Below are 72,089 nucleotides of genomic sequence, written 5' to 3' on the forward strand. Positions count from 1 at the left end.
ACACACACGTTTGAAAATTCAAAACAATGTTCTTTATACCGAAAATGCAAATAAATGAAGCACTCTTTTTGTATAGCAAAGAGCACTCGTCTCCAAACAAACTGGTAATTTGTACAAGTCCCTTATCAGTTCTGAGATACTTAGCTTGCAGCTGTGAGGCAATTCACAGTCCTTCTTCTTTCACAAAGTGAAACACACTTTGCCCTGGTTTAGTTTCAAAGCGGGGGAAAATCAGCACACAAAGGTTGAAGTCAGCAAGGCAGGCACGAAACACAACGATCAGATAATCCTCCACAATGGCCAAACCCACAGGCTGCTATTTATAGCAGCCTCACTAATTACCACAGCCCCACCCAACCACAGGTGGCCTCATTTTCTTTGATAATAATCTCTCAGTTGTTGCTGCCTATGCATCGCTCTCCGCATGCGTGGCTGTATCATTAACTCTTGTTCCGAATCCAAGGAGTAGCTAGATAATTGATCTCCTTCTGAGCTGTCTGCCCCACTCTCCTCCCTGTCACTCATGTCTTCTTGGTCAGAGGAGCCTTCATCATCAGATTCCACCGGGAGCAAAACAGGCCTGCAGCATGTGGATGTCTCCCCCACATCCACAGTCCTTGGGGCAGGAGCTGGGCCAGAGCTAACCACAACATATAGAAATGATCCAAAATAATAACATATTTGGATGAGACGCCAATAGTTCTAAGTTGCTTTACTCCATGATTAGTTTCCACCCATTGCTTCTTGTTCTACCCTCAGGTGCTTTGGAGAGTAGCTTGACCTCTTATTTGTAGCAGCCCCTTAGATATTGGAACATAGAAACATAGAAGTCTGACGGCAGAAAAAGACCTCATGGCCCATCGAGTCTGCCCTTATACTATTTTCTGTATTTTATCTTAGGATGGATATATGTTTATCCCAGGCATGTTTAAATTCAGTTACTGTGGATTTATCTACCACGTCTGCTGGAAGTTTGTTCCAAGGATCTACTACTCTTTCAGTAAAATAATATTTTCTCATGTTGCTCTTGATCTTTCCCCCAACTAACTTCAGATTGTGTCCCCTTGTTCTTGTGTATACTTTCCTATTAAAAATACTTCCCTCCTGGACCTTATTTAACCCTTTAATATATTTAAATGTTTCGATCATGTCCCCCCTTTTCCTTCTGTCCTCCAGACATTGCATATTGGGACCTCAACTGACCAGCATTTTGTCCACAGGGCGTTTATTATTTGCGGGCTACAATGACTACACCATAAATGTTTGGGATGTTCTAAAAGGGTCTCGCGTCGCCATTTTGTTCGGTCACGAGAACCGCGTCAGCACTTTGCGAGTTTCACCTGATGGGACTGCATTTTGTTCTGGATCGTGGGATCACACTCTAAGGGTAAGGATGTTGTTCTCCAATTCTTTCTTCCTTCCTTCCTTCCTTCCTTCCTTCCTTCCTTCCTTCCTTCCTTCCTCCTTCCCTCCCTTCCCTTTCCTTCCTTCCTTCCTTCCTTCCTTCCTTCCTTCCTTCCTTCCTTCCTTCCTTCCTTCCTTCCTTCCTTCCTTCCTCCCCTTCCCTTCCCTTTCCATCCAAAGGAGAATCCCTGTAATGAAGCTAATCATTGTTTGATGTTTTTCTCCACAGGTCTGGGCTTAAGTATCAGGGTGGTTTCCCAACATGTATTCACACAGGGAATCATAGGATCGGCCACCCCACCCCACGGAACCTCAGTTTAATGGTGGGGAGGACACCTAACACAAAGACTCTATCCCGACCTTAAATGGATGGTGAAAAGATGGAAAGAGACACCTTGTTAGTATTTATCACATAGCTGCCCAATTCAAAGTTACTTCTAGATAGACTATATATATAAATATATATATGTAGATTGTTCTGAGTTCGGGTTTTGCCCTGTGTAATATTTTGCATGTCTATGCGACGTTTCGGCGAAATCACATTCACCATCATCAGGCTGAAGTTCCAATCTTTGTGTTGTTGTAAATTTTTACAACAACATTTTTACAACAACACAAAGATTGGAACTTCAGCCTGATGATGGTGAATGTGATTTCGCCGAAACGTCGCATAGACATGCAAAATATTACACAGGGCAAAACCCGAACTCAGAACAATCTACATACATATACCCGTGAAAATTTACGAAAACAAATATATATATATATATATATATATATTTATCATACACGGGGGGCGCTGGGCAGGAGAGTTTATGTGTTGCTATAGTCAGAACATGTTTTTAATTCTGTTTTTGAAACTACCTTTTCCCCCTTAGGTAATCATTTTAAAGCCAGACTTTTGGGGGAAATCATTAACTGGTTTAAGGGGACTTTGTAGCATTTTCAATCACGCTGTCCATGTTGTGTTTTGCATGAAACCACGTTCCTTTCTAAAGTCGACTCGGCATTAAAATAGAAACTGTTGTAAGGGGTTGGTGGTAGGTTTTTTTTTTTTTTTGCTTTGGGATTTTTAAAATATATACATATATATATAAATATCTGGGTACCTGAAGGTTTGTTTGCACATTCCATAACAGAAGCAGGAAGAGTTAAAGCAATTTTTCCCTTCCTTGCTTTTCAAGGTCTCAGGTGACCGAGTGATAGACAGTGCTGTGCGATGGGTAGGCTGGATTCAAAGTCTCCACTCCAGCCGCGAAGCACACTGGGTGCCCATGGCCTCAGTCAGTATCTCTCAGCCTAGCCTACCTCATAAGATTGTTGTGTGTTGGGGAAAGAAAGAAACACAAAGTAGTGCAGAGGCTATATAAAAGAATCGGGTGGTAAGAGGAGTGAGGGCAAAGCTCTTTGGGTGGGGGGGTCTGGTTTGGGGACAGGAATATCTCCTGGTTACTTGAACCCCCATCCAAAAGATCGTGGGGGACGGAAAACCTGGAGCCTCGAGCTTTTTCCCATCTTCCTTTTGGCTCTTATGGAATGCATGCACCCAGCCTGATTGGTAAACCCTTTTTCTTCCAACAGTAACTGAATCCTAAATGAAAAGAAACAAATACCATATTTTTCGGACTATACGATGCACCTTAGTTTTTGGGGAGGAAAATAAGGAAAAAAAGCTGGTTGAAGGGTGTGGATGGCCTCCATGAATACCTTCAATCTGTTGTTCCGAGAGGTGTTCCAACAGGTTCGTTGGTTGTGAGCTCTGCGCCTTGCTGTTTCAACCTGTGAAAGCTCCATTTCAGAGGCATTTTTCCAGCCTGAGAAATCTTCATTTCCAAGGCATTTTTCAGCCTGTGAAACCTCCATTTCAGAGGCATTTTTCCAGCCTAAAAAATCTTCATTTCAGAGGCATTTTTCAGCCTGTGAAACCTCCATTACAGAGGCATTTTTCAGCCTGTGAAACCTCCATTTCCAAGGCATTTTTCAGTATGTGAGACCTCCATTTCAGAGGCATTTTTCAGTCTGAGAGACCTCTATTGCAGGGGGGGTTTTCCAGCCTGAGAAACCTCCATTTCCAAGGCATTTTTCAGTATGTGAGATCTCCATTACAGAGGCTTTTTTCAGCATGACCTCTATTTCAGGGGTTTTTTTCCAACCTGAGAAACCTCCATTTCCAAGGCATTTTCCAGCCTGTGAAACCTCCATTTCCAAGGCATTTTCCAGCCTGTGAAACCTCCATTTCCAAGGCATTTTTCCAGCCTGAGAAACCTCCATTTCCAAGGCATTTTTCAGCCTGCGAGACCTCTATTTCAGAGGCCTTTTTCCTCCACTGTAGCCTCGCCCAGCCTCTCAAACTGAGATTTCACAGGCTGGAAAAATGCCTCTGCGATTGAGGTTTTCAGCCTCCGTAACCTCCATTTGAGAGTCTGGGCAGGGTTACGTTCAGTGTATAAGACTCAACCAAATTTTCACCCTCTTTTAGTGGGGGAAAAATGTGCGTCTTATATTCCGAAAAATATGGTAATTCAAATTAAAATCAGGTTGATTCTCTCCTTGTTTAGTTTCCACCCATTGCTTCTTTGCTCCAAATCCCATTTCTTCCCCCTCAGTGTTGTCCAACCTTGGTAACTTTTAAGACCGTGAACTTCAACTCCCAGAATTCCCGAGGCAAGCAATTTTAAGATCCGTGGACATCAACTGTCAGGATTCCCCCGCCAGCCATGTTGGGAGTTGAAGTCCACAAGTCTTAAAGTTGCCAAGGTTGGAGACCCCTGCCTTAAATGGACCTTCTGAACTCACACCACTGGAATACAGGAGAAAGGCAAACTCCCCCTAATTTTTTGACCAAAAGCAACGCAACATAGATGATCAAAGCTACTGCCATATTTTCAAACTTAATCATAGTGCTAGGAGGCAGGATTCTCTCTTCCTTTCTCTCCCTCCCTCCCTCTTTTTTCTTTTGGGTTTCCTTCAAAGATACTCCTTTACCCAAGAAATTTTTTTTAAAAATCAAATGGGGTGTTTTTAAAGTAGACTTTGTGACTTTTGGGGGGTGAATTTGGAAAGCTTTTTGAAAGCCGTGTATAGATTTTATTGTGATTGTTCTTTAGAAAAGTGATGGCGAACCTTTTTCCCCAGGGTGCCGAAAGAGTGCGCGCGTGTGTGTTATCATACATTGTGTGAGTGCCCATACTCATAATTCAATGCCTGGGGAAGGAGAAACAGCTTCCCCCACCCGCTGGAGGCTCTCTGAGGGAGGCCGGAAACGGCCTGTTTCCCAACTTCTGATGGGCCCAGTCGGCTCATGTTTCGACCTCCCAAATCCCCCTGGAGGCTCTCTGGAAGCCAAAAACGCCTTCCCAAAGCCTCTGTGCAAGCCAAAAATCAGCTGGTTGGCCCACACATTGCACGTTGGAGCTGAGCTAGGGAAACGGCTCGTGTGCCAGTAGATATGACTCCGCGTGCCCCCTGTGGCAACCCGTGCCATAGGTTCACCATCACTGTTTTAGAAGGACAGGTTCATGAAGGTGGCTTCATGGGACTTCTCGAAACCCATGTTCCGCAGGCGTAGGAAGAAGTGTAAATATTTCTAAGTGATTCCGTGTTTCTAGGTAATTGACATTCTGCCATTTCCTGGAAAAACAGCTTGACCAATCACTGCCCTATACTTTCCACTCGGCGTGTGGGCAGCCAGGTTTTGCCCATTGTCCAAGGGGGTGCCCTGTAGAAGTTACCACTGTTATACCTTGTGATGCAATGACGATCTCACACTTTTGATGCAGTATTTATTGGTGAGATGTTTTGAGTTGTGAATGGAATACGTGGTGTTGATTAACTTATGAATGGCTGCACTATAATAAATTGTATTTTACATACCGAGGATCGTTGGCTCTGGATTGTCTTCTCTGGATTTCGAATTAGACCGTGTTTGCTTCATTATGTCACGCCGTGTGTACCGGTACTTGGTTTCAATTAGTGATACCTCCACCTAAGAACGCCTCTACTTATGAACTTTTGTAGATAAAAACTGGGAGTTCAAGATTTTTTTGCCTCTTCACAAGAACCATTTTCCACTTACAAACCCAAGCTTCCAAAACTGTAACAGGCAGGGAGAAGCCTCTATGGGGCCACTCTAGGAATCTCCTGGGAGGAAACACAACCGGAAAATGTGGAGAGAAGCCTTGGGGGGGGCCTCTCTAGGAATCTCCTGGGAGGAAACAGGACCTCCACCCTCCCTGTGGTTTCCTCAATCGCACGCATTAGTTGCTTTTACATTGATTCCTATGGAAAAAATGGCTTCTTCTTACAAACTTTTCTACTTAAGAACCTGGTCATGGAACGAATTAAGTTTGTAAGTAGAGGTACCAGCAGTTTCCCGCCGCTGCTTCTACCGTTTTGCCTGATCCTGAGTAAACTGGTAGCAACCCACCACTGACATACCTAACCTAGATTGTGTTCGAACTCATGAAGGACAACCCGGTGTTTGGAAATAAGGTCCAGCTGGCTAGCTACACTTGGAAATGTTATGTCCGGTGAATTGGAGACTGGTTCTTTAAAAAAATCAGCTGCCCAGCGCACACATGCACGTTGGAGCCGAGCTAGGGCAACAGCCCGCATACCACCTGTGGCACCCATGTCATAGGTTCGCCATCACTGGTATAGAATCTTCTGCTTGAGCATGGGGTTTAACTAGTGGACCTCTAAGGTCCCTTGCAGCTCTGTGTCTGATTGTTCTACTGATTTTACCATTTGGAGACTAAGCTCCACATCAAGATCCTTTAGAACAGGGGTCTCAAACAGGGACCGCTGGAGATAGAGGCTGGGCTGCATCAGGTTTTCCACAAGAAAAGTTCTTATGAAAACATTCCAATGTTATCAAATGTCTTTATTTTTTCATCTTATTTTGTGTTAAAAAATAAAAATAAATTAACAAATTCATAAGAAATAAATAAATAAATCAGTAATAAATAAAATGAAAATGATAATAAAATGATGATGATGATAATAATAATAATAATGAAAATGAGCAAGCAAAACTACTGTGGGACTTCCGACTTCAGACTGACCGAATTCTGAAGCATAACACACCAGACCAGACATTGTGATCGTGGAGAAAAAGAAAGTATGGATCATCGACATCGCAATCCCAGGAGACCGCAGAATTGAGGAGAAGCAGCTAGAGAAATTAGTGAAATACGAAGATCTAAAAATGGAGCTGCAACGACTCTGGCATAAGCCAGTGAAAGTGGTCCCAGTGGTACTTGGCACGCTGGGCGCAGTGCCAAAGGATCTCAGCGGACATTTGAAAACCATCAGAATTGACAAAATCTCCATCTGTCAATTGCAAAAGGCCGCTTTACTGGGATCGGCAAACATATTTCGCCGCTACATCATGCAATCCTAGGTGCTTGGGAAGTGCCCGACTGGTGATGAAATACGAAATCCAGCATAGTGATCTCGTTTGCTGTGTTGTACTGACATAATAATAATAATAATAATAATAATAATAATAATAATAATAATACAGCAGATACAGAAGACTGGAGAAACCACATCCAGCTATGCAAACAACACTGAATCAAACTCGGGCCGCACTAACATTAAACTTTTATATTGAGGTGGGGGCCGCAAACTATTGCCCCAAGGGCTGTAGTTGGCCCGCGGGCCGCGAGTTTGAGACCCCTGCTTTAGAAGAAAGAGGAGATAGATGATCCTCTCTCTCTTTTTTTAAAAAGGATTCTTCATTCCCCTGTGGGTGACTTAGAACATTTTTGAGACTCACCCAAGCATCGCTATGCCAGCTTAGAGGAGGTTTTATCACTCCAGCAATGGCTGGGAGATGTTAGGAAAGTGCTATAAATCACCCGTAGAGAACTGGCCTTCTTCGGAGCAAGGAATACTGGAGAATCAATATAGGAGCAGATGGTCACTCAGCAGAAAATTTTCTCCAGGCTTGAGGAGTAAATGCACTCCGCCCAATGGGATATCTTCCTAAGACACAGCAAGCTTGACAAAGGCGATTTTGGAATAAACATTAGAGGATGAAGGTAGAAAATGTCAGGGTTTTGTTTGCTTTTTAACTTAGTTTTGGAAATCTGGGGCTGCAAAGCAGATCTCTTCCATAGCTTAATTTTTGCACCTTTGATTATACCTGCAACCAAAATGTGAATTTAGAATAGAATTTTTATTGGCCAAGTGTGATTGGACACACAAGGAATTTGTCTTGGTGCATATGCTCTCAGCGTACATAAAATAAAATAAGAAGTCAAGAATCATGTGGTACGACCCTTAATGATTGTCATAGGGGTGAAATAAGAAGCAATAAAAATCTTAGGATATACACAACAAGTTACAGTCATACAGTCAACATGGGAGGAAATGGGTGATAGGAATGATGAGAAAAACTAGTAGAATAGAAGTGCAGATTTAGTAGAAAGTCTGACAGTGTTGAGGGAATTATTTGTTTAGTAGAGTGATGGCGTTCGGGAAAAAACTGTTCTTGTGTCTAGTTGTCTTGGTGTGCAGTGCTCTGTAGCGATGTTTTGAGGGTAGGAGTTGAAACAATTTGTGTCCAGGATGTGAGGGGTCAGTAAATATTTTACCCCCCCCTCTTTTTGACTCATGCAGTATACAGGTCCTCAATGGAAGGCGGATTGGCAGCAATTGTTTTTTCTGCAATTCTGATTATCCTCTGAAGTCTATGTCGGTCCTGTTGGGTTGCAGCACCAAACCAGACAGTTATAGAGGTGCAGATGACAGACTCAATGATTCCTCTGTAGAACTGTATCAGCAGCTCCTTGGGCAGTTTGAGCTTCCTGAGCTGGCGCAGAAAGAACATTCTTTGTTGTGCTTTTTTGATGATGTTTTTGATGTTAGGTGACCATTTTAGGTCTTGAGATATGAGAAACTGTTTGAGAGCATTTCACCGAGGCAGCCTTTGTCGGCGCCATCTTGGATATTTAATTTAAGGAGGAGATCACACCCAGGTTATGGACCGGCTAGTCCAAATGTCATCTTTGCAGCTCCAAATCCCTGGACAGAAGGTTGGGTGCAAAAATAAATAAATAAACACGTCTGAAGGGTATGAATAACTGAAAAACAAAGGAGAGAAACCGAGCAATTTGTCATATCTTTGCATCCCAGCATCTGGTGCCTTCGAGCAATATGAAAGTTAAGCCCTTTTTATTATAAATCATCATTTATTGTAAATTATAAATGGCATTTGAAACCAGCTTTTCCAATTCTCTCCCCCGTCCCCCCATCCCTTTTCTGCAACCCAGCAATTTATTTCAATACTGAAATGCAAGAAACAGCTTCGGCTTTTATTAAAGATGTTGACATCGCTGATGAAAACTTGCAAAGAGGGTGGAGGGAGGATCCATCTATGGAGAGCTACGATCGAAGAAAATTGGGGTGGGGGGAAGCAGTAGCCATCCTGAAAACACTGACTTTGGAGAAAGATGCCGGAAAGGGGTTTAAAAAAAAAAGGGGGGGTTAGCTTTCCAAATCTTTTCATTTCTTTCAAAGGCTTCCAAACCATCCCCGGAAATATAAAACCTTCCAAAACATTGTAATTTTTTTTTTAATGCAAATGACAAAATTGTTGCATGAAAAAAAAGCCATTCACATATCATAAACTGGAAGATCGTACCAAATTGCTAGCCTTTTTTCTTTCCAAATAGATGACTTGATGTCCAATGAAATTAAGATTTCTAAAGAAGAAAACCTTGGAAATATTATGCATAGAGTTTACATTTCAATGCAGTTGTTTGGATGACAAAATAACCAGCACTTTAACACCTTCAATAACAAGATAGTATCATGGGAGATCCTTAATATCTACATTTATCTGTCCTGGATTTATTCTGAACTGAACTGCAGTTTAATATTTCTGATATATCAGTAGGTTCGCCTTATAAAATGCCATCATAACAGAGAATTTGGGTGCTGTAATCCTAAAACACACTGGATGGAAGAAAAAAAAAAAACCCTGAATAATTCAAGGAAGCCTCAAGCTGTGTTTTAAAAAATGGTTATGTGGTTAACTTTGACTTTGGGGGCAGTTCTGGCTAATTTTAAACTTCCTTCACCATACATCAAATAAATTCAGCTCCCCAGGTTAATATCTGTGTAGCTAAACAATTAAATATTACGGCTATAGATTATCCGTTAAGTTAACCTCACCTAGGACCAGAGCTACAAATATTCTCCTTTATGGTTAAAATTAACCTAATGTATGTTACAAATCTAGGCTTGCTAAGTAACTGGGTTTACTAGGTTGTGGATGACAAATTAAGATTGTTTTTGGTGTGTATTTAGAACCAACCAGCTATATTTGGTTTATTCCTGGGCCTAGAAAGTTTAGAACTAAGACGCCTTAAACAAGATCTAAGTATTGCCCACAAGATCATATGCTGCAACGTCCTTGCCTGTCGGCGACTACTTCAGCTTCAACCACAACACAAGAGCACACAACAGATTTAAACTTAATATTAACCGCTCCAAACTTGACTGTAAAAAATATGACTTCAGTAACCGAGTTGTCGAAGCGTGGAACTCATTACCGGACTCCATAGTGTCATCCCCAAACTCCCAACACTTTACCCTTAGATTATCTACGGTTGACCTATCCAGATTCCTAAGAGGTCAGTAAGGGGCGAGTACAAGTGCACTAGAGTGCCTTCTGTCCCCTGTCCTATTTCTCTCCTATATCTCCTATACCTTTCTTCTATTCCTATATCTCTTCTTCTATTCTTTCATTGATATGTTCTATTACTTTATCTTCTTTTCTATTCTTTCTTAGATATATTTTACTATGAGTATCTCCTCTATAAACTTCATCATGTATTTTACTATGTGTATATAGATATATACCCACTAAAACCCTCATTGTGTATTGGACAAAATAAATAAATAAAATAAATAAATAAATTTCACTGCAGTCTTGGGCCAAAAACCCACCCTATTCAGGAAAGCAGAACAATTGGTGATAACTGTGGTACAAAAATTATAAAGCTAAAAAGTTTTAGGGTTTTTCCAGATAAAGTTTATAGTAATGGGATATGCAAGTTGCTTATTTCTTCTTTTCTGTCATCCTCGGTAGCCGAGGGAGGGGTATTGAACTGATAGCAGTGTGCTTTATCCACTACCAACAAAGCAACTAAATTTCCTCTTTTTCTGGCTGGCATTTCCCTAGAAGTAAAACTACCTGTATTGATTTTATCGGTTAGTTTTTCATAACCCTCGATCAACAAAGAGATTTCCCCCCCTCTTTATTTAGGAATCCCCTCTCCATACAAATAAGGCAAAATAAAGAGACCATGTTTGGAGTACTGTGTTCAGTTCTGGAGACCTCACCTACAAAAAGATACAGTATTGACAAAATTGAACGGGTCCAAAGGCGGGCTACAAGAATGGTGGAAGGTCTTAAGCATAAAACGTATCAGGAAAGACTTCATGAACTCAATCTGTATAGTCTGGAGGACAGAAGGAAAAGGGGGGACATGATCGAAACATTTAAATATATTAAAGGGTTAAATAAGGTCCAGGAGGGAAGTGTTTTTAATAGGAAAGTGAACACAAGAACAAGGGGACACAATCTGAAGTTAGTTGGGGGAAAGATCAAAAGCAACATGAGAAAATATTATTTTACTGAAAGAGTAGTAGATCCTTGGAACAAACTTCCAGCAGACGTAGATAAATCCACAGTAACTGAATTTAAACATGCCTGAGATAAACATATATCCATTGTAAGATAAAATACAGAAAATAGTATAAGGGCAGACTAGATGGACCATGAGGTCTTTTTCTGCCGTCAGACTTCTATGTTTCTATGTTTCTAAAAAGATAACACAAACACACATGCTTCAATAAAACGTAAACTGAATAAAGAAGGCCTCAAATGTGGACTCCTCTCCAAGATCAGAAAAACTCCACCTTGCATTTCTGCAGAGATTTGCAGTTTATCTGGTTTGAGCCAATTCTAGTTGTGCGAATTCAGTCATTGTAGTTTTAAATGTGATGGGTGAATGCTACCAACTGACATGTAAAAGTTCACGGTTAAAACAGTTTATGGATCAGATATTGCAGCAAGTTCAGGAGATCAACGAATATTCTGAAAGACCTAGAAACCAAACTCTTTTAAGGAGAGCTAACATAAATTACTCAGAGTGTTTATTCTGCCAATGAGAAGAGCAAGGAGTTATTTTTATTTTATTTGGTTGGATTTCTGGGTTTTGTTTTGTTTTGTTTTTTTCTCCATACAAGCTTCAATACATTTTAAAATATTTTCATATTATAATAAAAGCAGTATCGAGTTAGTAAATTATTTATAATTAATCTCCCCCAAAAAATTACTAGTTCCCAATTACTGTAATTACTTCTGGTATCAATCCACCCCCTCCCCAAACTTGACATCTAATTTGTCATCTAGATCAGTGTTTTTCAACCAGTGTGCCGTGGCACACTAGTGTGCCGCGAAACATGGTCAGGTGTGCCGTGAAGAAGGAGGCTCAGGTTACGGTCTCGCAACTTTTTGCTGAGAGAGAGAGTGAGAGAGAGAGAGAGAGAGAAAGCAAGAGAGAGAGAAAGAGTGTGTGAGAGAAAGCAAGAGAAAGAAAAGAGAGAAACAGAGAGAAAGCAAGAGTGAGAGAGAGAGAAAGCAAGAGAGAGAGAGAGAGAAAAGGAGAGGAAGGGAGAGAGAAATGAGCAAAAAGGGGAGGAAAAAAGAGAAATGAGAAAATGATTGAGACAGAGAATGAGAGGAAAGAGAGAGAAACAAAAGAGAGAGAGAAGTGACTCTTGATTTAAAGCATATGATAAAAGCACCCAAAGAATAAGAGAAAACCCCCCAGCCCTCAACTGTTTTTGGAAATGGTTCAAGAGTGTGTATACACACACAAGGGTGGGGAGGAGACGGATGGAAAAAGAGAGGAGAGTGTCTTTAGGGTGACATTTTGTGTCGTTTTGGTTGGTGGTGTGCCCCAGGATTTTAAAATGTAAAAAATGTGCTGTGGCTCAAAAAAGGTTGAAAATCACTGATCTAGATCAATGTTTCCCAACCTTGGCAACTTGAAGATATCTGGACTTGCAACTGCCAGAATTCGCTGGCTGGGGAATTCTGGGAGTTGAAGTCCAGATATCTTCAAGTTGCCAAGGTTGGGAAACACTGATCTAGATATCTAATTGAATTCAAACTAAATCTCCTTTAAACCGTATTGAATCAATATCAAAAAAGTAGGCTTAGATGGACTCTTGATCAATGTTCATTTTAGTATGGCCCCGAAAAGAAATTTCTGAGTATCCCAGCTCATGGCCAGTGGAACAGCCTGCCACATGAACTTATCTTGGGTGGAGAAGGATCTCTGAGCAGAAGGTTGGACTAAATGACCCATAAGAAGCCTCAATGGGCTTTTTGTGATAAAACTCCCCCTTTACAGGATCCTCCTTATGAAAAACCCATCCTCTGCAGTCCATTTAAGCACGGCTGCCCGGATGGCTCAGGAAAACCAGCTTTACCGCAACCAGGGTTTTGCGATTCCCCGACTTCTCACTGCACCAGGACGCGCCCCCCCCCCCAATGCGGACTGCTGCTCAAGGTTTCCTTCAACTCCCAATCCAGGCTCCCCCCCCCTTCTCGGGCTGCAACCCCTCCTTCCACCCAGCTCAAATGCCGCAACTGATGCAGAGCGGGGTTTCCAAAGGGGAGGCGGGGGAGAGAAAAAAGGACACCCCAAGATTTCCTGCTCAAGTAAACCCAGTTCCCCCCCTCCAAAAAAACCACCCCAACCCACCAAAACCCACCCTACATCCACAAAATTGCTCTACCCATTTAATGCACACTGTATCATGCATACAACATATTAGGGGGGGGGGAATACTTAAGACTGCATCCCATTTTAAACTAGACCCCCCCAAAAGAAAAAAATAAAACCTGGCTTGCAAAAAAAAAACCATTTTAAAATAGCTCCCCAAAATTAAAAAAAACTGGCTTGCAAAAAACCCTGCATTTTAAACTATCCTTCCCCCCAAAAAACCTTGCTTGCAACCCCCCCATTTTAAACTACCCCCCAAAGGATAAAAACCTGGCTTGCAAAAGAAAGCCACCCCATTTTAAGCTACCCCACCCAAAGAAAAAAAATCCTGCCTAGCAAACCCCCCACCCCACCCCATTTTAAACTACCCCCCAAAGAAAATAAATCCTGGCTTGCAAAAACAAGCCATTTTAAGCTACCCCCCCCAAAGAAGAAAAAACTGGCTTGAAAAAAACCTATTTTAAGCTACACCCCAAAGGGGAAAAAAAACCCTGGCTTGCAAAAATAACACCCACTTTCAAAGCAGCCCCCCACCCCCCAAAAAACATGGCTTGCAAATGAAAATCTAGGTGGAATGCAAAAAAAAAAAAGCAACCCCAAACCATTTTAAACTACCCCCCAAAAGAAAAAAAAAGCCTGGCTTGCAACCCCCCTATTTTAAACGAACCCCCTCCCAAAAGAAATCTGGTTTGCAACACCCCTCCCCATTTTAAACTACCCCCCCAAAATTCTGCTTGCAAAAAAAATCCCATTTTAAACAACTCCCTCCCAAAAAGAACACCCCATTTTAAACTATCCCCCCCCCCAAAAAAAGAACCCTGGCTTGCAAAAAGACCCGCATTTCAAACTATCCGCCTAAAATAATAATTAAAAATAAAACCTGGCTTGCAAAAAAAACCACCCACCCTATTTTAAATTAGACCCCCCCCCAGAAGAAGAAAAATAAAACCTGGCTTGCAAAAGAAAAAAAAAAGCACCCCACCCATTTTAACCCCCCCCCCCCCCCAAGGAAGAAAAAACCTGGCTTGCAAAAAAAGAGAAGAAAAAAACCCCGCAGCGCAACCCGGCTGCAGAGGCGCGCGTGGGTTGCTGCCCCCCTTCTCCTCCATGGCCCCCCCTTTTTCCGGGGGCGGCCCTTCCTTCCACCCCCCCTTCCTTCTCCGCTGCAATTCCGCCCTCGTCCAGCGGGAGGCGTCGAGGCATCTCCCGGCCGCGCAGGGTTGGAAGGGAAGGCGGAGCCGCCGAAGCCGGCGACACGTGGGCAAAGTGGGGCGGCGGCGGCAGCGGAGGAGGCGGTGGCTTCTTTTAGGCAGCGGCGGGCGCCGGTACTGGGCCTTGTTGGTCGCCGCTGCCTCTCGCCATGCCGGGCGCGCTGCGCGAAGAGACGGCGCGGCTGCTGGCCGACTACGTGCAGCACCGGCTGGGGGCCGCGTCCTCGTCGCCGCCTCCTCCTCCTCCGAGCCGGGCGGCCGAGACGCTCCGTCGGGTGGCGGACGAGCTGGAGAGCCGCGAGCGCCTCTTCTTCCGCAACGCCGCCGCTTTGCCCCCAGCCGGCCAAGAGGACGAGGAAGCGGCGGCGGCGGCTTTGCTGGCCCGGGTGGCCCGGCAGATGGAAGCCGAAGGCGGCCTGAATTGGGGCCGGGTGGTGGCGCTGGTCGTGTTCGCCGGCAACCTGGCGGCGGCGTTGGCCGAGCGGGGCGCAGCGGATGGCGGCGGGAGCGGCGCCCTGGTGGAAGCGCTGGCCGCTTACCTGGCCGAGGAACGGCGGGACTGGCTGGAGGCGCACGGCGGCTGGGTAAGAAGGAAGCGGCGCCGGGCTCCCCGCTTCTTCTTGCAGAAACTCCCGCTGGTGCCTTTGGCTTCCTTGCACCGCCGGGTTTTATTTATTTATTATTATTATCATCATCATTATTATTATTATTATTATTATTATTATTATTATTATTATTATCATTATCATCATCATTATTATTATTATTATCATTATCATTAATATTATTATGATTATCATCATTATTATTAATATTATTATTTTTATTATCATCCTCATCATCCTCATTATTATTATTATCATGATCATTAATAGTCTACAGAGTCTATGGAGAGGGGCGGCATACAAATCTAATAAATAACTAAATAACTAAATAAAAATATATTATTATTATGATCATGATCATTATCATGATCATTAATATTAATATTTATTTTTATTATTATCATCATTATTATCATGATCCTTAATATTATCATTATTATTATCATTAATATTATTATGATCATGATCATTAATACTATCATTATCATTAATAATATTATCATTACTATCATTATTATCATGATCATTAATATTATTATTATTTTGCTGGGTGGTGGGGAACCCTCGAGATCCGCGGGCCGAACCAGATGCCTTTAAAAAAAAAAATTAATAATTTAAATTAAAAATTTTTTTTAAAAAAAAATACTAAAAATCCCTGCGGCCCCTTCCTCCTTCTGCAGCCCTCCCGCCCCCAGCTTGGCTTTTTTTTTTTTGCTGGCAAGTGGGGACCCCCTCGAGATCCTCCGGATGGACCCCCAATGCTTTTCTTTTTCAAAAAAATTAAAATTAAAAAATCCCCACCTCCCCAAGACTGCGGCTCTTGCCTGCTCTCCCTGCTTCCCCCCCCCCCCCAGCCCTGACCTCTGGTAGCTTTTGGCTTCCTTGCACCGGGTTTATTTTATTTTATTTTATTTTATTTTTGCTGGCAAGTGGGGACCCATGCCTTAAATTTTTTTAAAAAAAAATTCTTAAAAAATTAATTTTTTAAAAAAATCCCTGCCACCCCCTCCTGCTTCTGCAGTCCTTCTGGAGGCTGCAAAAAGAAGGGGTGCAGGGGGATTTAAAAGGCATGGGGGGGGGGTCCGGCCGGAGGACCTCGGGAGTCCCCCCGTGGCCCTTGCAAGGGTTGACCTTGGCGCAGAGGCTTTAAGATGCCCGCTCGGATTGCCGGCTCTTTTTGCTGAGCTGGCGGACGCCCCCCCTCACTCTTTCCTTGCCAGACCCCCCCTCCCTTCGCCTCCCCCCCCCCAGCCCTGAATTGCAGAGGAAAGAAGCGGGAGGGGGGGGCCAGAGGAGAAAGGGGAGGGTTGACTGACGGCTGGGATTTTTTTTTCCCATATAAGGGAAGCAACGGCAGACCCAAACCGTGAGAAGTTGTCTTAGAAAGCGCTTTGCTTGGAATCCGGCCTCCCCTCCCTCCGTCTCTCGCCTTCCTTCCTTCCCTCCCCTCCAATCTCTCTCTCTCCCCCATTTTTCTCCCGCCCCCCCACTTGCCTTTTTTCAATTATTTTTTTTTCTGCTCTGAGCCGCATTATTTATGCCGCGCACATACATTACGTTTTGCAAAAGTCAGCTTTGCCTTTTTTTTTACAGGCTGGGGGCTTGGATGGGGGGGAGATGTCTGCGATTGGGGGGGGGGCTGCTTTCTGGGATGTGCCCCCCCCCATTCCCCTGGCAGGCTGGCAACTGATGGGGCTTCCCAGACCACCCACCCACCCGCCGAAGCAGCCTGTGCCAAGGAAATCTGCAAAAAAAAAGGGGGGGGAGCTTTTAAGGAAGGGGCCCTGAAAAAGCCCCCCATCTCTTTGCTCAGGTTGCAAACACCCCCCCCTCCACCTTTAACCGATTTTTAAAACCGTTCCTCCAAAGCCCACCCAGATGTCTCTTAAAATGCGGCGTTAGGTTAAGGTTTCCTTTCCTTTTGGGGGGGGTTCCACCCCCTTTCATCTCTTAAGGGAACCCCCTCTGCCCCCCCTCCCTCTCCAAGCAAGCTCCCCTGCACAATTTTGCGCTACTCGCTGGTGTGGCTTCACCGTGCGCCCCCTTCCCCTCCTCGCCGTATTGTATAAGTCATGTGATTTCGTTTGCATCTGTGCATTCCAGCTATTGTGGGTTCTTCAACCGTCTTGCTCTCTCGGTCTATAATGCGCTGTCGGTTAACGGGTCTTGCTGAAGACCCTGGTTTAAGATCAGAGTTTATGAAAACCTGGCTTAATGGAATGTGTTGAACCTAGCCTCTGGTTGGTTGCTTTTTAATCCGGGGAAAGGACAGGACCTCGTGAACACCTTTCTCTGAAATTTGGGATTAATAGGAATGCTTCTCGGATTTAGCCAGGTAGAGGCCCCACCTGGATAGGTTCCTCTAGGTTTAGATTTGCTTGCCAACCAACTGACACTTTGTCCGGCGTTTGGAAAATATTTACTTAACGAGAGGAATAGGTGAGCTTCCTGTGAATTTTAGTTCACAGCCAGGTAATAAGACATCTGCTTAGTTTTATGCTAGTCCAGATGGTATTCTTCAACGCTAGGATCCTGGAGATTAGAATGGGGTGGAATGTTCCTGGTTCTTTCTTTCTTCCTTCCTTCCTTCCTTCCTTCCTTCCTTCCCTACCTACCTACCTACCTACTTACCTATCTATCTATCTATCTGACTTGTCTGCCACCCCTCTCTGTATCTAAATCTCTCTCCATCCATCCTTCCATCTCTCTCTCTCCATCCATCCTTCCATCTCTCCCTCTCTCTATCCATCCATCCATCTCTCTCTCTCTCTCCATCCATCCTTCCATCCATCTATCTATTCGACTTGTCTTCTGAGACTTCAAAGAACGGCGGCATACAAATATTAATATTATTATTATTATTATTATTATTATTATTATTATTATTATTATTATTATTATTATTGTATGCCGCCCTTCTCTGTGGGCTCGGGGCGGCTCACAACACATCAATAAAAAGCAATATACAACAACATATCTAATCCAATTAATATAAATAGCTAATCTAAAATAACCAATTCTGAAAAGACTAAAACATTAAAAATCATTCTTCCATATTCATACCACACATTCATTGGGCAGAGGCTAGGGTCTAGTGACCAAGCCTGGCGACATAAATAGGTTTTCAGATTCTTGCGGAAAGCGAGAGGGTGGGGTCAGTACAAATCTCCGGCGGGGGGCTGATTCCAGAGGCTGGGGCCCCCACAGAGAAGGCTCTTCCCCTAGGCCCTGCCAAGCGACATTGTCTAGTTGATGGGATCTGGAGAAGGCCGACTCTGGGACCCAACCGGACGCTGGGATTCATGCGGCAGAAGGCGGTCCCGTAAGTAATCTGCTTGTCGGAGTGCCATCCGCGAAAGGGTGCGCGAGGATCCACCCACCTGCTCAGAAGCCACCATTTGGGTTCTTTTACCTTTCTGCGCATACGCAAAAGCGTTCTGGGCATGCCCAGAAGATAAAAACACAAATGGTGGCCGGTGGGCGGAGCCAGGCACTCCCTTCGCGACCGGCTCTCCAACAACCTACATGGCATCGGGCCAGATTACTTGTGGGACCTCCTTCTCCCTTATGAATCTCAGCGAGATTAGTCCCAGAGAGTTGGCCTTCTCCAGGTACCGTCAACCAGATAATGTCACTTGGCGGGGCCTAGGGGAAGAGCCTTCTCTGTGGGGGCCCCAGCCCTCTGGAATCAGTTCCCCCCGGAGATTCGCATTGTGCCTACCCTCGTCGCCTTCCGCGAGAGTCTTTAAAATAGTGTTTCCCAACCTTGGCAACTTGGAGATACCTGGACTTTAACTCCCAGAATTCCCCAGCCAGCATTTGCTGGCTGGGGAATTCTGGGAGTTGAAGTCCAAATATCTTCAAGTTGCCAAGGTTGGGAAACTCTGCTTTAGGACTAACGTTGCCAGGCTTGGGACTATTAGGTCTTGGCCCCCTGCCCAATAAATGTGATGTATGGTTGAGATCTGAATCTGTATAATTGATTTTTTTAATATACTATTGGGATTTTAGGTTATGTAGTTTAAATTAATTAGATTTGTCTTTGCATTTTATTTTATATGCTGTAAGCCGCCCCGAGTCTGCAAAAAGAAAAGGTGTGGGCAAAATTGAGTTTGGGTAGCACATTAACAAGAATAGTAGATGCTTGGAACAAACTTCCAGCAGACGTGGTTGGGAAATCCACAGTCACTGAATGGAAACACGCCTGGGATAAACATAGATCTGCCCTAAGATAAAATGCCATCCATCTTCTATGTTTCTATGAAACTATGGGTTTGCAAGCTGCTGGCTGGACGTGCAACGTTTGTTATGGCCAAACCCGCGCAAGGGCACTTTGTGACTTTAGCACAATGCGTGAATTGGAGCCAGCGTGTCGTTGAAATGGAAGGTGGGTATAATCCCAGAGTTTGGTAGCACGCACCATGGCAACTGTGGGTGTGCAATGCGTTTTCTGCCTCTCATGATTGTAGCTGTCCGAGACCTGACCATTGAACCAAAGAGCTTTTTTTTTTTTTTTGCTCAAAGACAGGCTCCTATAGAACCGACCCCCATTGGAAAGAATTCACCTTGAACTAAAACGCAGCTTAAGATCCCGTACGTTGAATTTCCAAGTGTTTGTTGGGCTTCTTTTTTAACCTAACCTAGATGGCATCTGGGAGTCTCGAAGTCTAGCGGATTCTTTCTCCAATGGTACTGATAGAAATATATACAGTGGTATCTCTACTTACGAACTTAATTCGTTCCGTGACCAGGTTCTTAAGTAGAAAAGTTTGTAAGAAGCAATTTTTCCCCATAGGAATCAATGTAGAAACAAATAATGCGTGCAATTGGGGAAACCACAGGGAGGATGGAGGCCCGGTTTCCTCCCAGGAGATTCCTAGAGGGGCCCCACAGAGGGCTTCTCCTCGCCTCTTCTTGCCGTTTCCTCCCAGGAGATTCCTAGAGAGGCCCCACGGAGGCTTCTCCTCACCTTTTCTTGCCGTTTCCTCCCAGGAGATTCCTAGAGAGGCCCCATGGAGGCTTCTCCCCGCCTTTTCCAACACTGTTTGCCCAGGAGATTCCTAGAGAGTCCCCATGGGGGCTTCTCCCCACCTTTTCCAGCCCTGTTTCCTCCCAGGAGATTCCTAGAGAGTCCCCACGGGGGCTTCTCCCTGCCTTTTCCGGCCCTATTTCCTCCCAGGAGATTCCTAGAGAGGCCCCACAGAGGCTTCTCCCCACCTTTTCCGGCCCTGTTTCCTCCCTGGAGATTCCTAGAGAGGCCCCATGGAGGCTTCTCCCCGCCTTTTCCAGCCCTGTTTCCTCCCAGGAGATTCCTAGAGAGGTCCCACAGAGGCTTCTCCCTGCCTTTTCCGGTTACAGTTTCAGAGGCTCAGGTTTGTAAGTGGAAAATGGTTCTTGAGAAGAGGCAAAAAAATATTGAACACCCGGTTCTTATTTAGAAAAGTTCATAAGTAGAGGCATTCGTAGGTAGAGGTACCGTTGTATATTGGAAACACAACTTCAATGATTTCAATCCTACAAATATTCTCCTGTATAGATAGTCCTACTTTTTCTCCAAGAAGTAGACCTAAAGAGATGGATCCCCAGTTTCTGTTTTAGTAGGAAACAGTTCTCTGAAATAGACTAGTAGGCTGATTGAAGCTGACCCAAAGTTTCCAAGATAAACACATGATGGACATGCCTTGGAGATGAAAGAAGAAGTTGGGTACTTCCAAGTCAACATCTAGCATCACTGAGCTCCTCCTCCCATTAGCTAATGTCTGCTTAGCTTCTCCTTTCAGCTGGTGGAAATCCATTATTTATTTTATTTATTTTAATTTATTTTATTCTTTGTCCAATATACAATACATATGGAAGAGAATAGGCATTAAGTAATATATATAATGATAGAAAGTAAGAAAGAAGAGAAGTAGATGGGAGGGAGAGAATATATATGATATAAGAGATAAGGAGAGAATATATATGATATACACATATATGATATACAACAAGGCCGAAATGGGACCATCCTAGTCTCCCTTAATTTTAAAATTCCAGCTAAAAACATTTATATGTTATACACATACATATACACACACATACATACATACATACATACATACATACATACATACATACATACATACACAAGGCAGAGGCTACCAGATCGAATCCCAGTAAGGAAGGGTGTGACTAGCTGATGAGGCCAGAACAAGGCCAAAATGGGACCATCCTAGTCTCCCTTATATATATACACATACATATATAGATAAGGAGAGAATATATATGATATATGAGATAAGGAAAGACAATTGGACAGGGGACGATAGGCACATCAGTGCACTTATATACGCCCCTTACTGGCCTCTTAGGAACCTCTGTAGAATGGTGGGCTTTCCATTTTCAGATATTATTATTATTTATTAGATTTGTATGCTGCCTCTCTCCGAAGACTCGGGGAGATATGGGACGGTGGTGTAGTGGCCATTAACTTAAAGCAGGGGTAGGCAAAGTTGGCTCTTTTATGACTTGTGGACTTCAACTCCCAGGATTCCTGAGCCAATCATGTTAGCTCAGGAATCCTGGGAGTTGAAGTCCACACGTCATAGAAGAGCCAACTTTGCCTACCGCTGAGTTAGAGGGTTTGGGAAGGGTGAGAAGACTGTCTATGGCTACTAGTTGCAACTATACATGATGTCCAGGCTCAGAGGAGAGATTATATATGAGCCCCAGCTAATGAGGAACAGGAGGCTGGTGTTTCAGACCAGAAGTTCTGCTTCTGGGTTGTCTGAACATTGTGATTGATCAACATGGGGAGTGCCAGTTCCTTCAGTCTGATCCAGTAGAGCTTGGTTTGAGTTTCTGCTGGTCGCAAACGTTCTCATGAACTTCCTGTGAACCTTGCAGAAGAGCCTATCAAGTTCAACCAAGGAGGTATCTTCATGTCATCTGTAAGGTTTAGAATACATTATTCATAGTAAACTGAAGAAAACAAGAATAGCAGGCCATTCTGGTAGGTTTTTCATGGCTTACCCAGTGAAAATTTTGCTTTATTCCTCATGGGTGGCAAAGATTGGGTAGTTATTATTATTATTATTATTATTATTATTATTATTTGGATTTGTATGCCGCCTCTCTCCGTAGACTCGGGGCGGCTAACAACAGTGTAACAGCATGTAACAATCCAATATTAAAACAACTAAAAAACCCTTATTATAAAACCAAACATACATACAAACATACCATGCATAAATTGTAAAGGCCTAGGGGGAAAGAGTATCTCAGTTCCCTCATGCCTGACGGCAAAGGTGGGTTTTAAGAAGCTTACGAAAGGTGAGGAGGGTGGGGCAATTCTAATCTCTGGGGGGAGTTGGTTCCAGAGGGCCGGGGCCGCCACAGAGAAGGCTCTTCCCCTGGGTCCCACCAAACGACATTGTTTAGTTGACGGGACCCGGAGAAGGCCAACTCTGTGGGACCTAACTGGTCGCTGGGATTCGTGCAGCAGTTGTGTTGATCAATCAATTAAATCTGGTCCAAAAACTGCAGTGCAAAAACTCAAGTTTTGACTTTATCCACTGAGTTCCCTCCAGCCTAATAATATCTTTCCATAGGTTAGCTTCACATGCCAAGCCATGGTTTGTTGACTAAGCATGAGAAAATATTATTTGACTGAAAGAGTAGTAGATCCTTGGAACAAACTTCCAGCAGACGTGGTTGGTAAATCCACAGGAACTGAATTTAAACATGCCTGGGATAAACATATATCCATCCTAAGATAAAATACAGGAAATAGTATAAGGGCAGACTAGATGGACCATGAGGTCTTTTTCTGCCGTCAGTCTTCTATGTTTCTAAACCACGATTCAGCCTGAGCAAAGATACAGAATCGCTGGCCAATGCAGTGGCTCAATTCACATGCTTCACAGCCCAAACCTCAAGGTGGTTTGTGGCTTAATGTCAGGCTTAGAACCCAGTTCCTGATTTAATGGCATCACTGATTTGAGAAAGTCTCTTAGGACCTCAAAAAAGGGCCATTCCAGCAACCCGGATAAGACGGAGTGGCTGTGGGTATTGCCTCCCAAGGACAATCCCATCTGTCCGTCCATTACCCTGGGGGGGGGATCATTGACCCCCTCGGAGAGGGTCCGCAACTTGGGCGTCCTCCTCGATCCACAGCTCACATTAGAGAACCATCTTTCAGCTGTGGCGAGGGGGGCGTTTGCCCAGGTTCTCCTGGTGCACCAGTTGCGGCCCTATCTGGACCGGGACTCACTGCTCACAGTCACTCATGCCCTCATCACTTTGAGGTTCGACTACTGTAATGCTCTCTACATGGGGCTACCTTTGAAAAGTGTTCGGAAACTTCAGATCGTGCAGAATGCAGCTGCGAGAGCGGTCATGGGCTTACCTAGGTATGCCCATGTTTCACCATCACTCCGCAGTCTGCATTGGCTGCCGATCAATTTCCGGTCACAATTCAAAGTGTTGGTTATGACCTTTAAAGCCCTTCATGGCACTGGACCAGGATATCTCAGGGACCGCCTTCTGCCGCACGAATCCCAGCAACCGATTTGGTCCCACAGAGTGGGCCTGCTCCGGGTCCCGTCAACTAAACAATGTCGGTTGGCGGGCCCCAGGGGAAGAGCCTTCTCTGTGGCGGCCCCGACCCTCTGGAACCAACTCCCCCCAGAGATTAGAACTGCCCCTACTCTCCCTGCCTTCCGTAAACTCCTTAAAACCCACCTTTGCCGTCAGGCATGGGGGAACTGAAACACCTCCCCCGGGCATGTACAATTTATACATGGTATGTTTGTGTGTGTGTTTGTTAGAAAAATGGGGTTCTTTTTTAAAATATTTTAAAGTTATTTGGATTTGTTATGAAGTGTTGTGTCTTGTTGTGAGCCGCCCCGAGTCTGTGGAGAGAGGCGGCATACAAATCTAAATAATAAAAATAAAAATAAATAAACCTGGAGGTTCTTGCAAACTTCAATTAGGCTTTTCCCATCCACCCACTTGAAATAGACTACGGCCAACAAAAGCCTTTGTTTTGTCTCTGATATAATCGGAAATTTTTTGCATTCTTAAGTGCTTGGCACCTTTCCAGCCTGTGAAGTCTATATCCTTTTTCTGATAAGGAGATTGTGGCAATGTAGCTAGGAACCTCTTGAGATATTTAGTAACTCAGTTGCTGGCGAGCTGCCACCAAAACAGCCCTTGTATTATTTATTTATTTATTCATTCATTCATTCATTTATTTATTTATTTTTTAGATTTGTATGCCGCCCCTCTCCGCAGACTCGGGGCGGCTCACAACAAGACACAGCGAATCATAACAAATCCAAATAGATTTAAAATATTTAAAAAGATTTAAAAAGAACCCCATTTTATTAACAAACACACACACAAACATACCATGTATAAATTGAACATGCCCGGGGGAGGTGTTTCAGTTCCCCCATGCCTGACGGCAAAGGTGGGTTTTAAGGAGTTTACGGAAGGCAGGGAGAGTAGGGGCAGTCCTAATCTCTGGGGGGAGTTGGTTCCAGAGAGTCGGGGCCGCCACAGAGAAGGCTCTTCCCCTGGGGCCCGCCAATCGACATTGTTTAGTTGACGGGACCCGGAGAAGGCCCACTCTGTGGGATCTAACTGGTCGCTGGGATTCGTGCGGCAGAAGGCGGTCCCGGAGATATTCTGGTCCAGTGCCATGAAGGGCTTTAAAGGTCATAACCAACACTTTGAATTGTGACCGGAAATTGATCGGCAGCCAATGCAGACTGCGGAGTGATTATGAAACATGGGCATACCTAGGTAAGCCCATGACTGCTCTCGCAGCTGCATTCTGCACGATCTGAAGTTTCCGAACACTTTTCAAAGGTAGCCCCATGTAGAGAGCATTACAGTAGTCGAACCTCGAGGTGATGAGGGCATGAGTGACTGTGAGCAATGAGTCCCGGTCCAGATAGGGCCTCAACTGGTGCACCAGGCGAATCTGGGCAAACGCCCCCCTCGCCACAGCTGAAAGATGGTTCTCTAATGTGAGCTGTGGATCGAGGAGGATGCCCAAGTTGCGGACCCTCTCCGAGGGGGTCAATGATCCCCCCCCCAGGGTAATGGACGGACAGATGGGATTGTCCTTGGGAGGCAAAACCCACAGCCACTCCGTCTTATCCGGGTTGAGCTTGAGTCTGTTGACACCCATCCAGGCCCCAACAGCCTCCAGACACCGGCACATCACTTCCACTGCTTATTTATTTTTTTATTCTAATTTTTTTTTTCATTTGAATATGTGGATTGGCCCATCTCAACCTGTTGTCCAGACTGGCGCGTGGTTGCAATCGAACGCACCTGCAGGTCAATTCAGACGAGAAAGTTATTACTAATAGCAGAAAAAACTTGTCCTTGGCTAATCTTATAGGTCAGCGGCAACAAAGGGATAACTCCTTTTCCCCCCCCTTTGCATCTGGCCCAGCTGAAGGTTATAGAAACTTCCCTCTGTGTATATTACCAACTCGTTCTCTTCCCTGGTTTACTCCCCAGTGTAGGATTTCTTGTAGCTCTGCAAAATCCAACCCCAGCTATTGTTGAGTGGGCGCGGGTACAAAACCTTTGCCAGGAATGTGAATAATCAACTTCAAAGCAACTATTTCTCCCACAGTACTGTAGGGAAAGAATACATAGAAACCTTCATTCAGTTCTCGGTTTTCAAACAGAGGCAGGAGAGAGAGAGAGAGAGAAAGTAAGTCCATTCAAAGCCACCTCTTCTTCTCTCGTGGGCAGTGGGTTGTGCCTTCTTCGTCCTCCTCTTCCTCCCCTGGACCTTTGCGATCCTATTCTGCATTTAACGGGTGCCCAGAGGCAGCATCAAAGGTTTAAAGTGGACAAAAGTGCATTTTTCTAACCGATGAAAGGTGAAATCGGAAACTGTTCCCTAAAGATGGAAACTGCAGTTTAATGTTTCCAAATGTAAAATAATGCACTTGGGGAAAAGGAATCCTCAATCTGAGTATTGCATTGGCAGTTCTGTGTTAGCAAAAACTTCAGAAGAGAAGGATTTAGGGGTAGTGATTTCGGACAGTCTCAAAATGGGTGAGCAGTGTGGTCGGGCGGTAGGGAAAGCAAGTAGGATGCTTGGCTGCATTGCTAGAGGTATGACAAGCAGGAAGAGGGAGATTGTGATCCCGCTATATAGAGCGCTGGTGAGACCACATTTGGAATACTGTATTCAGTTCTGGAGACCTCACCTGCAAAAAGATATTGAGAAAATTGAACGGGTCCAAAGACGGGCTACAAGAATGGTGGAAGGTCTTAAGCATAAAACGTATCAGGAAAGACTTCATGGACTCAATCTGTATAATCTGGAGGACAGAAGGAAAAGGGGGGGACATGATCGAAACATTTAAATATGTTAAAGGGTTAAGTAAGGTCCAGGAGGGAAGTGTTTTTAATAGGAAAGTGAACACAAGAACAAGGGGACACAATCTGAAGTTAGTTGGGGGAAAGATCAAAAGTAACATGAGAAAATATTATTTCACTGAAAGAGTAGTAGATCCTTGGAACAAACTTCCAGCAGACGTGGTGGATAAATCCACACTAACTGAATTGAAACATGCCTGAGATAAACATATATCCATCCTAAGATAAAATACAGGAAATAGTATAAGGGCAGACTAGATGGACCACGAGGTCTTTTTCTGCCGTCAGACTTCTATGTTTCTATGTTTCTAAGATAGGCCCAAAGATCATCTTGTGAGGCTAGTCCATAAGGCTGCTGGTCATAAGATTTTTCCCCACCACCACACCAACATAATTTGAGGACGAGAACGGGGGTGTGAACTAAGTGTGAATCACATGTCTGGCTACAGATGTCTGAGAAGCCCAGTGTTATTTTCAAAGTTGGGACATTTGCCTTGTGTGACTTCTGCATAGCAATAGCATTTATATACTCATATACCGCTTTGCAGTGCTTTATACCCCTCTCTAAGCAGTTTACAGAGTCAGCATATCGCCCCCACCAATCTGGGTCCTCATTTTACCCATCTTGTAAGGAGGGAAGGAATAGCAATAGCACTTAGACTTATATACTGCTTCCTAGTCCTTTTACAGCCCTCTCTAAGTGGTTTACAAAATCAGGCTCTTGCCCCCAACAATTTGGGCCCTCATTTTAGGAAGGAAGGAAGGAAGGAAGGAATAGCAATAGCACTTAGACTTATATACTGCTTCCTAGTGCTTTTACAGCCCTCTCTAAGTGGTTTACAGAGTCAACCTCTTGCCCCCGACAATCCGGGTCCCCATTTTAGGAAGGAAGGAAGGAAGGAAGGAAGGAAGGAAGGAAGGAAGGAAGGAAGGAAGGAAGGAATAGCAATAGCACTTAGACTTATATACTGCTTCCTAGTGCTTTTACAGCCCTCTCTAAGTGGTTTACAGAATCAGGCTCTTGCCCCAACAATCTGGGTCCTCATTTTACCCACCAAGGATGGAAGGAAGGAAGGAAGGAAGGAAGGAAGGAAAGGAAAGGAAGGAAGGAAGGAAGGGAAGGAAAGGAAGGAAGGAAAGGAAGGAAAGGAAGGAAGGGAAGGGAAGGAAAGGAAGGAAGGAATAGCAATAGCATTTAGACTACTACTACTACTACTTATTATTATTATTATTATTATTATTATTATTATTATTATTAATTAGATTTCTATGCCGCCCCTCTCCGGAGACTCGGAGCATCTCACAACAACAATAAACAGTACAAATCCAATAATTAAAAACAGTTTAAAACCTTTAATATAAAAACAATCATACATACCAGACAAACCATACATAAAACGGAACAGCCTGGGGGAATCAATTTCCCCATGCCTGACGGCAGAGGTGGGTTTTAAGGAGTTTGCAAAAGGCAAGGAGGGTGGGGGCAGTCCTGATCTCTGGGGTGAGTTGATTCCAGAGGGTCGGGGCCGCCACAGAGAAGACCCTTCCCCTGGGTCCCGCCAGACGACATTGTTTCAGAGAAGGCCAACTCTGTGGGACCCAATCGGTCACTGGGATTTGTGCGGCATATTCCACTTCCTAGTGCTTTAACAGCCTTCTCTAAGCGGTTTACAAAGAGTAAGCATATCGCCCTCAACAATCAGGGTCCTCATTTTACCGACCTTGGAAGGATGGAAGGCTGAGTCAACCTTGAGCCTGGTGAGATTCGATCTGCCAAACTGCAGGCCAGCCGGTAATCAGCAGAAGTAGCCTGCAGTACTGCACTCTAACCACTGCGCCTCATTCCTTCTGCATGGGATGGGACATGCGGTGTACTTAAAAGCTTTACTGCAAGGAAATCCGTAATGAATTACTTAGACTAGAGTAGAATAACAGAGTTGGAAGGGACCTTGGAGGTCTTCTAGTCCAACCCCCTGCTTAGGCAGGAAACCCTACACCACTTCAAAGGATTATCCAACATCTTAAAAACTTCCAGTGTTGGAGCATTCAGAACTTCTTGTGGCAAGTGGTTCCACTGAGTAATTGTTCTAATTGTCAGGAAATTTCTCCTTGGTTCTAAGTTGCTTCTCTCCTTGTTTAGTTTCCACCCATTGCTTCTTGTTCTACCTTCAGGTGCTTTGGAGAATAGCTTGACTCCTTCTTTGTGGCAACTCCTGAGATATTAGAAGACTGCTATCATGTCTCCCTTGATCCTTCTTTTCATTAAACTAGCCATGCCCAGTTTCTACAATCGTTCTTCATATGTTTAAGTGATATTAACACTTCACGTGATCTTGATTTTCAGAGATTTAACTTCTCCAGGGTGTCTAGGAATCTCCTGGGAGGAAACAGGGATGGAAAAGGCAGGGAAAAGCCTCCGTAGGGCCTGTCTAGAAATGTCCTGGGAGGAAACAGGGCCGGAAAAGGCAGGGAGAAGCCTCCATTGGGCCTCTCTAGGAATCTCCTGGGAGGAAACAGGGCCTCCACCCTCCCTGTGGTTTCCCCAATCACACACATTATTTGCTTTTACATTGATCCCTATGGGAAAAATTGCTTCTTCTTACAAACTTTTCTACTTAAGAACCTGGTCACGGAACGAATTAAGTTCGTTCATAGAGGTACAACTGTATATATAAACTATAGAGGAAATACAGTTTAACTTGGGTGTTTGTGTGTACACATAAACACACACACACAAGTAATTTTAACTGTATTTCCTCTACAGTTATCAGTTTGTTTCACTATTAGTTAACATCACCTCTTATCCTGTGCAATACGTAGAAACATAGAAGACTGACGGCAGAAAAAGACCTCGTGGTCCATCTAGTCTGCCCTTATACTATTTCCTGTATTTTATCTTACAATGGATCTATGTTTATCCCAGGCATGTTTAAATTCAGTTGCTGTGGATTTACCAACCACGTGTGCTGGAAGTTTGTTCCAAGGATCTACTACTCTTTCAGTGAAATAATATTTTCTCACGTTGCTTTTGATCTTTCCCCCAACTAACTTCAGATTGTGTCCCCTTGTTCTTGTGTTCACTTTCCTATTAAAAACACTTCCCTCCTGGACCTTATTTAACCCTTTAACATATTTACATGTTTCGATCATGTCCCCCCCTTTTCCTTCTGTCCTCCAGACTATACAGATTGAGTCCATGAAGTCTTTCCTGATACGTTTTATGCTTAAGACCTTCCACCATTCTTGTAGCCCGTCTTTGGACCCGTTCAATTTTGTCAATATCTTTTTGTAGGTGAGGTCTCCAGTACTGAACGCAGTATTCCAAATGTGGTCTCACCAGCGCTCTATATAAGGGGATCACAATCTCCCTCTTCCTGCTTGTTATACCTCTAGCTATGCAGCCAAGCACGAATCCCAGCGACCGATTAGGTCCCACAGAGTGGGCCTTCTCCGGGTCCCGTCAACTAAACAATGTCGGTTGGCGGGCCCCAGGGGAAGAGCCTTCTCTGTGGCGGCCCCGACTCTCTGGAACCAACTCCCCCCGGAGATTAGAACTGCCCCTACTCTCCCTGCCTTCCGTAAACCTCTTAAAACCCACCTTTGCCGTCAGGCATGGGGGAACTGAAACATCTCCCCCGGGCATGTACAATTTATGTATGGTATGTTTGTGTGTGTGCTTGTTAGTATATTGGGGTTCTTTTTAAACTTTTTAAATATTTAAATTTATTTGGATTTGTTACGATTTGTTATGCCTTGTCGTGAGCCGCCCCGAGTTCGCGGAGAGGGGCGGCATACAAATCTAAATAACTAACAAACAAACAAACAAATAAATAAATAAATAAATAAATAAATAAATAAATAAATACTTGCTTTTCCTACTGCCCGACCACACTGCTCATGTAGCCCTCTCTACTGTTTTAACCACTCACCCATTAACACTTCCATTTTAGCAGAAACCGAAGTGACAGCAACGTAATAGCAAGGTGGGGCTTGGGACCCCCATCCTTTTAAAAAAAAAAAAAGAGAGAGAGAGAGAGAGAGAGAGAGAGAGAGAGAGAGAGAAGAGTCGAAAGAAAGAATACCTATTTCATTTTCCGATCTTCTTGATTTGGGGCATTGCCTATTTTTAATTTTTTTTACTTCCGGAATCCCTCGAGCACCTTTGCCCCAGTGGTTCTGAATGCCAACTCTCACCATTTTTTTTGGCTCTCCGGCTCAAAAAAGGAGGTCGAGCTGGCAACGCCGCCGGGAAGCTGCCCACCTGAATGCTAATGATCCCCGCGCGGCTCCCCGGCTGGCAGAAGGCATTAGCTGACCCCCAGCCTTCTCTCCCCCCCCCCTATTTGCCCAAATTAAAGTGGTAAGAGTTCCGCAAAGATATTAAGGGTAGGACCCATTTGCATAGACATCTGTCAGATAGGAGTTCAAACATGGCCATCTGGAGTCATATCCCTTGTCATTCTTGATTATTCTGAATAAAGAGGCGCCCCCCAGCCCCCCCACCGGCAGCTGCTGGTTCGTTTCTGGCAACCAAACAGGCTCAAGTACACACACACACACACACACCCCAATGATGCTCGGTTTTGTGTGAATGGGATGCCGTCTTCCTGAGTAGGCTTTGGGCGGCCGCGTTCTTAATGTGAGCACAATAGCGTGATACTTCATTTGTGTGTGTGTGTGTATTTTTCCTGTAATTGAATTCATTTCATTTTATTGGATTTGTATGCCGCCCCTCTCCGTAGACTCGGGGCGGCTAACAACAGTGGTAAAAACAGCATGCGACAATCCAATACTAAAGTAGCTAAAAACCCTTATTTTAAAACCAATCATACATACAAACGTACCATACATAAATTGTAGAAGCCTAGGGGGAAAGAATATCCCAGTTCCCCCATGCCTGACGACAGAGGTGGGTTTTAAGAAGCTTACGAAAGGCAAGAAGGGTGGGGGCTATTCTAATCTCTGGGGGGAGTTGGTCCCAGAGGGTCGGGGCCGCCACAGAGAAGGCTCCTCCCCTGGGTAGAGCCATCAATCCTTCCCTGTTTTCTTGGCCAAAGATTAACAACAAAAAATGTTTCTTGATATTCAGCTACTTTTAAGGGGTGTTCCTGCTCGTATGTTTCATGTTCAGCATTGTCGTAGCGTTTGTATTATTATAACGTTTTATTTTAGAAACATAGAAGATTGATCTTGCAAATACATCAGGTGCTTGAAGACAGACATGATTTTGTCTCAATGGGAAGTTAGAAACATAGAAATATAGAAACATAGAAGATTGACTGCAGAAAAAGACCTCATGGTCCATCTATTCTGCCCTTATGCTACTTCCTGTATTTTATCTTAGGATGGATATATGTTTATCCCAGGCAGGTTTAAATTCAGTGACTGGGGATTGACCAACCATGCCTGCTGGAAGTTTGTTCCAAGCATCTCCTACTCTGTCAGTGAAATAATATTTTCTCACATTGCTTCTGATCTTTCCCCCAATTCAGCTCAGATTGTGTCCCCTTGTTCTTGTGTTCATTTTCCTATTAAAAACACTTCCTTCCTGAACCTTATTTAACCCTTTAACCTATTTAAATGTTTCGATCATGTCCCCCCTTTCCCTTCTGTCCTTCAAACTATACGGATTGAGTCCATGAAGTCTTTCCTGATAAGTTTTATGCTTAAGACCTTCCGCCATTTTTGTAGCCCGTCTTTGGACCCGTTCAATTTTATCCATATCTTTTTGGAGGTGAGGTCTCCAGAACTGGACACAGTATTCCAAATGGGGTTTCACCAGTGCTCTATGCAGCAGGATCACAATCTCCCTCTTCCTGCTTGTTATACCTCTAGCTATGCAGCCAAGCATTCAAATCGCTTTCCCTACCGCCTGACTGCACTGTTCACTCATTTTGAGGCTGTCAGAAATCAGAAATTTTACGGTGGAGAAAAATTAAAAAATTATACACAGGAAAAAAAGAAAGAAAAGACGAACCTGTCTCATGTTGTTGTTCATTATTTATTTATTTATTTATTCATCCCTCCATCCATCCATCCATCCATCCATCCATTCATTCATTCATTCAATTTTTATGCCGCCCTTCTTAGACTCAGGGCGGCTTACAACATGTTAGCAATAGCACCTTTTAACAGAGCCAGCCTATTGCCCCCACAGTCCAGGTCCTCATTTTACCCACCTTGGAAGGTGTTGTGGTTAGCTCTGGCCCAGCTCCTGCCCCAAGCAATGTGGAGGTGGATGTGGGGGAGACATCCACATGCCGCAAGCCTGTTTTGCTTCCAGTAGAATCTGTCTCCTCTGACCAAGGAAGCGTGAGTGACAGGGAAGAGGGGAGTTTGGCAGGCAGCCCAGGAGGAGATCAATCATCTGTATCATCCCTGGATTCTGGACAAGAATTAATGACACATCCACGCATGTGTAGAGTGATGCATAGGAGACAACAACTGAAGGATTATTACAAGAGAAAATGAGGCCACCTGTGATTGGGTGGGGCTGCTGTAATTAGTGCTACAGATAAAAGTGCAGCTTGGTGTTTTAGCCTCATGGCAGTTTATCGGATTCATTGTTTCGTCAATATCATGGTTTTTGTGCTGTTCAGGATTGTGTGTGTGGACTCTCTGGACTTTAGAATTGGACTCAATTTCCCAGTTATTGGGTGAGCAATTGGATTGCATTTCACCTGTGCCTTGTGTGTACCAGAAAATCCCTTTGACATTTAAAAAGGGAGCTGTTTCTGTTTTTCTGTTTATAAAAACTTTTGGGTTTTCCTTTTATCGTGTGGTGTGTGTCTTCCTGGACTAATTACCCTATAATTACGGGCGGTTGAGACACGCCGGCAGAACAGAAGGATGGAAGGCTGAGTCAACTTTGAGCCGGTGATGAGATTTGAACCGCTGACCTACAGATCTCCAGTCAGCTTCAGTGGCCTGCAATACAGCACTCTACCTGCTGCGCCACCCCCAGCTCTTATTTTGTTTGTTGTCTTCTTCTCTTCTAGGATGGCTTCTACCACTTCTTCAATAAACACGGCTCGGATGCAGCTGACCAGAACAGCACCATCAGCAATGCAATCATGGCGGCGGCAGGATTCGGCTTAGCAGGATTGGCTTTTCTCTTGGTGGTCCGATAAGAACACACAAACACACCTACACACACTCATACACACACAGAGAGAGACATCAACGGACTTGATGACCGCAGGGACAGGGGATCGAGTGGGCGCGCTCCTTTCTTAAAAACCGTCCCAGACGAATGTCCATTCTATATTTCTACGACTGTCGAAGATAGAAGCCTATATATAAAAATCTATATTTTTAACTAGAGTTGGGGCAAAAAAAAAAATTAGCCGAGCACATCACCTTTCCCCCTCCCTACCCGACCCCCCCCGACACAACCAATGGTGGGTGAATGCCTTTTTATTTTTTTGCGCTCATCCCTAAGAACTGGGCACATTTTGGGGATCTTGGCATTACCAGTTGAGCGTGCTGGGTGTTAATTGCTACTTGTTCATGGTGGGATTGTAATGAGAATCAAGTGCAAGATGTGTTTGCCTTCTTTGTGTGCGTGTGTATGGAGGGGAGGGGAGGGGGGCAGGAGGGATTGTTGCCTTGTGAAAATGTGAGCCAGTATTAATAAGAATAAAGAGCTTAAGTCTTCTTGGGGCGCAATGCAAACCATACCCAAGGCCACTCAATAACATAAACTTTGCAAAGTTCCATGTTGCACAAAGCATTATAGCTTACGTGTTTTTGTTATGATGACATAACTCTTAAAGTTACACTACAAGTCTATGTCGAGAATGTTGATACCAAAACAGTCGAAGCTGCAGAACCAGTTCTTAAACTAAAAGTTCTTTAACTATTAAAAGAAGAAGGAGAGAAAAACCCTTTTTAAAAATTGGTATATTTGGAAGTCCATTGAAGGCTGGGATTCCTGTGGATTTCCTGAGAAAATCCAGAAACTCCATATAACTTAATATATTTTTGAAGTATTTATCATTGTATAATACTGGTAGCTGGTTAACATCTATTTTTGTTAAAGTCCCGTTTTTTTTTGTTTTTTGTTTTTTTTAAAGAAAAGCTCTCCAGTTGCTTTCTTCGCTGTATTCTTGTCTTATAACTTGTTTAACAGTTCTAGTTTTGGTAATTGATATATTGTGTATTGTACAAAATGAGTCTTTGAGACATGTCCGGTGTCCTTTCCTTTAGCTTGTACAGTTTTAATATGTGAATAAACGACTGAATATTTTTATTTTAAACAAGTTCATGATCAGGCTTTATATGGAATTAATCTCTCTCTTTCTCTCTCTCTCTCTCTCACATACACACACACAAAAACGCAAGTAGTACAAACATGCCTTCAGGAAAAAGCTGTTCTTGTGATTTTGTTTATTTTTAATGCTTTTTTCTTTGCTCGAGGGGTGATGAGTTTATTTATTTTTTTATTTATTAGATTTGTACGCCACCCCTCTCCGAAGACTCGGGGCAACTCACAGGATACAATATAAAACAGTGCATACAAAAGAAATCTAATTAGTTAAAAACTACAAAGCTAAAAACCCAGTATATTAAAATCAATCAACCAATTCAATCCCAGCCATACATCACGTTTACTGGAATCACATTTACATGGAAAGCTATTGCTTCCATGTTCCAGCAAGCAGGAGGCTGGGTGCCATCTTTACAAATGCAAGAAAAATTTCCTGCAAATGTTTCGCATGCTTTATAATAATAATAATAATAATAATAATAATAATAATAATAATAATAATAATTTATTAGATTTGTATGCCACCCCTCTCCGAAGACTCGGGGCGGCTTTGTTACAACGTACTTCCTGTCTCACAAGGATAGTTTGGGAATCTTTTTTATCCAAGGAAAGCCGTACAATCGTGTGGTTGCGGTGCATTGTGATTAGGGCTGGGTTCCATTTAATCATCGCCACCGGCTGACATCGCAACGTTTTCACTCACACCCATGCACATCCCCTCATGCAATTTTACATTCGCACATGCTCCATAGTTAAAATCAGCCCGAAGCACAGCTGAGGAGTTGATCAGCTGTGCTTTGGGAGAAGGAATAAAGGTCAGTATACTTACAAACTTAATTCGTTCATTGACCAGGTTCTTAAGTAGAAAGGTTTGTTTAAAAAAAGCAATTTTTCCCATAGGAAAGGGTGGAGGCCCTGTTTCCTCCCAGGAGATTCCCAGAGAGGCCCCACGGAGGCTTCTCCCCGCCTTTTCCGGTTACAGTTTCGGAGGCTCGAGTTTGTAAGTGGAAAATGGTTCTTGAGAAGAGGCAAAAAAAATCTTGAACACCCGTTTCTGATCTAGAAAAGTTCGTAAGTAGAGGCGTTCGTTGGTAGAGGTACCACTGTACTTCAAAACAGTAAAAAAAAATCGCTTAAAAAAATCACAAAATAATAATAATAATAATAATAATAATAATAATAATTATTATTATTATTATTATTATTATTATTTATTGGATTTGTATGCCGCCCCTCGCTGTAGACTCGGGGCGGCTAACAACAATGATAAACACAGCATGTGACAATCCAATAATAAAACAACTAAAAACCCTTATAAAACCAAACATACACACAGACATACCATGCATAACTTGTAATAGCCTAGGGGGAAGGAATATCTCAACTCCCCCATGCCTGGCGGTATAAATGAGTCTTGAGTAGTTTACAAAAGACAGGGAGGGTGGGGGCAATTCTAATCTCCAGGGGAAGTTGGTTCCAGAGGGCTGGGGCCGCCACAGAGAAGGCTCTTCCCCTGGGCCCCGCCAAACGACATTGTTTAGTCGCCGGGACCCGGAGAAGGCCAACTCTGTGGGACCTTATCGGTCGCTGGGATTCGTGCGGTAGCAGGCGGTTCCGGAGGTAGTCTGGTCCAAAGCCATGTAGGGCTTTAAAGGTCATGACCAACACTTTGAATTGTGACCGGAAACTGATCGGCAGCCAATGCAAGCCACGGAGTGTTGAGGAAACATGGGCAAATCTTGGAAGCCCCACGATGGCTCTCGCGGCTGCGTTCTGCACGATCTGAAGTTTCCGAACACTTTTCAAAGTTCGCCCCATGTAGAGAGATGGCACCTACAGTCCAGCACCAGTCGATCCAGTGATGTCACCAGAGGGTTGCTACCAGTTTGGTGCAAACTGAGGGAAACCCACCCCTGGCTGTGATGGACACAACATTCCAAACATTTGCAGAGGTGGAGAGACAGTAGTGAAATGCAACCGGTTCAGACCACTTCGCTTGAACCAATAGTAAAAAACGCAACTGGTTTGGGTAAACAGGTATATCCGGCGATCAGCTGTATTACAATCAGCTGTGCTGCGTGATCTAGATTAGCTAGAAAGCAGGATTGGGGAATTCTGGGAGTTGTAGTCCAAATACCTTCAAGTTGCCAAGGTTGGGAAACACTGCTGTACACAACTTCAAAAGTCTAATTTTATCTTGACTTTCATTCTGTACATAGAGTACAATCAAAAGTGAATAAGGAAGCAATTAAAGGAGCCAAGAATCTGAAACTTTCGGTTTCTATTTTTATCCCTTTGTGAAGTCCCAGGTTGATTTTTTTTTATTGTTTATAGTGAAAGAAATGCAAATTGAATGCTATTTGGCAACCTGAAGCAGTTGGTTGGTGAATATCTCCATGTCACCTATCTATCCTATCCCATCCATCCACTATCTATCTATCTATCACCTATCTAATCTATGGTATCTTATCATCTATCTACCTATCATCTCAAAGGGATGCGGTGGCTCAGGGGCTAAGACATTGAGCTTGTTGATCGAAAGGTCGGCAGTTCAAGGGTTCGAATCCCTAATGAGTTGGAAGAGACCTTGGAAGACTACTTCAAACAGATGGTTATCCAACATCTTCTTAAAAATTTCCAGTGTTGGAGCATTCACAACTTCTGGAGGCAAGTTGTTTCACGGATCAATTATTATTATTATTATTATTATTATTATTATTATTATTATTATTATTATTTATTAGGTTTGTATGCCGTCCCTCTCCGTAGACTCGGGGCGGCTCACAACAATAACAAGGACAATGTAAGAACAAATCTAATAATTAAAAAAAACACTAAAAAACCCATTATTAAAAGCAAACAAACACACAAACATTCCATGTATAAACTGTATAGGCCTGGGGGATATGTCAGTTCCACCATGCCTGACGGCAGAGATGGGTCTTAAGAACTTTACGAAAGGCAAGGAGGGTGGGAGCAGTTCTAATTTCCGGGGGGAGCTGGTTCCAGAGGGACGGGGCCGCCACAGAGAAGGCTCTTCTCCTGGGTCCCGCCAAACGACATTGTTTAGTCGATGGGACCCGGAGAAGGCCAACTCTCGGTCGCTGGGATTCGTGCAGCAGAAGGCGGTCCCGGAGGTATTCTCATTGCCAAGAAATTTCTCCTTAGTTCTAAGTTGCTTCTCTCTTCGATTAGTTTCCACCCATTGCTTGTGATACGAGAGGCTTGGGTTAGGACAGGTTTTCCCCTAAAGGTGGAAGCTGCCTCAAGTTCAAGGAAAGTCGTCTGCTTTGGTGCCCCTGTTCTTTCAGGATTGTAGCCTGTATCAACACCCACTTTCTAGAGTTCCTGTGTTTAATCTAGCATGACCTTCCGATTATTTATGAACAGCCAACTCCCACTGTAAACCTAGATAGAACAGGAATTACAAACTCCACACCCTTCCTTTGCAGCATAATTTCTGTTGTGTTAGAATGATAGCATTATGTTGGGATGGGCAGTAGATTCAAGGCTAGGACAGGCGAGTCTTGTTTTTGCAGCAGAGGTCTCCAATGGGGGAGGGAGGTTTTTTTGGGAAGAAAGTTGTGAGCACACTCACAATATGTTTTTTATATTGTGGCTTTCATGGTGGGCCTGGCCAGTCCAGCTTCATGTAGCAAAGGGTAGAACAAGAAGCAATAGGTGGAAACTAAACAAGGAGAGAAGCAACCGGGTCCCGTCAACTAAAACAATGTCGGTTGGCGGGCCCCAGGGGAAGAGCCTTCTCTGTGGCAGCCCCGACTCTCTGGAACCAGCTCCCCCCCAGAGATTAGAACTGCCCCTACCCTCCTTGCCTTTCGTAAACTCCTCAAAACCCACCTTTGTCGTCAGGCATGGGGGAATTGAGATATCTCTCCCGGGCCTATACAATTTATGTAAGGTATGTTTGTATGTATGTCTGCTTAATAATGGGGCTTTTAAAAATATTTTAAATTGTAAATTATTAGATTTGTTATGAACTGTTTTATTGTGTTGTGAGCCGCCCCGAGTCTACAGAGAAGGGCGGCATACAAATCTAATAAATAATAATAATAATAATAATAATAATAATAATAATAATAATAACAACAACAACAACTTAGAACTAAGGAGAAATTTCCTGATAGTCGGAACGGCTGATCAGTGGAACAGCTTGCCTCCAGAAGTTGTGAATGCCCCAACACTGGAAGTTTTTAAGCAGATGTTGGATAACCATCTGTCTGAAGTAGTGTAGGGTTTCCTGCCTAAGCAGGGGGTTGGACTAGAAGACCTCCAAGGTCCCTTCCAACTCTATTGTTTTTGTTGTTGTTATTAGCAGAAAGCAAAGTAGGATATTGAATCCTGAACTCAAGGACTTGAAGATGTTTCCTGGATGCTTCGTGGAGAAGCGAAACACCCAGGAAAAACAAAAGTCCAGTTTCCTTTTGGAAAAAACACCTTCCGGAGAACCATGACCTGGATCAACGAGATAATTCATAGCAATAACATTTAGCAATAGCATTTTTCAGTGGTTCTCAACTTTTCTAACGCCACGACCCTTTAATACAGTTCCTCATGTTGTGGTGACCCCCAACCATAAGCCTGGCGCCAATTCTCCCAACAGAGCTTTAAGCTGATTGGCAGGAAGGTCAAAGGGACACCCCCACTGCAAAACGCCTGATTGGTCGGATTGTAAAAATATGTTCCAAGGCGCCAGAATAGAAACTTTAGTTCCTAACACCATGGGAAATTTGTCTTTTCCCATGGTCTTAGGTGACCCCTATTAAACGGTCATTCAACCCCCAATGGTGTCCCGACTTCCAGGTTGGGAACTACTGATTCTAGACTTATATACCGCTTTGTAGTGCTTTAACAGCCCTCTCTAAGTGATTTACAGAATCAGCATCTTGCCCCCAACAATCTGGGTCCTAATTTTACCCACCTCGGAAGGATGGAAGGCTGAGTCAACCTTGAGCAGGTGGTGAGATTTGAACTGCTGAACTACACTAGTAGTTCTGCACTCTAACCACTGCGCAACCCCAGCTGTAGACATTGATAGACATTGAATCCTCTATTATGCTCTTGAATTTCATAGAAACAGAAACATAGAAGTCTGACGGCAGAAAAAGACCTCATGGTCCATCTAGTCTGCCCTTATACTATTTTCTGTATTTTATCTTAGGATGGATATATGTTTATCCCAGGCATGTTTAAATTCAGTTACTGTGGATTTATCTACCATGTCTGCTGGAAGTTTGTTCCAAGGATCTACTACTCTTTCAGTCAAATAATATTTTCTCATGTTGCTTTTGATCTTTCCCCCAACTAACTTCAGATTGTGTCCCTTTGTTCTTGTGTTCACTTTCCTATTAAAAACACTTCCCTCCTGGACCTTATTTAACCCTTTAATATATTTAAATGTTTCGATCATGTCCCCCCTTTTCCTTCTGTCCTCCAGACTATACAGATTGAGTCCATGAAGTCTTTCCTGATACGTTTTATGCTTAAGACCTCCCGCCGTTTTTGTAGCCCGTCTTTGGACCCGTTCAATTTTGTCAATATCTTTTTGTAGGTGAGGTCTCCAGAACTGAACACAGTATTCCAAATGTGGTCTCACCAGCGCTCTATAAAGTGGGATCATAATCTCCCTCTTCCTGCTTGTTATACCTCTAGCTATGCAGCCAAGCATCCTACTTGCTTTCCCTACCACCTGACTGCATCCTTTTCTTCTGAAGTATTTGCTAACACAGAACTGCCAATACAATACTCAGATTGAGGATTCCTTTTCCCCAAGTTCATTATTTTACATTTGGAAACATTAAACTGCAGTTTCCATTGCTTTGGCCATTTATCTAGTAAAGCTAAATCATTTACCATATTACAGACGCCTCCAGGAATATCAACCCTATTGCACACTTTAGAGTCATCGGCAAATAGGCAAACCTTCCCTACCAAACCTTCCCCTATGTCACTCACAAACATATTAAAAAGAATTTCCCAAGGAAATACCAAATTATTTTGTTTTCTTGACAGGCAGGCCTCCCTTTCAAACGGAGCCCTTAATTATAGATATTTCTTTTACTTTTTCTTTCCTAAAAAGGACTGAAAGGCTACAAGGAGGAGCATAAGACAGTTTCTTGGAAATAAGGATCGGGCTGAAGGTTAGCACATTGCTTGGCACTAACCCAGTTTCTCATTGGATTGATTTTGTTGTTGTGAGAAACATCCTTTTAAAAAAAATCTGGAAATGAACTTTCATGTCAGGATCAAGTAGATGCAGGGCTCAAGAAATGGAGCCGTTTCTCACCACCGTGGTCTTTATCCAGGAGAAGACTCACAATAAGATGCCCTCTGGGGCTCTATGTACATGTTTGGAAGTTCTTTCTGCTCAATTTTTTAATTCTTTTTGCCCAAAAGATGAAGTAAGAGCGAGACGTTAGTCATCCAGCTAAGAGAGGTAGCTGAAAAGGTGAACACTTGTTTTTAAAGAAAATAGCAAAACTAATGAATTAACAGTGTTTTTAATAGGAAAGTTAACACAAATACAAGGGGGCACAATATGAGGTTAGTTGGGGGAAAGATCAGAAGCAAAGTGAGAAAATATTATTTTACTGAAAGAGTAGTAGATGCTTGGAACAAACGTCCAGCAGACGTGGTTGGTGAATCCACAGTAAATCGAATTTAAACATGCCTGGGATAAACATAGATCCATCCTAAGATAAAATACAGGAAATAGTATAAGGGCAAACTAGACGGACCATGGTCTTTTTTGGCCGTCAATTTTCTATGTTTCTAACAGAATAACAGAGTTGGAAGGGACTTTGGAGGTAATAGTAGTAGTAGTAGTAGTAATAATAATAATAATAATATTATTTATGTATGTATTTATTTATTTATTAGATTTGTATGTCGCCCCTCTCCGTATAATAATAATAATAATAATAATAATAATAATAATAATAATAATGCAGACTTTGCAGAGAAGTTGATGAAACAATTGATCAGTTCGTAGAACAATAGTTCTATGAATTTGGTTAATTCAATTAATTATGGCTAGCAAGGCATGACAAAGGATTCAAGCAATTGTTGAATTTTCCTAGTTCCAACTAGAGGAAGTTCCTTGGAAATTTATTTATTTATTTATTTGTTGGACTTGTATACCGCCCCTCACTGTGGACTTGTGGTGGCTCACAACACATCAGTAAAAAACAATCTACAACAACATATCTAATCCAATTAATATTAATAGCAAATCTAAAAAAACCAATTCTGAAAAGGCTAAAATATTAAAAATCATTCTCCCAGATTCAAACCACAGACATACCACGCATTCATTGTCCAGAGGGTAGGGTCTAGTGAACCCGCAAGCCTGGCGGCATAAATAGGTTTTCAGATTCTTGCGGTGAGGATGGTGGGGGCAATATGAATCTCCTGGGGGAGCTGATTCCAGAGGGCCGGGGCCCTCACAGAGAAGGCTCTTCCCTTAGGCCCTGCCAAGCGACATTGCCTAGTTGATGGGACCTGGAGAAGAATGGACCTGACCGGTCACTGGGACTCATGCGGCAGAAGGTGGTCCTGTTAGTAATCTGGTCCGATGCCACATAGGGCTTTGTAGGTCATAGCCAACACTTTGAATCGCATCCGGAAACCAATTTATTTATTCATTTATCCAATACACAAATACAAAGGAAGAAAAATAGACATGTGATGGTGAAAATGAACTTAGAGGAGAGGATATAAGAAAGGAAGAGAATATATAAGATAGGTGAAAGAAAGGAAAGATAATTGGACAGGGGACGAAAGGCACACCAGTGCACTTATGTACGCCCCTTACTGGCCTCTTAGGAACCTGGAGAGGTCAATCGTGGAGAGTCTAAGGGAAAAATGTTGGGGGTTAGGGGTTGACACAATTGAGTCCAGTAATGAGTTCCATGCTTCGATAACTCGATTGTTGAAATCATATTTTTTACAGTCAAGTTTGGAGCGGTTCGTATTAAGTTTGAATCTGTTGCGTGCTCTTGTGTTATTGCGGTTGAAGCTGAAGTAGTCATTGACTGGTAGGACGTTGCAGCATATGATCTTGTGGGCAATACTCAAATCGTGTGTTAGGCGCCGTAGTTCTAGGCTTTCTAGGCCCAGGATTGTTAGTCTATTTTCGTAGGATATTCTGTTTCGAGTGGAGGAGTGAAGGGCTCTTCTGGTGAAATATCTTTGGACATTTTCAAGGGTGTTGATGTCTGAGATGTGATATGGGTTCCAGACAGATAAGCAGTAGTCTAGGATGGGTCTGGCAAAAGTTTTGTAGGCTCTTGTGAGTAGAGTGAGATTGCCTGAGCAGAAGCTGCGTAGGATCAGGTTAACAACTCTAGAGGCTTTTTTGGCGATATTGTTGCAGTGGGCTTTAGCCCTTAGGTCATTCAATATTAGCATTCCAAGATCTTTTACAGAATGTGGGTTAGCAGTGAGAGATTGTTTATTCAGTTCGTATGTGCGGTTAGGATTCTTTTTGCCAATGTGGAGGGTAGAGCATTTGTTGGTTGATATTTGAAGTTGCCAGGTGTTAGACCAGACTGAGACAAAGTCCAGGTCTTTTTGGAGGGTGAGTGTGTTATTGCTTTCATGCAATCTTTGTAAACATTGTTCTAACCTGTTCCTCTTTCCTCATTAGTTAAAAGTGCAACATTTCCTGATTGTAAAACTTCCTGCTCCTTAATTTCACCAATGGCTTGAGAAATCTAATGGCTTCTCAACAGCTGAGCCCCAGGCCTATCCCTCAAATGAATAGTTAACCTGAGTCATGCACCAGGCTGAGCCCCAAACCATGGTTTTACAAACCATGGCAAATAGATGGGGAACAAATGGAGATAGTGACAGGTTTTATTTTCCTGGGCTTCAAGATCACCGCATACGGGGACTGCAAGATCTTTGCTCCTGGGGAGGGAAGCTATGGCAAATCTAGACAGCATATTAAACAGCAGAGACATCACCCTGTCAACAAAAGTGCATACAGTGGAACCCCGACATAAGAGCTGCTCTACTTAAGAGCAACTCGAGATAAGAGCTGGGAGGGGGAGAGATATTTTTGTTCTACTTACAAGCCCAAATTCGAGATACAAGCGCCAAGGAGCTGTCTCCTGAAGCCAAACGCTAACTTCCGCGTTCGGCTTCAGGAGACAGCTGCGAAGCGGCGCGCGTGTTTTAAAAGGTTGCAGCCGGCCTGGGGGGCTCGGGGGGGTGCTTGCAGCTTTCTTTCTTGCTCTTTTTCTTTCTCTCTTTTACCTTCCATTCCTCTATTTCTTCTTTTCTTTCTCCTTCCCACCTTCTTCCCTCCCTCCCTCCCTTCACTCATTCCTCTCTTACTCTCCCCTTTCATAAGTTTCCTTGCTTCCTTCCTCTGTTCCTGTCCCTTCCCTCTTTCCTTCCTTCCTTCCCACCCTCCGTCCATTCATTCACCCATTCCTCTCTTGATCGCTTAAAGCCGGTCCCTGGTGCAAAAAGGGTTGGGGACCTCTGTCCTACAGGATTGGGTGGCAGAGAAGTTGAACATATGTAAATTTAAAAGTTTAAGAAAGTTTACAAGTTAAGTGAAAGAAACTTCATTATTCATTTATATGTACATGTACATTTCTTCATTAAAAACATGTCCTTCTGCATAATTTAGACTAACTTTGTGAGTTTTTTTGAGGGCTGGAACCAATTAAAATTATTTACATTAATTCCTATGGGGAAAAGTCGTTCGAGATAAGAGCTGCTCGACTTAAGAGCCCAGGTCCGGAACGAATTAAACTCGTATCTCGAGGTACCACTGTATAGTGAGGGGTAAAGTTTTGGGGATTAGGTGATGATACTACAGAGTCTGGTAGTGAGTTCCATGCATCAACTACTCCTTTACTAAAGTCGTATTTCCTGCAGCCTGTTGTGGTTAGCTCTGGCCCAGCTCCTGCCCCAAGGACTGTGGATGTGGGGGACACATCCACATGCTGCAGGCCTGTTTTGCCCCCGGTGGAATCTGCTGATGAAGGCTCCTCTGACCAAGAAGACATGAGTGACAGGGAGGAGGAGAGTGGGGCAGACAGCTCAGAAGGAGATCAATTATCTCTCTCCTCCTTGGATTCAGAACAAGAGTTAATGATACAGCCACGCATGCGGAGAGCGATGCATAGGCAGCAACAACTGAGAGATTATTATCAAGGAAAATGAGGCCACCTGTGGTTGGGTGGGGCTGTGGTAATTAGTGAGGCTGCTATAAATAGCAGCCTGTGTGTTTGGCCATTGTGGAGGATTATCTGATCGTTGTGTTTTGTTACTGCTTTACTGACTTTGACCTTTTGTGTGCTGATTTTTTCCCCGCTTTGAAACTAAACCAGGGCAAAGTGTGTTTCACTTTGTGAAAGAAGAAGAAGGACTGTGAATTGCCTCACAGCTGCAAGCTAAGTATCACAGAACTGATAAGGGACTTGTACAAATTATACATATAAAAAATCTTTAAAAAACCCAGTAAATAAAAACATACATACAGTCATGTTGTGCACAGAAACTACATAGACAAGGGGAAGATGTCTCAGTTCCCCCAAGCTTGACGACAAAGATGGGTTTTGAGAAGTTTACGAAAGGCAAGGAGGGTGGGGGCAATCCTAATCTCCAGGGGGAGCTGATTCCAGAGGGTCAGGGCCGCCACAGAGAAGGCTCTCCCCCTGGGTCCCACCAGACGACATTGTTTAGTCGACAGGATCCGGAGAAGACCAACTCTATGGGACCTAACCAGTCGCTGGGATTCGTGCGGCAGAAGGCGGTCTCATAGATAATCTGGTCCGGTGCCATGAAGGGCTTTATAGGTCATAACCAACACTTTGAATTGTGACCGGAAACTGATCGGCAACCAGTGCAGACTGCGGAGTGTTGGAGTAACATGGGCATATTTAGGGAAGCCCATGATTGCTCTCACAGCTCCATTCTGCACGATCTGAAGTTTCCGAACACTTTTCAAAGGTAGCCCCATGTAGAGAGCATTACAGTAGTCGAACCTCGAGGTGATGAGGGCATGAGTGACTGTGAGCAGTGACTCCCGGTCCAAATAGGGCCGCAACTATGAGTATCTCCTCTATAACCTTCATCATGTATTTTACGATGTGTATACCCACTAAAACCCTCATTGTGTATTGGACAAAATCAATCAATCAATCAATCAGTCAGTCAGTCAATCAATCAATCAATCAATCAATAACTGAATGAAGCCTCGTCCTTAGACGTCAGCTGGAATCCTTCAGGACAGCCTTGGGCAGCTGCTGTATTCATTAGAAAACTGAAATAATGATGAAGTCTCTACCTTTTTTTCCAAAGCCTCGGATGGATTTTCAACCGTGATTACATTTCACTAACGGACAGCTGAGAAACAGACGGTCATCCCTTCAGCTGCCTCGATATTAAGAGCTCTTGTACTTTCCAAATGTGAATGAAAAAACCCGAGCAAGGCTGGGCGAGTTCAAAGGCTCTCGAGGCACAAAGCAACAATGGGCCACCGGTGATTATGGGATGCCACGCAGGACAGGCCAGATCAAATGTTCGGCAGATGGCTGAGTGCCCCTGCTTTTGAGTTTCTTGTTTCACTTTTGTCTTTTGACCTACTCAAACCACACCGCTTATCCAATTCCTTCCACAAAAATGCACAACCGTCATCCAATTGCTTCACAAAGTGGATCGTTGAGGATACAAGGCTGGAGTCCTGGAGAAGCAACGTGTTCTGATTTATTTATTTTATTTTATTTATTTATTTTGTCCAATACATAATACACATTGAAGAGAATAGATATGTAATAATATAAATAAAGAAAAGAATAGAAGAAAAGATATTTATTTATGTTGTGATTCAGCCTGAGGCTGCTCAGGGACCAGCTGTGTCTCTGCTGGCTCCATGCCCCGAGGAGGATGACAGCGCAGAGGAGGGGGCTGAACAGTCGGACGGGGGAGAGGAGAGTCAGGAATGGGATGAAGGAGAACAGCGTGAGAGCCCCGGGGGGGGGGGCTCTCCCCAGCCAGTAGCTTGGAGTCATTAGGTGATGACGCACAAGCTGTCATTGACATGAGACAGAGATGTTCACAGCAACGAAAGGAGCAGTTAAAGAAATATTTTCACCATTGAATTAGAAACAGCTGGGTTTGGGTGTGGTCCTCATCAGCAGGGTTTAAAAGGCAGGCAAGGCCTTGAAGCCATGTGGAGTGTTATCAATTGGAGTTGCGGTGACCTATTTTGATTCTCAGCGTCTCTGATCTTGGCTTGTGGCCTCGCAGTCTGGAAGACTCGTGGGAGGCGTCTGTTTGCTATCTACAGCTCCGTCTTGGCAGCAAGAATCTGGTATTGCTTCATGGACTATTCCCTTCGTGTATATTTTTGAAGTTCCAGCATTTTTCCTGTTTGTAAGGACATTTTCTGTTACCTGTGTTTTCCTTGAATTATATAAACTGCCTTTGCCTTTTACCAGTGTGTCTGGATTCTCTTTTTGGGTTGGTATTGGCTTCTGGAGTGACCCAGACAACAATTTATTTATTCATTCATTCATTCATTCATTCATTCATTCATTCATTCATTCATTCATTTATTAGATTTGTATGCCGCCCCTTTCCGTAGACTCGGGGCGCCTCACAACATAATAAAACAATTCATAACAAATCTAATAATTTAAAATTTAAAGTAGTTAAGAAAACCCCATTTTTAAGCAGACATACCTACAAACATACCATACATAAATTATATAGGCCTGGGGGAGATATCTCAATTCCCCCATGCCTGACGACAAAGGTGGGTTTTGAGGAGTTTACGAAAGGCAAGGAGGGTAGGGGCAGTTCTAATCTCTGGGGGGAGCTGGTTCCAGAGACTCGGGGCCACCACAGAGAAGGCTCTTCCCCTGGGGCCCGCCAACCGACATTGTTTAGTTGACGGGACCCAGAGAAGGCCGACTCTGTGGGACCTAATCGGTCGCTGGGATTCGTGCAGCAGAAAGCGGTCTCGGAGATATAAAAGTATAGGTGAACATATTTGAAAGGAAGAAAAGATAAATGAGATAAGGAGAGACAATTGGACAGGGGACGGAAGACACACTGGTGCACTTATGCACACCCCTTACTGACCTCTAAGGAACCTGGAGAGGTCAATCGTGGATAGTCTAAGGGAAAAATGTTGGGGGTTAGGGGTTGACACTACTGAGTCAGGTAATGAGTTCCATGCTTCGACAACTCGGTTGCTGAAGTCATATTTTTTACAGTCAACTTTGGAGCGGTTAATATTAAGTTTGAATCTGTTGCGTGCTCTTGTGTTGTTGCGATTGAAGCTGAAGTAGTCATTGACAGATAGAACGTTGCAGCATATGATCTTGTGGGCAATACTTAGATTGTGTTTTAGGCGACATAGTTCTAAGCTTTCTAGACCTAGGATTGATAGTCTGCTTTCGTACGGTATTCTGTTTCGAGTGGAGGAGTGAAGGGCTCTTCGGGTGAAGTATCTTTGGACATTTTCAAGGGTGTTGATGTCCGAGATGTGGTATGGGTTCCAGACAGATGAACTTGGAGAAGCAACGTGAGAATCTGCCAATCAGCCTTCCATTGAAGACCTGTACATTGCACGAATCAAAAAGAGAGCTGTGAAAATATTTACTGACCCCTTGCATAAACTGTTTCAACTCCTACCCTCAAAACGTCGCTACAGAGCACCGCACACCAAGAAACAAGGAGTTTTTTTCCTGAACGCCATCACTCTGCTAAACAAATAATTCCCTCAACACTGTCAAACTATTTACTACGTCTGCACTACTATTTCTACTAGCTTTTTTCTCATCATTCCTATCACCCATTTCCTCCCACTTAGGACTGTATGACTGTAACTTGTTAATATAGTGGGGTTCTTTTTTAAACTATTTTAAATACTTAAATTTATTGAATCTATTTGGATTTGTACGATTGTTTATATTTTTGTTGTGAACCGCCCCGAGTTCGCGGAGAGGGGTGGCATACAAATCTAAATAATAATAAAATAAACAAATAAATAAACTTGTTGCTTGTATCCTTAAGATTTTTTATTAACATTGTTTCTTCATTGCTTATTTGACCCCTATGACAATCATTAAATGCTGTACCTTCTGATTCTTGACAAATGGATATTTTATTTTATGTACACTGAGAGCATATGCACCAAGACAAATGTGTGTCCAATCACACTTGGCCAATAAAAAAATCCTATTCTATTCTATTCTATTCTATTCCATTCCACTCCATTCTACTCTACTCTACTCTACTCTACTCTACTCTATTCAGTCTTCTCTTAATCATCTGGAACCCACGCATCGGACGTTGGCTCCATTTTAGCTAAGAAACTTATGGGAACACAGGCATTGTTGTTAGTTGCAAAGTCGTGTCTGACCCTATTGTGACCCCATGGACAATGTTCCTCCAGGCCTTTTCTGTCCTCTACCATCCTACCAAGATGGTAGGATGTGCTTACCAAGAGCCAGGTATGGCACAGTGGTTAGAGTGCAGCACTGTAGGCTACTTCAGCTAAGTGCTAGCTGTAGTTCAGCAGTTCAAATCTCACCACCGGCTCAAGGTTGACTCAGCCTTCCATCTTTCTGAGGTGGGTAAAATGTGGACCCACATTGCTGGGGGCAAGAGACTGACTCTATAAACCGCTTAGAGAGGGCTGTAAAAGCACTATGAAGCGGTCTATAAGTCTACATGCTGTTGCTATGTTGGGTTCCACAAAATTGCCATTCCAAACCCATTCATATAAAAAAAAACCAGACCCATTGAATTCAGGAGGGCTTTACTTGGGAGTAGGCTGTCATAACCTTGGAATACTAATATCGAATGACCTAAGTGCTAAAGCCCACTGCAACAATATCGCCAAAAAAGCTTCTAGAGTTGTTAACCTGATCCTATGCAGCTTCTGCTCAGGCAATCTCACACTACTCACAAGAGCCTACAAAACTTTTGCCAGACCCATCCTAGACTACTGCTCATCTGTCTGGAACCCATACCACATCTCAGACATCAACACCCTTGAAAATGTCCAAAGATATTTCACCAGAAGAGCCCTTCACTCCTCCACTCGAAACAGAATATCCTACGAAAATAGACTAACAATCCTGGGCCTACAAAGCCTAGAACTACGGCACCTAAAACACGATTTGAGTATTGCCCACAAGATCATATGCTGCAACGTCCTACCGGTCAATGACTACTTCAGCTTCAACCGCAATAACACAAGAGCACGCAACAGATTCAAACTTAATACGAACAGCTCCAAACTTGACTGTAAAAAATATGATTTCAACAATCGAGTTATCGAAGCATGGAACTCATTACCGGACTCAATTGTGTCAACCCCTAACCCCCAACATTTCTCCCTTAGACTCTCCACGATTGACCTCTCCAGGTTCCTAAGAGGCCAGTAAGGGGCGTACATAAGTACACTGGTGTGCCTTTCGTCCCCTGTCCAATTGTCTTTCCTTTCTTTCACCTATCATATATATTCTGTTCCTTTCATATATCCTCTCCTCTAAGTTCACTTTTACCCTTATATATATTAACACATGTCTATTTTTCTTCCTATGTATTTGTGTATTGGATAAACAAACAAACAAACAAACAAACAAAGAAATAAATAAAATGGCATCGCTAGGGAACTTTAATCCAACTCACACAAGCTACTTTCTGACAGCCGGGTTTAAGTCCTACTAGCAAAGCTTGCTTCGAGCCATCTGGTGTGTTGCATATGGAAAGTTCCCAGTTGCTTAATGCTCATTTGGAGGTCAAGCCATATTTACTCAGGAGGGTTCCTAATTATATTTTGGGCACTGGAGGGCTGGGGGCTGGGTCTGCCTGCAACAGTATCTTTCACCGTCTGTTCCTTCTGCAGCATCCCTCCAACAGGCAACGCTTATTTATTTATTTATTTATTTATTTATTTATTTGTTCATTTATTTATTTATTTATTTATTTATATAATATATTTATTGATTTTTTTCAATTTTAAAAACAATACATAATCATATTTACAGGTGAATCAGCATCTTATATACAGTGTTCCCTCGATTTTCGCGGGTTCGAACTTCGCGAAAAGTCTATACCACGGTTTTTCAAAAATATTAATTAAAAAATACTTCGCGGCTTTTTCCCCTATACCACGGTTTTTCCTGCCCGATTACGTCATATGTCATTGCCAAACTTTCGTCTGCTTTTAATAAATATTTTTTTTAATAAACTTTAATAAATAAACATGGTGAGTAATAATCTAAATGGTTGCTAAGGGAATGGGAAATCGCAACTTAGGGGTTTAAAGTGTTATGGGAAGGCTTGTGATACTGTCCATAGCCAAAAATAGTGTATTTACTTCCGCATCTCTACTTTGCGGAAATTCGACTTTCGCGGGCAGTCTCGGAACGCATCCCCCGCGAAAATCGAGGGAACACTGTAAACATTTTTATCTACATTGTCTTTTAATTGTTCTTGAACTTCTTGATGTTTTATTTCCGTGTTTAGTTTGAGTTTCTTTTTATGGTCCATAAATACCATGTTGTCCAGATTGCATAGTAGTCTGAATCTTTTTGATTATTTAATTCCATTGTCGGTCTGTCCATCTCTGCACACTCATATACTTTCTTGATAATCTCTTTATCTTCGGGTCAAGGTTGTGCATGTTCAGAAGCAAAAACACACTGGAATGCACACACACGCACATAGGAGAAGCAAAGCTGCACATGGAGCACATCGGTAGCTGTGGGAATGGGAATCCGGCCCGATCGGCAGGGCACTCCCGGAGTGACGCAACGGACTGCACCAATAGGAGCCCACCTCTGGGTTAGACCAGGTATAATGGACAGACTGGATTTTATTATGTATTTTAATAGCTATTTATTATTTTATACTAGAATTTTTAACTGTATACAGTGGTACCTCTACTTAAGAACTTAATTCATTCCATGACCAGGTTCTTAAGTAGAAAAGTTTGTAAGAAGAAGCATTTTTCTCATAGGAATCAATGAAAAAGCAAATAATGCGTGCCATTGGGGAAACCACAGGGAGGGTAGGCCCTATTTCTTCCCAGGAGATTCCTAGAGAGGCCCCACGGAGGCTTCTCCCCACCTTTTCTGGCCCTGTTTTCTCCCAAGAGATCCCTAGAGAGGCCCCACGGAGGCTTCTCCCCGCCTTTTCCGGCCCTGTTTCCTCCCAAGAGATCCCTAGAGAGGCCCCACGGAGGCTTCTCCCTGCCTTTTCCGGCCCTGTTTCCTCTCAGGAGATTCCTAGAGAGGCCCCACAGAGGCTTCTCCCCGCCTTTTCCGGCCCTGTTTCCTCTCAGGAGATTCCTAGAGAGGCTCCACGGAGGCTTCTCCCTGCCTTTTCCAGTTACAGTTTCGGAGGCTTGGGTTTGTAGGTGGAAAATGGTTCTTGAGAAGAGGCAAAAAAATCTAGAGGCTTTCATAGGTAGAAGTACCACTGTATTTACTGAGCATTTTCATTCTGGTCTAATAAATTGTAATAAACTGATGGATGGATGGATTGTTTCATAGCTGCCCTGGAAGAATAGCAACTCTCCTTTCAGTTTAAGATTATTTTTTTTTGCTCAGCCCATTCAAGCCCGCCTACCTCCTAGTCCTGTAATCATCGCTTGTTCTTTGCTGGTCAGGATGGAAGTTAATCAAAACCCACTACATACTGTACATTCCAGCGGTGAATTCTTTGCCGGAGCACCAATCGATGTGCTTCTCTCTCCTTGTCCCCACCCCACCCCATAACCCACGAGGTCTACCCACATTTACTCTCTGCCTTCAATTATCTTCTCCACATCGGTTGTCTCTCCACCACCAGCTTTGGAGTTTCAGTTCTAGGAATGTGCCCTCGCTTTGGAGAATGCGGCGCAGACAAAACATTCCTCCGCTACCAGCCTGGAGGGCTTTTAAATGAGGTGGAGGATCTGCCTTTCCATGAACCTGGAGGCCTTTTTGGAAGACCTCCTGTGAGGAGAAGCCGAGACCCAATCAGTCATCTTGGAGAAATTTAAATAAAAATGGAAAACGCAGGCTTGAAGCTAAGTTAGGCAATGGCTCCAATTTCCCTCCACCTCCAACCACAATTGCCAAAATTGGTAGCGACAAGAAACCATCCAGGAATGAGAACATCATCTCTTAAAGAGATATAACATAATTCCCCTCTTGTGTTTGTTGGGTGTCAACAAACTCAAACTCAACCCAGACAAGACGGAGTGGCTGTGGGTTTTGCCTCCCAAGGACAATTCCATCTGTCTGTCCATTACCCTGGGGGGGGGGAACTATTGACCCCCTCAGAGAGGGTGCGCAACTTGGGCGTCCTCCTCAAGCCACAGCTGACATTGGAACATCATCTTTCGGCTGTGGCGAGGAGGGCGTTTGTCCAGGTTCGCCTGGTGCACCAGTTGCGGCCCTATTTGGACAGGGAGTCATTGCTCACAGTCACTCATGCCCTTATCACCTCGAGGTTCGATTACTGCAACGCACTCTGCATGGGGCTACCTTTGAAAAGTGTTTGGAAACTCCAGATCGTGCAGAACGCGGCCGCGAGAGCCACCGTGGGGCTTCCCAGATTCGCCCACGTATCTACAACACTCCATGGCCTGCATTGGCTGCCGATCAGTTTCCGGTCACAATTCAAAGTGTTGGTCATGACCTTTAAAGCCCTACATGGCATTGGACCAGAGTACCTCCGGAACCGCCTACTACCGCACGAATCCCAGCGTCCGATAAGGTCCCACAGAGTTGGCCTTCTCCGGGTCCCGTCGACTAAACAATTTCTTCTGGCGGGCCCCAGGGGAAGAGCCTTCTCTGTGGCGGCCCCGACTCTCTGGAATCAACTCCCCCCGGAGATTAGAACTGCTCACACCCTCCTTGTCTTCCGTAAACTACTTAAGACCCACCTATACCACCAGGCATGGGGGATTTGAGACACCTTTCCCCCAGGCTTATTATAATTTATGTTTGGTATGTATGTGCTGTTTGGTTTTTAATTATGATAGGGTTTTAGGTTTTTTAAATATTAGATTTGTGCCAGTATAATATTGTTTTTATCGTTGTTGTGAGCAGCCCCGAGTCTTCGGAGAGGGGCGGCATACAAATCTAATAAATTATTAATTATTATTAATTATTATTATTATTATTGTGTGTGTGTCCCCCAAAATCTAGAATAGGAGAAAAGCCTTGCCTGATCCATGGTGATGGGTGATGTGATTCATCTCAGTTGCAACAGATTAACAGAGTTGGAGGGGACCTCACAGGTCATCTAGTCCAACCCCCTTGCCCAAGCCAGGAGACCATACGTCTGCCTCTACCTAGGCTCAAACTGCTCCAGACACCCAACTAACAACAACCACCATCAACAGCAAACAACAGTAGACAGAAAGAACACAATCATGGTAAAGTTGATTTGCATCTTATAATGCTCTGGCCCAATCAGGTTATAGTTCCCAGCATTTAAATGCTTTACATTCTACCTTTACCTTATGTTCTGTCGGGCTCTCTGGTAGACTCCTCCCAAAAATTCACAGTTACAAATTTCAGACACACACACGTTTGAAAATTCAAAACAATGTTCTTTATAATGAAAATTCACTTAAACTAAGCCCTCTTTTGGTCTAGCAAAAAGCACTGGTCTCCAAACAAACTGGTAATTGGTACAAATCCCTTATCAGTTCTGTGATGCTTAGCTTGCAGCTGTGAGGCAATTCACAGTCCTTCTTCTTTCACAAAGTGAAACACACTTTGCTCTGGTTTAGTTTCAAAGCGGGGGAAAATCAGCACACAAAAGGTCAAAGTCAGTAAAGCAGTCACGAAACACAACGATCAGATAATCCTCCACAATGGCCAAACCCACAGGCTGCTCTTTATAGCAGCCTCACTAATCACCACAGCCCCACCCAACCACAGGTGGCCTCATTTTCTTTGATAATAATCTCTCCGTTGTTGTTGCCTATGCATCACTCTCCGCATGCGTGGCTGTGTCATTAACTCTTGTTCTGAATCCAAGGAGGAGCTAGATAATTGATCTCTTTCTGAGCTGTCTGCCCCACTCTCCTCCTCCCTGTCACTCATGTCTTCTTGGTCAGAGGAGCCTTCATCAGCAGATTCCACCGGGGGCAAAACAGGCCTGAAGCATGTGGATGTCTCCCCCACATCCACAGTCCTTGGGGCAGGAGCAGGGCCAGAGCTAACCACAACACCTGATATGGTAACGCCATGAAATATCACCTAGGATTGCTAATTCTGACTTGACTGACCCAGATTCAATCCTACAGCATTATCCTGGGACACGTACATTTTTTCACCTTCTCTCTTAATCAAAGGGCAAAGCTTGGTTTCTCAACCCAGCCTGCAGGGTAAGATTGTCTGGGAGGATCAGAAGGATGCTTGCAAGAAAGGAAAGCTACCAGATGCCTCCAGAAAGGAAAGACTGGGTCCAAATCTAAAGAAATGAAATAAACACGTGCCAATTTTATATGTCTGTTTCTCCTTACCGAGGCTGGAAATCAGTTTAGCCATGGAATGCGTTTTCTGAAAAACCACGGGATTTTCTTACACGCGCCCTAAAGGGGGGTGGGGGGGAGGAATTCTACATTCTTTTAGATTCTCCGCGTATCCCATTCACCTTATTTACATTTCAGGAAAACCAACACCACCTTCCGCGAATAAAGCCGATGCTGGGTTTCAAAGTAGGCGAAGGGAAGCCGTTCATTAATTTTCTTTGGATCTGCACAGCCTGCCCTTAACAAAGCCAGGAGGAAATGACTGATGGAGTAATTACAGGTTAGGAATGAAGAGTACTTCAAAAAATGCAAAGGACCTGCCCATCAGTAGGGAGAAGAAGGGAAGAGGCTAGGAAAAAAAATACCAAACCCATTAAGATATCAGAAAATGCTAATGCCCCCCAAAGTCCCAATTTCAATGTCAGCAACCTTTCTATCTATCTATCTATCTATCTATCTATCTATCTATCTATCTATCTATCTATCTATCTATCTATCTATCTATCTATCTATCTATCATCTATCTATCTATCTATCTATCATCTATCTATCTATCTATCTATCTATCATCTATCTATCTATCTATCTATCTATCTAATCTATCTATCATCTATCTATCTATCTATCTATCTATCTATCTATCTATCATCTATCTATCTATCTATTTATCTATTTTATCTATTTTATCTATCTATCTATCTATCTATCTATCATCTATCTATCTATCTATCTATCATCTATCTATCTATCTATCTATCTATCTATCTATCTATCTATCTATCTATCTATCTATCTAATCTATCTATCATCTATCTATCTATCTATCTATCTATCTATCATCTATCTATCTATCTATCTATCTATCTATTTTATCTATCTATCTATCTATCTATCTATCTATCTATCTATCTATCATCTATCTATCTATCTATCTATCTATCTATCTATCTATCTATCTATCATCTATCTATCTATCTATCTATCTATCTATCTATCTATCTATCTATCTAATCTATCTATCTATCTATCTATCTATCTATCTATCTATCTATCTATCTATCATCTATCTATCTATCTATCTATCTATCTATCTATTTATCTATTTTATCTATCTATCTATCTATCTATCTATCTATCTATCTATCTATCTATCTATCTATCTAATCTATCTATCTATCTATCTATCTATCTATCTATCTATCTATCATCTATCTATCTATCTATCTATCTATCTATCATCTATCTATCTATCTATCTATCTATCTATCTATCTAATCTATCTATCTATCTATCTATCTATCTATCTATCTATCATCTATCTATCTATCTATCTATCTATCTATCTATTTATCTATTTATCTATCTATCTAATCTATCTATCTATCTATCTATCTATCTATCTATCTATCTATCTATCTATCTATCATCTATCTATCTATCTATCTATCTATCATCTATCTATCTATCTATCTATCTATCTATCTATCTAATCTATCTATCTATCTATCTATCTATCTATCTATCATCTATCTATCTATCTATCTATCTATCTATCTATCTATCATCTATCTATCTATCTATCTATCTATCTATCTATCATCTATCTATCTATCTATCTAATCTATCTATCTATCTATCTATCTATCTATCTATCATCTATCTATCTATCTATCTATCTATCTATCTATCTATCATCTATCTATCTATCTATCTATCTATCTATCTATCATCTATCTATCTATCTATCTATCTAATCTATCTATCTATCTATCTATCTATCTATCTATCTATCTATCTATCTATCATCTATCTATCTATCTATCTATCTATCTATCTATCTATCTATCTATCTATCTATCTATCTATCTATCTATTTTATTTATTTTGTCCCGTGCATAATACACATTGAAGAGAATAGCTATGTAGTAATATAAATAAAGAAAAAGATAGAAGAAAAGATATAAAAGTATAGGAGAACATATATGAAAGGAAGAAAAGAAAAATGAGATAAGGAGAGACAATTGGACAGGGGACGGAAGGCACACTGGTGCACTTATGCACACCCCTTACTGACCTCTTAGGAACCTGGAGAGGTCAATCGTGGAGAGTCTAAGGGAAAAGTGTTGGGGGTTATGGATCCAGATTGTGACAATGATTTTCTAACTGGGGCCCAGTTAGAATTCTACCTTAGACTGTCCACGATTGACCTCTCCAGATTCCTAAGAGGGCGTGCATAAGTGCGCTAGCGTGCCTTCCATCCCCTGTCCTATTGTTTCTCCTATATCTCCTATATCTTTCTTCTATTCCTAAATAGAATAGAATAGTATGGAATGGAATGGAATAGAATAGAATAGAATAGAATTTTATTGGCCAAGTGTGATTGGACACCCAAGGAATTTGTCTTGGTGCATATGCTCTCAGCGTACATAAAAGAAAAAGATACATTTGTCAAGAATCATGTGGTACAACACTTAATGATTGTCACAGGGGTCAAATAAACAATGAAGAAACAATCCATATTAATAAAAATCTTAGGATACAAGCAACAAGTTACAGTCATACAGTCCTAAGTGGGAGGAAATGGGTGATAGGAATGATGAGAAAAACTAGTAGAAATAGAAGTGCAGATTGAGTAAAAGGTTTGACAGTGTTGAGGGAATTATTTGTTTAGCAGAGTGATGGCGTTCAGGAAAAAACTGTTCTTGTGTCTAGTTGTCTTGGTGTGCAGTGCTCTGTAGCGACGTTTTGAGGGTAGGAGTTGAAACAGTTTGTGTCCAGGATGCGAGGGGTCAGTAAATATTTTCCCTGCCCTCTTTTTGACTCGTGCAGTATATATCTTCTATGTATCTCTTCTTCTATTCTTTCATTGATATATTTTATTCCTATATCTTCTCTTCTGTTCTTTCTTTGATATATTTTACTATGAATATATCCTCTAAAACCTTCATTGTGTATTGGACAAAATACATACATAAATAAATAAAATAATATAAATACGAAGGGTCGGGTGACATTGGCCATTCTCAAGGGGGCCACCCATCCTTTGCCTGGGTAAAACAAGCCCAGATCTGAAGGTACAAATGCAGCAAGAAATACCCCAGAAAATCCCCATGGACAACGCTACCTACCGCAGCCACCAAAAAGCCTTGTGAGAAACTAGCATAAGGTTTCACCCCCAGCCTGCTCATTGAGGAAACCTTCGGCCCCAACGAAGTTTAGATTTCACTCGTGACCCAATTGAGCAAACGTCTCCAGCTGCAAACAGCTGTGAAGACTTCACTTAATTACATCCACAAGGTTTTTTGTTTTTTTTCAAGGGGAGGAAAGCTGATTTAATCGGCTGTGGGAGGCTGGCATATCATGTAAAGCAACGAAGTCAGGAAATTAAACAGCTATCACTCTGGCCTGGGTTAAACACCCCCCCCATCTCCCTAGTTCCTACCAGAGTGCTTGATGCCAATCGCACTGGTAATGAAAATGGAGTGGTGCAGGAAATCAAATCCTACGTAGCTTCTGCTCTGGCAATCTCCCACTACTGACTAGAGCCTACAAAACCTATGCCAGACCCATTCTCGAATACAGCTCATCTGTCTGGTACCCACACCACATCTCAGACATCAGCACTCTCGAAAATGTCCAAAGGTACTTCACCAGAAGAGCCCTTCACTCCTCCACTCGAAACAGAATACCTTACGAAAATAGACTAACTATCCTGGATCTTGAAAGCTTAGAACTGCGGCGCCTAAAACACGATTTAAGTATTGCCCACAAGATCATATGCTGCAACGTCCTTCCGGTCAATGACTACTTCAGCTTCAACAGCAACAACACAAGAGCACGCAACAAATTCAAACTTAATATTAACCGCTCCAAACTTGACTGTAAAAAAATATGACTTTAACAATCAAGTTGTCGAAGCGTGGAACTCATTGCCGGACTCAGTGGTGTCAGCCCCCAGCCCCCAACATTTCTCCCTTAGACTCTCCACGATTGACCTCTCCAAGTTCCTAAGAGGCCAGTAAGGGGCGTACATAAGTGCACTGATGTGCCTATCGTCCCCTGTCCAATTGTCTTTCCTTATCTCATATATCATATATCTTCTCTCCTTCCCTTCTACTTCTCTTCTTTCTTACTTTCTATCTTTATTTATATTACTTAATGTCTATTCTCTTTCATATGTATTGTATATTGGACAAAGAATAAAAAAATAAAAAAATAAACAAATCTCATGCGTTTTGAGAGTAGGAGTTGAAACAGTTTATGTCCAGGATGCAAGGAGGTCAGTAAATATTTTCCCCGCCCTCTTTTTGACTCGTGCAGTATACCGGTCCTCAATGGAAGGCAGGTTGGCAGCAATTGTTTTTTCTGCAGTTCTGATTCTCCTCTGAAGTCTGTGTCGGTCCTGTTGGTTTGCAGCACCAAACCAGGCAGTTATAGAGGTGCACATGACAGACTCAATTATTCCTCTGTAGAACTGTATCAGCAGCTCCTTGGGCAGCTTGAGCTGCGAATCGCATGAATCCCAGCGACCGGTTAGGTCCCACAGAGTTGGCCTTCTCCGGGTCCCGTCGACTAAGCAATGCCGTCTGGCGGGACCAAGTGGAAGAGCCTTTTCTGTGGCGGCCCCGGCCCTCTGGAATCAACTCCCCCCAGAGATTACAACTGCCCCCACCCTCCTTGCCTTTCGCAAGCTCCTAAAAACCCACCTATGTCGCCAGGCTTGGGGAAGTTGATATTCTCTGTAGCTACTATGATTATGTGTGGTTTGCTTGGGTTGTGTGATTAATTTTTATGATAAGGGTTTTAATCTGTTTTTTAATATTGGATTTGTACATTGTGTATTGTGTTGTGAGCCGCCCCGAGTCTTTGGAGAGGGGCGGCAAAGAAATTTAATAAATTATTATTATTATTATTATTGTTATTATTGTTATTATTGTTATTGTTGTTATTGTTGTTATTGTTGTTATTGTTGTTATTGTTGTTATTGTTGTTATTGTTGTTATTGTTGTTATTGTTGTTATTGTTGTTATTGTTGTTATTGTTGTTATTGTTGTTATTGTTGTTATTGTTGTTATTGTTGTTATTGTTGTTATTGTTGTTATTGTTGTTATTGTTGTTATTGTTGTTATTGTTGTTATTATTATTCCTGAGTTGAATTAACATTTTTTTTAAAATATATATTTTTATTGATTTTTTAACAAGGTTAATATACACACATCATAAAACAGTGCATAGTGAAAAAAAATGCCCGACACACACACATACCCCACCACTATATCGGGGGTGTTTCTTATATAAACCACTATGAGCCAAGAGCAAATGATCTATTTACATATTATAGAGTGATTCCAATTTATTTCTTGTAGCTTGGTCTCGGATTCTACTCGTCATATATCTTCTTCTTTAGAGAAAATAAGGAGTTGAATTAACATTAAATGAAGCTACTGAGAATCCAGGGTATTGAAGCTCATCACATCTGGAACACAGTCTCCTGGGCTTCTGTTTCTCAGAAGAAATAGAGCTTTGAAATTGAAATGGTGAAATTCCTTGTCTTTCCACCACAACTACACAAGAACACACAACAGATTCAAGCTTAATATTAACCGCAGCAAACTTGACTGTAAGAATTATTTATTTATTTGTTTGTTTGTTTGTTTATATTTGATTTGATTTGATTTGATTTGATTTGTATGCCACCCCTCTCCATAGACTCGGGGCGGCTAACAACAGTAATAAACAGCATGTAAGAAATCTATTGTTTAACATAATTTTTAAAAAACCCTTATTAAAACCAAACATACACACAAACATACCATGCATAAATTGTATAGGCCTAGGGGGGAAAAGGGTAGTTCAGTTCCCCCAAGCCTGACAACAGAGGTAGGTTTTGAGGAGCTTACAAAAGGCAAGGAGGGTGGGAGGGTGGCTGGTTCCAGAGGGTCGGGGCCGCCACAGAGAAGGCTTTTCCCCTGGGTGACTTTAGCAATCAAGTTGTCGAAGCGTGGAACTCACTACTGGATTCCGTAGTATCATCCCCTAATCCCTAACACTTTACCCTTAGACTATCTACGGTTAACCTCACCAGGTTCCTAAGAGGTCAGTAAGGGGCGTACATAAGTGCACCAGCGTTCCTATCCTGTCCTATAGTCTCTCCTATATCTCCTATATCTTCTCTTCTATCTCTTCTATCCATTATATCTCTTCTATCTCTTTTATCTCTTATATTTTCTGCTATTCTCTCTAGTTATATTTTACTCCTATATTTCTCTTCTATACTCTCTTTGATACATTCTACTAGTATATATCTATAACCTTCACTGTGTATTATTGTGTATTGGACAAAACAAATTTTAAAAAAATGCAATCTCTTTCTACGTTAATTGCATATTCTCAGAAGCGATTTCTCCACAAATAAACTCTGACGTCCGTAGAATAACTTGCCTCAGGGAAGCCTGGAACCTTTTGCGTGTAAGAGCTTCTCCACGCAACTATTGGGAGATGCCTACGTACTTCTAACAATATTCCATTGTATGTGACCCTACCTGAAAAGTTCAACCGCAGGGAAGGCTTTAAAAGGCTATTCATGGAGGCGAGCCTACCCCGAAGAAGATGGAAAACAGTTGTTCAGTTCTGAAAGATTAAAAACCTGTTTTCCACATTGTGAGATTGCTCTGGCAACCTCACACTGCTTACCAGAGCTTACAAAACTTTTGCCAGACCCATCCTCGTATACAGCTCATCCGTTTGGAACCCATATCGCATCTCAGACATTAAAACCCTTGAAAACGTCCAAAGATACTTCACCAGAAGAGCCCTTCACTCCTCCACTCGAAATAGAATACTCTACGAGACTAGACTTTCAATCCTGGGCCTAGAAAGCCTAGAACTAAGACGCCTTAAACATGATCTAAGTATTGCCCACAAGATCATATGCTGTAACGTCCTGCCTGTCGGCGACTACTTCAGCTTCAGCCACGACAACACAAGAGCACACAACAGATTTAAACTTAATATTAACTGCTCCAAACTTGACTGTAAAAAATATGACTTCAGTAACTGAGTTGTCGAAGCGTGGAACTCATTACCGGACTCCATAGTGTCATCCCCAAACCCCCAACACTTTACCCTTGGATTATCTACGGTTGACCTATCCAGATTCCTAAGAGGTCAGTAAGGGGCGAGTACAAGTGCACTAGAGTGCCTTCCGTCCCCTGTCCTATTGCTCTCCTATATCTCCTATTCCTTTCTTCTATTCCTATATCTCTTCTTCTATTCTTTCATTGATATGTTTTATTCCTATATCTTCTTTTCTATTATTTCTTAGATATATTTACTATGACTATCTCCTATATAACCTTCCTTATGTATTTTACTATGTGTATATATATATATACCCACTAAAACCCTCATTGTGTATTGCACAAAATAAATAAATAAAATAAAATAAATATGTTTTTACAACACCCGCAATTCACTCCTGTGTCTGGAATATCACCATCGAAGGACGAGTGGAACCTCTTTCCATCTAGGCAAAAGATCCACGCATCGTTCAGGAGACAAGAGTAGAAATCTGCATTTTAAAGTTTCCAGAAATTGCGGGGATGGATGGGGGCAGTGACTCCCCCTTCAAACATCCGAAACATTTGGAAACCTTTCATATTTTTTATCTGATAAAATGCTTGGGGCTGAGCCAAACCCTGCAGTCTACATTCCAAGTCCCCATTCACAATAACTCTATTCAGCGGAGCTTGGAGAGGGAAAAATTAACTCTTTCAAATCCCCTCGGATTGCAATCTCCTTGTAAAGAGTTGATTAGAGGCAAGTCCTCGACTTACAACATTGTTTTAACTCACAAAGGCATTGAAAAAAAATGATTTATGGCCATTTTTTCCACACTTAGGACTGTTGCACTATCCCATGGTCACCTGATCAAAATTCAGAGCCTGGGAAACTGACCATTGTAGTGTTCCATGGTCATGTGATCTCTTTGGCGACCATCTGGCAAGCGAAGTCAATAGGAAAAACATATTTTATTTATTTATCAATCTGTATAATCTGGAGGACAGAAGGAAAAGGGGGGACATGATCGAAACATTTAAATATGTTAAAAGGTTAAATAAGGTCCAGGAGGGAAGTGTGTTTAATAGGAAAGTGAACACAAAAACAAGGAGACACAATCTGAAGTTAGTTGGGGGAAAGATCAAAAGCAACGTGAGAAAATATTATTTTACTGAAAGAGTAGTAGATCCTTGGAACAAACTTCCAGCAGACGTGGTTGGTAAATCCACAGGAACTGAATTTAAACATGCCTGGGATAAACATATATCCATTGTAAGATAAAATACAGGAAATAGTATAAGGGCAGACTAGATGGACCATGAGGTCTTTTTCTGCCGTCAGTCTTCTATGTTTCTATGTTTCTAAATAAATAAAATAAAATAAGTCAGAAAACAGGTACAGACTTATAGCCAATTTAGGAGCAGCCTGACAGCGACTGAAAAAAACCAAGATTTAGAGTTTGCAGCAGTGAGGAACGCAAGCGTACTAATTCCCCGCTCAGTGGGAGAGTCACAGAGATTGTGTTGATGTGTCAACAGTGAATTGGGTTGCTTTTTAGTGGAAAATCATTTTATATTCTCCCTGCTTTTTATGCAATAGGGCAAATGGCCCCGTTTCAAAGCCAATCTGAGTCTGGATGCTGTTTTAAAATGACAATAGACCCCCCCCCTACTCATCACCCATTTTTCTTTCAAGCCCCGAAAATAAATAAATACGGTGACTGTTTAGAAAAAGAAGAAATAAGATGGGTAGAAGCTGCGCCAGAGAACAGATAAGGAGAATATGCAGGCTAAGAGGGACCAAATCTATTTCCCAGACCCGTAACATGCAGGCTATCAAAAAGATTGATTTTACACTTACTACATTATTACCAAAAGAAACGTGATGGCTCAGGGGCTAAAGACAATGAATTAAACAATGTTGTTTGGCGGGACCCAGGGGAAGAGCCTTCTCTATGGCGGCCCCGGCCCTCTGGAATCAACTCCCCCCGGAGATTAGGACTGCCCCCACCCTCCTTGCCTTTCACAAACTCCTTAAAACCCACCTATGTCACCAGTCTTGGGGAAATTGACATACCCCTAGCTGTTCCATTTCATGTATGGTTTGTTTGGATTGTATGACTGTTTTATGATGGGTTTTTTATAATTGTTTTTAATATTAGATTTATATTTCTGCATTATTGTTGTGAGCTGCTCCGAGTCTTCGGAGAGGGGTGGCATACAAATCTAATAAATTATTATTATTAATTATTAAATTATTATTTGAGGAATAGCTTGGCTCCCTATTCTTTTTGGCAGCCCCTGAGATATTGGAACACTGCTATCATGCCACCCCTTTGTTGTGGTTAGCTCTGGCCCAGCTCCTGCCCCAAGGAATGTGGATGTGGGGGAGACATCCACATGTCGCAGGCCTGTTTTGCTCCTGGTGGAATCTGATGATGAAGGCTCCTCTGACCAAGAAGACATGAGTGACAGGGAGGAGGAGAGTGTGGCAGAGAAGCTCAGAAGGAGATCAATTATCTCTCTCCTCCTTGGATTGGGAACAAGAGTTAATGTCTGCATGCGGAGAGCAATGCATAGGCAGCAACAACTGAGAGATTATTATCAAAGAAAATGAGGCCACCTGTGGTTGGGCGGGGCTGTGGTCATTAGTGAGGCTGCTATAAAGAGCAGCATGTGGGTTTGCCCGTTGTGGAGGATTATCTGATCGTTGTGTTTTCGTGCCTGCCTTGCTGACTTCGACCTTGGTGTGTTGCTTTTTCCCCGCTTTGAAACTAAACCAGAGCAAAGTGTGTTTCACTTTGTGAAAGAAGAAGGACTGTGAATTGCCTCACATCTGCAAGCTAAGTATCTCAGAACTGATAAGGGACTTGTACCAATTACCAGTTTGTTTGGAGACGAGGGCTCTTTGCTATACCAAAAGAGGGCTTGGTTTAAGTGAATTTTCGTTATAAAGAACATTGTTTTGAATTTTCAAACGTGTGTGTGTCTGAAATTTGTACCTGTGAATTTTCGGGAGGAGTCTACCAGAGAGCCTGACAGTCTTTCTTTTTTATCAAACGAAACCTACCCAATTCCAGCCATCGTCCTTCGTGTTTTACCCTCCAGTCCCCTAATCATCTTTGTTATTCTTCTTTGCAAGACACTTCCTAATACCTCCCTGAAAGACAAACCTGTCTGAAGATAAAGAAAGAAAATGAATTTTTGAACCCTTCGTAGTCTTGGGCTTGGCTTTTGCCATTGTGTATTTATAAAGAGAAATCTCAAGTTAGACTGAAGTGTTCAGTTTTGCTATTTAGAAAAATCGGGCGGAGAGAAACTGTTTGTTGATGAAGCCAAACAGGTAAGGACATGTTTGAACGCATTCCTGCTCCCTCGCTCCCTCATTTACAGACACCTGTTATTATTCACAGCCACTTTGAATTTTGGCCTGGGTCACCCGGTGTATTTCCAAGCAGCCATGGAATGTGGCCTAGCCTATTATTTTAGTTAAAATGATTTTTTTTAAAAAAAGGCCTCTAGTATCCCAGACTCATTGAGACTTTTCTCTCATTTCTCTTCCTCGGTTACGACTTATGACCTTTCGTGAAGTTGCTCATTTTTCATCTCTTTGCTTTCGGTCTTGGGTTTCTGCTCTGCAAACCAAACTTTATCCTTCTTGCTTTGAAACACAGAAAAAGGATTGCTCCTGTTCTACAGAGGAATCATTGAGTCTGTCATCTGCACCTCTATAACTGTCTGGTTTGATTCTGCAACCAAACAGGACCGACACAGACTTCAGAGGAGAATCAGAACTGCAGAAAAAACAATTGCTGCCAACCTGCCTTCCATTGAGGACCTGTATACTGCACAAGTCAAAAAGAGGGCGGGGAAAATATTTACTGACGCCTCGTGTTCTGTCGGGCTCCCTGGTAGACTCCTCCCAAAAATTCACAGGTACAAATTTCAGACACACACACGTTTGAAAATTCAAAACAATGTTCTTTATAATGAAAATTCACTTAAACTAAGCCCTCTTTTGGTATAGCAAAGAGCACTCGTCTCCAACCAAACGGGTAATTTGTACAAGTCCCTTATCAGTTCTGTGATACTTAGCTTGCAGCTGTGAGGCAATTCACAGTCCTTCTTCTTTCACAAAGTGAAACACACTTTGCTCTGGTTTAGTTTCAAAGCGGGGGAAAATCAGCACACAAAAGGTCAAAGTCAGTAAAGCAGTCACAAAATACAACCATCAGATAATCCTCCACAATGGCCAAACCCACAGGCTGCTATTTATAGCAGCCTCACTAATGACCCCAGCCCCACCCAACCACAGGTGGCCTCATTTTCTTTGATAATAATCTCTCAGTTGCTGCCTATGCATCGCTCTCCAAATGCATGGCTGTATCATTAACTCTTGTTCTGAATCCAAGGAGGAGCTAGATAATTGATCTCCTGAGCTGAAAGAAATTAAAATTATTAAAAAATAAAATAAAAAATAAAATAAAATAAAATAAAATAAAATAAAATAATAAAATAAAATAAAATAAAATAAAATAAAATTAATTAAATTAAATTAAATTAAATTAAATTAAATTAAATTAAATTAAATTAAATTAAATTAAATTAAATTAAATTAAATTAAATTAAATTAAATTAAATTAAATTAAATTAAATTAAATTAAATTAAATTAAATTAAATTAAATTAAATTAAATTAAATTAAATTAAATTAAATTAAATTAAATTAAATTAAATTAAATTAAATTAAATTAAATTAAATTAAATTAAATTAAATTAAATTAAATTAAATTAAATTAAATTAAATTAAATTAAATTAAATTAAATTAAATTAAATTAAATTAAATTAAATTAAATTAAATTAAATTAAATTAAAAAAATAATAATAGCAGCAACAACAAACAACAGAGTTGGAAGGGACCTTGGAGGTCTTCGAGTCCAACTTTGGAAGGTAGATTGAGTCAAACTGGTTTTTTTAAAAAATAATTGTCCTGCCAAGCAGGAGGCCCACCTTGTTACGACCACTTTGAGAATGGGATAATTTTGATTTGTTGCTAAGCAAGCCAAGATTGTTGAACCACAGCTGGCCTCAGCACTGGATGTATATGCTGATTTCAATACTCCAGGGTGATGAGATGCTATTTTGCAACGTGGGCTCCCACTTGGCCATGTGCCATGTGCCCATCTGCCTTTCCTGAATGCTATGAAATATCTGTTGGCTCCTGCCAAAGAAATGCAAGGACAATAGACTTTTGCCCCCGGACCTGGCTGCTGTCAGCAGAGAGATCGTGCCCTCTGAGTTCCAGACTAGCTACCCTAACTTTTTCTGTAGCTGTTGGCACCGCATTCCCAGAGCATCTTCTGAGGGAGCATGGAAACTCAAGCTTTGCCCCACAACAGTGGAAACAACGGCAAAATTGTCAAATTGCTTCCAAGTCCAATTCAATGGGCTGGTTTTGACCTTCGTGCCATGGGACCGAGTTATTTGAGAGACCTCCTCTTCACCATTACATCTGTCCATCCCATCAGAAGAAGTATATTTGGTGTCCCAGCTAATAGAGAGTTTTTTATTTTATTTTATTCTAATTTATTTTATTTCATTTTATTATTTTATTTTATTATTTTATTTTATTATTTCATTTTATATTATTTTATAGTTTATATTTTATATTTTATAGTTTATATTATTTTATATTATTTTATAGTTTATAGTTTATACTATTTTATATTTTATAGTTTATATTTTATATTTTATATTTTATATTATTTTATAGTTTATAGTTTATATTTTATATTTTATAGTTTATAGTTTATATTATTTTATATTATTTTATAGTTTATAGTTTATAGTTTATACTATTTTATATTTTATAGTTTATATTTTATATTTTATATTTTATATTATTTTATAGTTTATATTTTATATTATTTTATATTTTATATTTATTTTATATTTTATAGTTTATATTTTTATATTATTTTAATTTTATATTTTATATTATTTTATATTTTAATTTATTTTATTTTAATTTTTAATTAAAATTATTATTTTATTTTATTTTATTTATTTGATTTGTTAAACATGTATAGGATAAATAGGACAGTAAGACAGGGACGGTATGATTTTATGAACCACATTTAGATCAGATTGGAGGCGACGTAGTTGTAAATTGTCTAATCCCAGCAAGGATTAGACGGATGGGAGTGAACGCAATGGGGTAGCGAAAATGGAGCTCCACCCCAGAGCACCCAATTTGCACTAAAAGATGTTGAAATAAAATGCAGGACGTCCTGCATAAGCCACGCCCACAATGTGGTAGTCAAAAATGTGGTAGCCCTTCACTGAATCCCAGTATTTCAAGCCTGGTGGAATAAGGTATAAGGTTGCATTTTGTGGAACGGGAGACTATATAAATGAGCAAGTGAGTGAGTGAATGAATGTAAGATATAGTCATGATATGGAAGTGGAACAGCTAATATAGTCACGGTATGGGAGAGGAGAGGCATGGCTTTGCAACAGGTGGCTCCTTTGATGCGTCAGAACTATAAGTGCCTGGCATTTCTGACTAATCACTCGTGCTTCTAGTTTAACCAAAGCAGGAGAGGCAGTTTACAGTAGTGGTTAAAACACGAAGCTAGAAACTGGAAGAACATGTGTTCTTGTCATCTATGGAGATTCTCAATCACACAGGTCATGGTTTGTTTGTTTGTTCGTTCATTCATTCATTCATTCATTCATTCATTCATTCATTCATTCATTCATTCATTCATTCAATTTTTATGCCGCCCTTCTCCTTAGACTCAGGGCGGCTTACAACATGTTAGCAATAGCACTTTTTAACAGAGCTAGGCTATTGCCCCCCACAATCTGGGTCCTCATTTTACCCACCTCGGAAGGATGGAAGGCTGAGTCAACCTTGAGCCGGTGATGAGATTTGAACCGCTGACCTTCAGATCTACAGTCAGCTTCAGTGGCCTGCAGTACAGCACTCTACCTGCTGCTCTACCCCGGCTCAAAGGTGCTTTTTAAAGAAGGCAACTGGACCTTCACATTTTTTCTTTTCTTTTTTTAAAATAAATTTTATTGATTTTTATAATAATAAACAAATGCACACAACACAAAACAATGCAAAGTGATAGGTGCTCCTGCCACCCAACATCAATCATTCAATCCCTCCACCAAATGAGAGCGTGCTAATCTATATTATTTTAAAACCAGGAAATAATATTTTAAAACCATACTTAAGAACACCTCTGCTTACGAACTTTTCTAGATAAGAACCGGGTGTTCAAGATTTTTTTCCCCTCTTCTTAAGAACCATTTTCTACTTAAGAACTCGAGCCCAGGAAAATTTCCCAGGAAATTTGAGAGCAGCATGAAGGCCCGGCCAGTTTCCTGTCATTCCCTCTGGGTTTCTCTCTCTGGCGCAGTATATGGGAGGCAGCCTCGTGCCGGGTGTATGGGAGGCGCGTGCTCCTCCTCGCCGCCTCAGAGTCAATCTTTTTTTAAAAAACCTTAAAGTTTTGGATTTTTTTGATTCCCCTCACCTCACCTTCTTCCTTCAGCAGCGACTGCCTCCTCCTCCTCTTCTTCCTCCTCATCCCATCCAAATTCCAAGCTTTTATTTCTTTCCTAATGGGTTTGCACGCATTATTTGCTTTTACATTGATTCCTATGAGAAAAATTGCTTCTACTTACAAACTTTTCTACTTAAAAACCTGGTCAAGGAACGAATTAAGTTCTTAAGTAGAGGCACCACTGTATTTTAAAACCGGGAACACCAACCTATTTACAAAATATGGAGGCAACAAAATGGACAATACAAAACTGGCATTGGTACATGAAGGGACACATTCAATTTGAAATCATGGAAATTAAAATGAATACGATCGAAGTGGAAAAACTTATGGGAAGATGGGATAAGGTCAGAGGTTTTATGGACAGTAGAACCAACACTTTGAATTGAGTTCCTAACACTATGGGAAATTCGTCTTTTTCCAAGGTCTTAGGTGACCCCTGTGAAATGGTCATTCAACTCCCCAAAAGGGTCCCGACCCCCAGTTTGAGAACCACTGCTTATTTTATTTATTTATTTATTAGATTTGTATGCCGCCCCTATCCAAAGACTTGGGGCGGCTCACAACAATAGTAAAAGAACATAATAGTAAAACAAATCTAATATTAAAAGAAATATATATATATATATATTTGTTTTCGTAGATTTTCACGGGTACAGGTATGACGGTCTTGGTATATTCGTGTTTCTTCCTGTGTAGGATTTAGAAATTTCTGGCGACGTTTCGACGAGGTCCCACTCGTCATCTTCAGGCTGGTGCTTCTGTCCTTGTTCTAGGGCGAACACAGCGAGACCTGAGCTGCCTTCCTTCTATAAATACTGGTGGCTGGGTGTGGTTTGATGGCTCAGCAATTGCCTGCTGTGTAGAAACTTCCTGGTGAGTCAGTGGGGTAACACCTGGGGTCGTTGATTTAACTGAGGTATGCTGATTAGTTAATGATTGTGGATTAGGGGTGATATCTGTAGTTGGAGTTTGCAGGCTACTTGGTTGTTTTGCAATGTGTGTTCTGAGTCTGGTTTCAGTTTCTATGGCTAGGATATGTTTGTTAATGAGGGCTGGTTTCCAGATGTCTGGTAGGCGGGAGGTATCATCCCGCTTGTTCATATTTTGGGGATGTTTATATATATATATATAAAACCCCAATAGTTAAAAAAACCCATACAACACATACATACCAATCATAAAATATAGGAGCCAGGGGGAAGTGTCTCAGTTCCCCCATGCCTGGTGATATAGGTGGGTCTTGAGTAATTTGCGAAAGACAAGGAGGGTGGGGGCCATTCTGATCTCCGGGGGGAGTTGATTCCATAGGGCCGGGGCCGCCACAGAGAAGGCTCTTCCCCTGGGGCCCGCCAGACGACATTGTTTAGTCTACGGGACCGGAGAAGGCCAACTCTATGGGACCTTATCAGCCGCTGGGATTCATGCAGTAGAAGACGGTTCCAGAGGTATTCTGGTTATTGGATATATAGCGTGCATCTAAGTGTGGTTTCCAATCTCTCTTTTGCTCTGCTGCTGATTTAGATCAGAAGAGGTTGAGATCTTTAAGCCTGGAAAAACAACCCAGCAGCTCCAGGTCCCCAGACCTGAACAGCTGACAATCTGATCTCTTTTGTCATGCTGTGGAATGGGTGACCCTGGGGGAGGCGTCCATTCTTCTTGGCACGGCATTCGATAGCCGGGTGCCGTCGATTTTCCTATGGCATTGTGTGGCGGTCGTATTTTCCATTCCATTATTGTGGAGTTGGCAGCCCTTGCGATGATGCTTATAGTGGAGATTATTTTTAAAATCATGGTTTCCTGTCTGCCTTTGCCCAGAAGGATCTTTTATAACAGTCTCCTCTCTCTTGAAAAAAGACCGGGGGGGGGGGGGAATGGCACCACGTGAATTATATCCCAAATTACCATCGGGCACAAAAGAGAGACATATTCATCTGATTCCCCCCTACTTTCTCGGCTTATATGCAGATGTTTCTTGGAATGCGTAGGAGATTGCTAGATGAGGTCTTCTCGTTTCACTCCATATGTCATTGTTTGTTTATATCCCGCCTTTATTATTTTTATAAATAACTCAAGGCAGTTAGCTCACACGGTGCTCCTTCCTCCTCCTATATTTTCCCCCACAATAACAACCCTGTGAGATGCATTGAGCTGAGAGAAAGAAAGAAAAAAAGAAAGAAAGAAAGAAAGAAGGAAAGAAGGAAATAAATAAATAAATAAATAAGGAAGGA

At 42.3% G+C, this 72,089-nt stretch overlaps 2 protein-coding genes across 2 annotated transcripts in view; both read left to right on the forward strand.

Annotated features, from left to right (window-relative positions):
* The window catches only part of GNB5 (G protein subunit beta 5), a 24,954-nt gene extending 23,039 nt beyond the window's left edge, over positions 1-1,915 (forward strand). The window contains exons 10-11 of the mRNA XM_070763003.1: positions 1,221-1,387; positions 1,634-1,915. Coding sequence (XP_070619104.1) covers positions 1,221-1,387; positions 1,634-1,645 — 179 coding nt within the window. The 3' untranslated portion in view covers positions 1,646-1,915. The remainder of the gene's footprint in view (positions 1-1,220; positions 1,388-1,633) is intronic.
* A 12,514-nt stretch (positions 1,916-14,429) lies between these two features.
* BCL2L10 (BCL2 like 10) lies at positions 14,430-34,679 on the forward strand. Its single transcript, XM_070762081.1, has 2 exons — positions 14,430-15,009; positions 33,420-34,679. Exons 1-2 carry the CDS (start codon positions 14,575-14,577, stop codon positions 33,549-33,551), a joined length of 567 nt encoding a protein of 188 aa, XP_070618182.1. The 5' UTR covers positions 14,430-14,574; the 3' UTR covers positions 33,552-34,679.
* Positions 34,680-72,089: the final 37,410 nt, after the last annotated feature.

This window comes from Erythrolamprus reginae, chromosome 10 (assembly GCF_031021105.1).
Source record: "Erythrolamprus reginae isolate rEryReg1 chromosome 10, rEryReg1.hap1, whole genome shotgun sequence".
Taxonomy (NCBI): Eukaryota; Metazoa; Chordata; class Lepidosauria; order Squamata; family Dipsadidae; genus Erythrolamprus; species Erythrolamprus reginae.

Excerpts from the sequence above, each read along its gene's own strand:
- BCL2L10 (XM_070762081.1), top strand. The coding sequence starts at position 14,575 with ATGCCGGGCGCGCTGCGCGAAGAGACGGCGCGGCTGCTGGCCGACTAC. Across the intron at positions 15,010-33,419 it reads TGGAGGCGCACGGCGGCTGG|GATGGCTTCTACCACTTCTT; the intron begins GTAAGAAGGAAG and ends CTTCTCTTCTAG.